This window comes from Sphaerodactylus townsendi, linkage group LG15 (genome assembly GCF_021028975.2).
Source record: "Sphaerodactylus townsendi isolate TG3544 linkage group LG15, MPM_Stown_v2.3, whole genome shotgun sequence".
Classification (NCBI taxonomy): Eukaryota; Metazoa; Chordata; class Lepidosauria; order Squamata; family Sphaerodactylidae; genus Sphaerodactylus; species Sphaerodactylus townsendi.
The window spans coordinates 34,743,390-34,802,655 of NC_059439.1; the positions used below are offsets into that span (position 1 = coordinate 34,743,390).

General features: G+C 47.7%; 2 protein-coding genes across 2 annotated transcripts; one reads left to right on the forward strand and one right to left on the reverse strand.

Annotated features, from left to right (window-relative positions):
* Positions 1–7,133: 7,133 nt before the first annotated feature.
* Positions 7,134–13,968, reverse strand: ZNHIT1 (zinc finger HIT-type containing 1). Its single transcript, XM_048518181.1, has 5 exons — positions 13,652–13,968; positions 11,715–11,885; positions 9,654–9,733; positions 7,913–8,082; positions 7,134–7,358 (listed from the first exon to the last, which is right to left on the reverse strand). The coding sequence occupies exons 1-5, from the start codon at positions 13,671–13,673 to the stop codon at positions 7,337–7,339; spliced, it is 465 nt and encodes a 154-aa protein (XP_048374138.1). The 5' UTR covers positions 13,674–13,968; the 3' UTR covers positions 7,134–7,336.
* A 5,333-nt stretch (positions 13,969–19,301) lies between these two features.
* PLOD3 (procollagen-lysine,2-oxoglutarate 5-dioxygenase 3) lies at positions 19,302–51,481 on the forward strand. The gene is given in 20 exon segments (XM_048517573.1): positions 19,302–19,709; positions 33,947–34,038; positions 35,282–35,418; positions 36,989–37,152; positions 38,894–39,006; positions 40,159–40,222; positions 40,313–40,410; positions 41,054–41,155; positions 41,850–41,981; positions 42,450–42,571; positions 42,692–42,796; positions 43,254–43,379; positions 43,564–43,705; positions 45,276–45,389; positions 45,907–45,954; positions 45,956–45,973; positions 46,537–46,641; positions 47,635–47,781; positions 48,083–48,208; positions 49,858–51,481. Coding segments are annotated over 20 exon segments (2,220 nt in total). The 5' UTR covers positions 19,302–19,600; the 3' UTR covers positions 50,014–51,481.
* The last annotated feature ends 7,785 nt before the right edge of the window (positions 51,482–59,266 follow it).

The following is a 59,266-nucleotide window of genomic DNA, read 5'->3' on the forward strand; positions in this document are numbered from 1 at the left end:
AAATCACATTGTCAGGAAACGCAGGGTAGGGTACTAGCGTAGCTAGGCATTAGGCATTTGTGTCCTAAATAAAATTGTTTCCCTTCAAATCCAAGAAAGGGTTTTCTTTAATGTTCAACACTGTGATAGATGAAAATGTTGCTTTTACATATGCCAAAGAGGTGTTACTTTTATAAAGTATACACGGGACAATGACAATGATTGCCTTATAAGTTATAAAAGAAGGTAGCTTTAGGTGTTTTCATAAGGTGTAAGATTATATTGAGTTATCTACACACATAAACATATTTTAGTGCACAAATATGGGATTTAGAAGTCACAAAGAATATACCCTTCACAGAATCACAAGATTTAGTAGGTGAACTCTGAATATAAAGTCCATGTATAGTATCTACACTTGAATAAAGCCTGTTAAGTTGGATGGAATTCAAAGAGAGATGGGAGTATGATGCTTAGTATATTCCATTTGACCTGTGTATTCTCTTATCATACGTCCCAATGAAAAGCACACATCTGCTTTTAGAAATAATAATGAGCTAGCAGAAGAAGAAAGGTCAAAGGGTTAGAGGGGGAATAACATAGGTGATGTGGGTGATGTAGTAGGTTTTATAATCATAAGTTTGTATATTTAGAATGCTTTTATATTGTAAAGCCAATAAATAATGAAACTTTAAAGAATTATGTTAATCACTCATGTTCAATATATGTATCCTAATGCTTCATGTGTAATGAATCCTGCTATAAAATGTTATTCTCTCAGTTTAAAAGTGTAAAATAAGCTAAAGGTACAGCTTGCTTCTCTAGACCCTAATCAGTAGTAGAAACTCCATTCAGAAGCTTCTTAAGGCCTCTAGCTAAAGTCTTTTTTTTCTAAGATGCTTCTGAAGCCTAGTTTCACAGTCAGCCATATAAAACAGTAGAAAATGGAACATGAATTCTTGTGCCAAACAGACAACCTGCTGATAAGAGGGCCCCCCTATGCCAAAGCTTTGGGATAGTGTCTTCAAAGCAGGGGAGTGGGTCAGGAAGACCTAGGTTCTTGTGCCAAGAGGTACCCGCTTATAGGAGGCTAAGATCCTGTGCCAAGGTAGAAGGCCTTTGGATGAAGGGGTAAAATATGATGGTGTCTTCACAGTAAGATAAGGGAACCAAAGACGTGGCAGGTGCATGGAAATATATCATGAAGACACTAACGAAGGGTTGACAACTAAGAACCAAATATTAATTACAGGAAATGACCATATAGAGATGTACTAATTGGAGGAGATACCACCTGGTATATGACATAGTATGTCTAGATTAATTGTAATAGGCTATAGCCCTCATCTCCTAGCCAATGGAGAAGTGAGGGAGGGATTGGGTGGTCCTGAAAAAGTATTATAAACTGTTGTAGAACAAAGGAAGGGTGTGCCTACTACTGGGTGGACACCCGATCTTGCAAGACCGTAAACCAATAAAAGCTTTGTTACCTGCTTCACCAATTTTGTCCAGATTATTTTGAGGGTCCTTGGACCCACGTTTCTAACAAACACCAACTTGAGAACAGTAGAAAAATGCAGAGCTGGATATGACAGAATTGCCTTTGTTTTTATTGTATATTAATTCCAGTTTTGCAATTTTCTGCCGGTCCTTTCTGCCAGCGTTCTCATGGGGAGGAGAATCTCCTCTTCCTTGGACTTTAGTCTAGCAGTTCCCTTCGTGGACTTGGCTTTGAGACAGGCTTTAGTCAGGCTGCTTCTCTCTACAGCTGTTCTGCCCGTCCTGGTCTACAACTTCCTCAACTCTCTGGTCCCTTCTAGATCCCAAGGGAATTCCCTGCTGCAGATATCTGGATTTCAGCTCAGTCCCTTTCCTCTGAAACCCTTCAGAGTTCTTCCTCTGTCTGAACTCTTGCTGACTGAGCTAATTCTATGTACAGTTTGCAGCGGGGTTGAAAACTCTTAACTAGTGATGGGGTCTTATCAAATTTTACTAAAGCAGCAAATTAGGATTGCTACGTTCACCCTGCTATCTGTTTGCTTCTTTCCTTACCAGGCTAACCCGAAGCTGATGCAACAGCTCTGTTTTCTCTCCTCTATTTGGTTACCTTTATAAACCCTGAATTTGCAAGATTTTCAGTTTTCTAATACACGTGAAGACTTTACGTTCATTTTTATGCATATACTTTTATGTTTACAATCATACACACACACACACACACAAAGGCTCATTCCGCACATGCAGAACAATGCACTTTCAAACTGCTTTCAATGCTCTTTGAAGCTGTGCGGAATGGCAAAATCCACTTGCCAATAGTTGTGAAAGTGGTTTGAAAATGCATTATTTTGCGTGTGCGGAAGGGGCCAAATATGCATGGTTTTATTTTTGTACAACAGGATTTATTTGCTTGTTTTGGTCAACAAATCTCTTTCCTTGAATCTTCTTCTCTTCCTCATCCATAAACTCCTTCTTTATTTAGTGCAATTGACATTTCGATTGGTTGTACATTATCTCAGTTGTTGATGTTCCTAACCCTAAATGGTCGTGACGGAAAGTGCTGGCAAGTCACAGCTGACTTATGGCGACTCCATAGGGCAGTGGCGGCGAACCTTTGGCACTCCAGATGTTATGGACTACAATTCCCATCAGCCCCTGCCAATTGGCCATACTGGGAGGGGCTGATGGGAATTGTAGTCCATAACATCTGGAGTGCCAAAGGTTCGCCACCACGGCCATAGGGTGGCAAAAGATGAACAGAGGCGATTTGCCGCCACCTGCCCATGCTTAGTTACCCTGGTCTTGCTTAGTGGTCTCCCACCCAAATACTAACTGTGAAGGAAAAGAGGGTTCCCCGTTTTTAGTCCTAAGCGTACAATATTGGCAGCGCTGTTCTCTACAGAGCAACCACCCGATTCAAGAAATTTAAAGTGGCTCATTATGAGACGTGACTACATCTCCAGAAACAGAGGTAGAGCATTTCAGGGTAGGGACAAACGCCTTGAAGTTTTGTTTTTCATTCATCAGAACATGCATTACGCCAAAAGAAGCATTAAAGAACTGGAAGAACATCCTCCTCAATCAACATTTCGTTTTTGTGTATTCTGTTAAGAATTAATTGCGGATTAAGGGCAACTTTGAGACAGCACCCACATATATACAACACCTTTACAATATTTGCTGCATTTATTTGCATGAGGAATTTTTACAGGTCTGCAACACCACCCCATAATCTGGAGCCAAAGGGCTCTGTTTTGTTTTGAATCATGAGCATCCTTTAGTTTGCTCTATGAGTGGAACAAGAGGGAAAGAAGAAAGCTCAACACTGCAGATTCGTCTTTTACACGTGACCATGCGTACTGACCTGTCTCCTTTCTCTCGGTTGGGAAAGGTCACCTTCTTCAAGATTCCACTGAAGACCAGAGTTTATTGCGGACATCCTCTTAGAAATGCCAGACCATCCCTGAAGTAAATTAGCACATATGGAGGAGACATCTCAGGGGCGTTTGCTTTTTTATTGTGGACTCAGATTCCAGTTCCTTGTCAGCCGAGACATAGTGATAGGCAGAGGTGGGATCCAGCAGGTTCTCACCAGTTCCCGAGAGTGGGTTACTAATTATTTGTGTGTGCCGAGAGGGGGTGACTAACTGGGTCTGCTTTTCCGTTAGAAATTCCATTAGGTCCCAAAATCATCAAGTCCTGTTGTTTCCTATGTGGCTGGTTAGCGAAGGTAGAAAACGGGATAATTCTCCCTGTTGGGCTGTTTTAAAAACATGTTTTAGAAATATGGGAAAGTTCCTTGTTTAAGGAAAGTCTCCTTCTTTTGATTTCTAGAAACAAAATTAAGTATTTGAAAGTATTAAGTGTTTGACAGGCAGCCAATTAGAGGAGAAGTAGTTGTTTCTGTTGGAAGTAGACGATAGGACTTGCTAGAATGAGTTTAAATTATGGACAGAAAGATACCAGCTGGAAATTAGGAACTTTTTTTTTTACAGTAAGAGTTTTTTACAACAACAGAGAAATTATTAATGCCTCGCCCCCGTCATGCCTGGCCACGCCCCCGTCATGCCCCGCTCAGCCCCATTGGCGCTACGCCACTGTTTGAATCCCACCACCATGGGAACCTGTTACTAAAATTTTTGGATCCTACCACTGGTGATAGGTCTAGTGTGTCTCAGTAATCCGAAACAGTATACATTTCATTGGGAAGATCAGTGCTTCCAGCGCACGAAAAAGCAAGATTTGTCCTGAAGCCCTTTGGAGACCAACAAGATTTCCAGGGCATAAGCTTTCACGAGCCAAAGCTCACGGAGATATCTGCGGCCACCCAACCCAGAAGACCCACAACATCCTGGTGATTCTGGCCCTGAAAGCCTTCCACAAGGCTGCAGGGAGGAAACATTATGATAAACCTAAAATCTGGAAACACTTTGGATCAAGGAAGCACGCCCGCTCTGTCCCTTAACCCTTCTCCTGTGTTGCCATTCCACCTTTCCTCAAAGCAAACAGGACTTTTAAATCCGCACAAGCCCAGAACACGCACAGTTACGCGAGAGAATCCTGCAAAGAATTCCAGCCGTAGACTAGAAGCCGCTATTCATTCTCATCCACACCAGCCAGCCAATGAGAAGTCAGGACTGGGACGAGATTGACGACAACCCCACAGACACACAACCTGGAAAATCCACAATAACCAGGAGCTTTGATTCTTGGAAGCTTCTATCCCAGAAGTGCTATTCGAGTTGAATCCTGCTTTTCGACTGCAAACCAGCACAACTACCCACCTAACGCTATCTCGCTAGACAGAAAGATGGAGATCTGCTCCCTCCCGTCAGCAGTGGCGTAGTGGTTAAGAGCAGGTGCACTCTAATCTGGAGGAACCAGGTTTGATTCCCTGCTCTGCCACTTGAACAGTGGAGGCTTATCTGGTGATCCAGATTAGCTTGTGCACTCCAACACATGCCAGCTGGGTGTCCTTGGGCTAGTCACAGTTCTTCTGAGCTCTCTTAGCCTCACCTACCTTACAGGGTGTTGGTTGGAAGGGGGGGAAGGGAAAGGAGATTGTCAGTCTTCTTACAAGAGAGAAAGGGGGGATATAAATCCAAACTCCTCCTCCTCCTCCTCTTCTTCTTTCTTCTTCTTCTTCTCCTTCTTCATCACAATGTTTATAATTCTCCTGTTATCCATGAGCATCCCAGAACTAAAAGTGGGCTTGAACCTGCTCAATGCCACAGTCAGGATTAAAATTGAGAGACACCTTGAAGGTCATTCATTGACCATAACTCACCACTGTAATTCTCCTGTGATCGGCCCGTCCAAGTTCATCCAAGCCATGAAAATCCAGGGTTTGAACTGATGCGATATATACTGGCCTAGTGTTTGTTTGCACGATACTATTCAGAAGCAACCTTGGACTGGCAGAAGACATCCATTTCACCTAAAGATCAATCCTATTAATCAGTAACAAATGAAGACAAACCGGACCACAACCGAAATAAACATCTCTTGGAGATTTTTCATTGCACAACTGAACTTAAATTTGGCTCGGGGCTGCCTGCAATCTCTTACTTTTGATTCAGGTCCTAGGGCAGACCTGGGCATTATACGGCCCGCAGGCCACATTCGGCCCGCCGGATGACCCTGACTGGCCCCCCGCCATGCTGGGGAGCGAGGCGTCTTTGAAAGCCCTGCAGAAGCCGGTTGCCTTGGCTGCCGGCTTCTGCGGGGCTTTCAAAAGCGCCTCGCCCCCCTGCCTTTTGGCCCGGCCCTCCACAATATTTCCTGTTTCTTATGCGGCCCCATGGAAAAAATAATTGCCCACCCCTGTCCTAGGGTCTACTAGGATCGAGGCATCCCACAGAAACCCTAAGCAGAGTTACAGTCCAAAACGCCTCCTTTTTAAATGTTGTGGCAACATAAAGCAAAGCCAAACTCCACCCCCACCCCCCCACCCCCCATAACCAGTCAGAGCAAGCCTTAAAGCAAAGTGATGTGACAACATGGCAATTTGGGACAGGGTGAGAACTGGTGATCCCAAGAATGGTGGGTAGGGTTAAGGACTCCTCCATCACCTTGGTGCTGCGAGGAACTCTGTACATGCTCTGAGGAATTTACTACAGCAAGGTAATGTGAACTTAGCAGAGTTAGATCATCGTTTTTATTTGTTTGTCATGTATTGTGTAGTTTTCAACCCTTGCATCCTCTTTTTGTGTGTAGTTTTCAACTCTTGCATCTTCTTTTCCCTGTTCCTATCCCAATTTTAACCTACCCACCTCTTTTTATCTTCCCCATTTCTGTAAAAAAAATTGTTTTGTTTTTGTTTAGTACAATCTGTTTTCTCTAGCATATTCTCTTCCCCATGTGCCAGATGGTAGAGGTGCTACACGGTATGTTCCAAGATATAATTTTGGTCTAGCACTGTGCTAGCAGGACACCTTCTCAGAGGCTCAGTCTACATCATAGGTGTCAAACTCGCGGCCCTCCAGATGCTATGGACTACAGTTCCCATCATTCCATGCCAACATCATGCTGGCAGGGATGATGGGAACTGTAGTCCATAACATCTGGAGGGCCGCGAGTTTGACACCTGTGGTCTACATGTTCTCATGAGGTCTCAAAGTGGTGGCAGCTGATTACTAGGGGGTCTTGGGAGCAGCAGTGGTGTAGTGGTTAAGAGCAGGTGTACTCTCATCTGGAGGAACCGGGTTTGATTCCACGCTCTGCCGCTTGAGCTGTGGAGGCTTATCTGGGGAATCCAGATCAGCCTATCTACTCCAACACATGACAGCTGGGTGACCTTGGGCTAGTCACAGTTCTTCTGAGCTCTCTCAGCCTCACCTACCTCATAGGGTGTTTGTTGTGGGTGGAGGGAGGGAGGGAAAAGAGTTTGTAAGCCCCTTTGAGTCTCCTATGGGAGAGAAAGGGGGGATATAAATCCAACTCTTCTTCTTCTTCCAGAGTATCCTTGGTCTAAGGGGTTTTCCCAGCCAGCAACAGCCTCTTCTTCCCTTCTGTAACAAGGCAGCTGTTGGGCCCTGCTCCAATACTCCAAATGCTCATAAAAGTCTGACTGTTCAGTGCAAGCAAAGAGCAAATGTCCTTCAACTGCAAAACAAACAGTTCCAGATGACAGGGAAGAAGTCAGCCAAATCACACAATGACAACTTGATAAACGCCGTGTTTTTATTACCCAGACATCTGTGGAAGATTGGCCCCAAGCACGTGATTTTCACTCAGTCCGGAGAACCTGATCTTCCACACTTCAGTTCTGTGAGACAAAGCTTTGGGCTCCACAAGCCAAACGGATCCATGGGCAATAGGCAGGCGATATACAAGCCAGCAATGTTCCTCTGGACAAACATCAAACAGTCCACTTCAGACACCTGTGTATAAAGATAGCATGAGTTTCAACCTATAAGCAAATCCAGGGACAATATTTCAATTCATAGGAGTCTTTTTATATGCTAACGAATGTCTTGGGATTTGAATTTGCTACAGCTATCCTTTACCCTGATTTTCACAGACATTAGAAGCCCAACTGGTTCAAGTTTCCATTTCATCTAGTAACTTTGTAAAAGTTACAAGTCATTGACTCTATGAAAACCCTGACAGAGCTTGATAAAGTAAATATGCTCTTAAACTGTAATGATCTTGACTGTTGTCTCGCAGTGGCAAAGTTTCCGGCTGAGGTTTGCGAACTGAACTTACGATCCAGCGTGAAATTTTATCTAGTAATTTTAACTGTATTTATATTGTATGTTCTGTATGCCAATAAAGGCTTATTGAAATTGAAATTGTAACTTTGTAAAAGAATATTCAAAGCTTGTAAACACTTTTAAACAAAAATCAACGACATCTTCCTGGCCTGGTCATCCAGGCAAGATTTCCAGTGGCTCCAGGTGACTGGCCAAGCAGCTTATTCACACGTGCATCTTACCTCGTCTCTTGATGCGTTCCCAAACACTTCACGCAGCAGTAGCGGGCCCCGCAGGACACGCAAGTGTAGTTGGAAGGGAAGCCACAGACGGTGCAGAAGTGACGCTGGGGCAAGTTCGAGGGAGGCGCGCAGGCTGTGAGATAGTTGGGGCCTTCACTCGCGTTGAGGTTCTGCACAAGACGCCAATGGGGAGAGATAAGGAGGGCAGCCATGACCCAGACAAGGAGGAACCGTGGGTCAGTGGGGGACAATATACTTTGTATTGTCGAAGGCTTTCACGGCCAGATTCAACTGGTTCTGGTGGGTTTTCTGGGCCATGTGGCCATGGTCTGGTGGATCTTGTTCCTAACGTTTCACCTGCATCTGTGGCTGGCATCTTCAGAGGTGTATCACAGAGGGAAGTCTGTTACACACTGTGTCCTGTATGTAACACAGGACACAGTGTGTAACAGTCTTCCCTCTGTGATACACCTGTGATTCCCTCTGTGATACACCTGTGCTATAACTGTGATTCCCTCTGTGATACACCTGTGATATACCTGTGATTCCCTCTGTGATACACCTGTGATGTACCTGTAATTCCCTCTGTGATACACCTGTGATTCCCTCTGTGATACACCTCTGAAGATGCCAGCCACAGATGCAGGTGAAACGTTAGGAACAAGATCCGCCAGACCACGGCCACACAGCCCGGAAAACCCACCAAAACCAGACAATACACTCCCCAGTGATACCGATTATTATTGGCCTTGATTATTTTGTTGGAATACATTTTATTATTGTCTCATTCATATGAAATATCAAGGATACAAAAAATGGAAAACATCAAAAACAGGGTACAGAAAACCAAAGCAAACAAAAAAAATAACAATAAAACAATATAATGAAAAGAAAGAACAAATACAGAAAGGTTTAGGGAAAGGCAGCATCTTGGGGCATTTCGCTTGCTAGCACCCACCCGATCTTGGTTGTTTGGGGGGCTTGTGAACCTGTTTTCAGGAGGTCTAACAACCTCGCTTGTCAAATTTGGAGTCTCCAAGACACATCAGGGAAGTGCAGCCAGGAATTATGAAAAGGTCAACCTTAGGAGCAGCAGTGGCGTAGGAGGTTAAGAGCTCGTGTATCTAATCTGGAGGAACCAGGTTTGATTCCCAGCTCTGTCGCCTGAGCTGTGGAAGCTTATCTGGGGAATTCAGATTAGCCTGTGCTCTCCAACACACGCCAGCTGGGTGACTTTGGGCTAGTCACAGCTTCTCGGAGCTCTCTCAGCCCCACCCACCTCACAGGGTGTTTGTTGTGAGGGGGGAAGGGCAAGGAGATTGTCAGCCCCTTTGAGTCTCCTGCAGGAGAGAAAGGGGGGATATAAATCCAAACTCTTCTTCTTCTCTTCTTAACAAAACGCCACGATCCCAGAAGTCGGCTTTTATTATTATTGTACATCTATATTTCCGTACCCCTCCAGACATTTAATTAAAAACAAAGAGGTTTAGATTCTCCCGTTTTGCACACTGTCTGCAGTTTTATGGCGTGCGATCTCAAAGATCAACTGTAAGGAAGTGACTCTGTCAATGGCCATACAGTCAGCACAGAACCAGCCTGAGTGTGTGGGAAAGATACACACACAAAAAGGTCCAAATTGCAAAACGTTACACACCCCACCCACGCCCTACTATCAGCTGGTTTCCTCTGTAGGGCCTGTACGCAACTTTTGGCTAGTTTGGCCTGGAAGACTGACACTCGCCTGTTCCTCCAGCAAAGCCTGGAAATTCTTGCGGAAACGCAACTTGAAATGGTCCCCGCGGGTTTTCTTCTTCTTCTTCCCTGTGAAAACAGCAGTAAGGAAAAGCTAGCCCAGGGGTAGGGAACCTTTAACACTCAAAGAGCCATTTGGGCCCATTTTCCATGGGAAAAGAAAACACTTGGAGCCGCAAATAATTTTTGACATTTAAAATGAAGATAACACTGTATATATTGGGTTTTTTTACCTTTTACTCCGCTCATTCTGAGAAGTGCATGGATGCGTCCGCCCTGCTGCCTGCAGGGCGGGCAAGGATGAAGGCCAGCGGCTACGGCACTGCGCCGACCACCCGAGCGCCCGCCCGCTCCCAGCGGGGCGAGGCCCGAGGGAAAGCCAGCGGCACGGCCCAGCCAGCTGCGGGCAATTGGTGCGCCTGCCCTGCTGCCTGCAGGGCGGAGCAGAGGATGGGGAGCCAGCTTAGCTTCGGCTCAAATGGAACGCAAGCGAGAGTGCAAAGGGGAGTAGAAGAGCACGCATCGCGGCCTCCTCGAGAGCACCATGAGGTTCCCTACCCCTGAGCTAGCCGGAAGGCACCAAAAATTACCAAGTCCCAATAATGAGAAGTCACCCGAGCATCAACCACAAAGCCAGTTGGATTAGCAGTGCCCAGGGAGAGTCTAGGAAGGGGTGATTTGTCTGTTCCTGTGTTCTTTCCAGGGAAAGACTTGGAAAAGTTCAAAGTCTGCACACCAGAGCTAGTTTTCCATAGTGGTTAGAGTGTCAGGCTAGGACCGTGGTGGCGAACCTTTGGCACTCCAGATGTTATGGACTACAATTCCCATCAGCCCCTGCCAGCATGGTCAATTGGCCATGTTGGCGGGGAGGCTGATAAGTATGATCCATAACCTCGGGAAGATATAAGGTTCGCCATGGATCTAGGGAGACCCAGGTTCAAAGTCTCCCACTCTGCCATGGGAAACTTACTGGTGAGCGATGAAAAGGTGGGATCCAAAAATTTTAGTAACAGGTTCCCCATGGTGAGGGTGGGATTCAAACAGTGGCGTAGCGCCAATGGGAGGCTGGGCCCGGGAACACGAATTGGGGCGTGGCTCGAGCATTCCGGGGCGGGGCATTAATAATATCTCTGTTACTGTAAAAAACTCTTACTGTAAAAAAAAGTTCCTAATTTCCAGCTGGTATCTTTCTGTCCATAATTTAAACTCATTACAGCAAGTCCTATCGTCTACTGCCAACAGAAACATCTACTTCTCCTCTAATTGACTGCCTGTCAAATAATACTTTCAAATACTTAATTTTTTGTTTCTAGAAATCAAAAGAAGGATATACTTTTTCGCCTTAAACAAAGGAACTTTTACCATATTTTCTAAAACATGTTTTTAAAACAGCCCAACAGGGAGAATTATCCCGTTTTCTACCTTCGCTAACCAGCCACATAGGAAACAACAGGACTTTATGATTTTTGGACCTAATGGAATTTCTAACGGAAAAGCAGACCCAATTAGTAACCCCCTCTCGGCACACACAAATAATTAGTAACCCACTCTCGGGAACTGATGAGAACCTGCTGGATCCCACCTCTGTTATTGGGTGACCCTGGGCCAGTCACACTCTCTCAGTCTAACCAACCTCACAGGGTTGTTGTAGGGATAAAATAAACTTGTAAGCTACTCTGGGCCTTAATTGAAGAGAATGGTGGAGTAAAAATGAGTAAATACATATAAATAATTTAATTTCCCAGTTCCCCCCCCTTTCTCTCGTCTGCCCCCATTCAAGTTCACAAAGTTTCTTTTGTGCTTTGCCTCTTTAGCACATTTCTATTCTGCCCTTCCGCCAAAGAGCTCAGGGCCGCATAGGTCACCCACTGTATGTTCACACCAACCCTATGAGGTTGTTTGGGTGAAAGCATGACTTTGCCCGAGGTCACGCAGCAAGCTTCCACAACAAAGCAGGAATTTGAACCCAGTTCCAACCCTAACCGCTACACTGCAGCAGAACCTGTCTGGCAGGTGGTGGTAGAGGTTCAAGGCCTGCCCCCCAACTCACCCGTTTCGGCGTCATCGTCAAACTGCGGCAGCCGCTTCACAAGCTGGGGCATATTGGCGTGAGGGTCGTCCTGGAAGTTGTCATTTTCCAAGGCCTCGAGCTGGCGGTTCAGACGGCGCTGCCGGGTGGCCCGATCCAAGATCCGTCGCTGGCTGGGATCCTGGGACCGCGCTGAAGGGAAAAGAGAGAGGAGGTGATGCCAACCAAGAGGCAGAGCCCTCTCTGGCCAACAGCTGTTTGGAGTCCTCAGCATTATCACCAGCTGTTTGACTGGCATCACCCCCCAAAAGCAGCAACTGCAGACAGCGTGGTGTAGCGGTTAAGAGTGGTGGACTTTGATCTGGAGCAGGGGTCTTCAAACTATGGCCCTCCAGATGTTCATGGACTACAATTCCCATCAGCCCTTGCCAGCATGGCCAAGTGGCAGGGCTGATGGTGTGGATATGTTTATCCTGAGAATATAATCTGAACTCTGATCCTGGAGAATCAGTTAATTGGTGAGTGATAAGCCAGGCACCCCATGGGAATTACTTTGGGGTCTGGAAATACAGAATCAAGTAATCGACAAAGAAAACTGCTGTTTCCACAGCTTTGTAAACCATTTTTACTGATTATTGTAATTAACCAAAAGAATTGCATCTAGGAATAGTGAACAAACAATGAGAATTTCCAACTGTAAGGCGAGGTTTTTCCTGCCTGAAAAATATAATGTGAATAGATAACACGGCTATTTTGGTACTGATTTCTGAACTTTCTCTGGTGCAAGTATGCAACGCTAATGTACGAGGCATTCTGTTGGCACACATATAGTTAGTTCGTTATGAATTCTGTAGATACAATTTTTGCGTTTGGTAATAAAGTTGATCAATAAAAACTGTTTACGGTCTTTATTACTTGAAAGCCATGGGTACAGCTCTTTTCTTGGGGGATTTCCACAGGGGGACTAGCAACTCTCAAACGTGGTCAGTCGGGTCTGCGCTCTGGAACTTGGTGAGGACTAGTGTAACCCCCATGCTCAGAATGGGTTGACCCAGTAAGGGGTGGAGACTCAAAGCAGCAAGAGGCTGCAGCAGACCTCATGTAGTTTGGAGGAGACAAGGCTACCAGACTCGGACCTTGATTTCTATAAGCCAGTGGTGGCGAACCTTTGGCACTCCAGATGTTATGGACTACAAATCCCATCAGCCAATTGGCCATGCTGGCAAAGGCTGATGGGAATTGTAGTCCATAACATCTGGAGATATAAGTTCACCACTCGCTAATCTGCTCCTGGCAATTCCTTGTTGAGGGTTTCTTTTAATGGTTGTAATGGGTGAGAGTTCTCCTGGAAACCTTCATCATGTTGAATCTCTGTTCATCAAGCCCTTGGAGTCTTCAGGAGCATTTCCACCCACTTCTGCAGCAAAGAAGAAGTGGACTTGGCAGTCTCCAGTAGACTGTAAATATAAGGACTTGAAAATGCAACCTGGACGAACGGGACCTTTTGAAGTGTGATAAAGTTAAATGATGCTTTTGATGTTGTTGTCATGTATGTTAAGTAAACCATTTAGTTTTTAAAAATTGTTGTTGCAAACTCATTCCAAGTTCTGCCCCACAGAACCCACAAGCTGAGGTTACGCTAGCATGATGCACTTGACTTTTTTTTAAAGGTGAAGTTCTTCACTCCAGAGGAGCCCTGTACAAAATAAGCAGCAGCTTTCCTATCCTATTGGCCTGATATACTTTGGAATGAAGAGCTGCCTTTGCAAAAGAAGTTTCGGGTGGGCAGCCATGCTGGTCTGCAGCCCAAGAGCCACATTCGAATCCAGCACCGCTTGAGAGCCAACACGGTTGGAGCTGTCCAGGGTCCGAAGTCCCTTCGCCCTTTCCTAAAGCAAGAAGCGCTCTTTACAGACCCTCATTCGCACGCACGCACACACCCCGCCCCAAAAAGGTACCTGATACTTTCTTTTCCACCATGCCGAAGGCAAACAAAAGCGATGCGGTCTTCAAACGGTTAAAACAAACCCGGGGTTTTCCCCGGTCAATTTCACCATGGGAAAGGGACTCAGCTTCCACCACAGAGATGCCCCCCAGCGGATAGAGCGGCTTCCCTCAGGCAGCTGATTCCATAGAAGCTGAAGGGCAAACCAGCCGCTTGCAACTCATCACAGGACGTTTAGGCTGCCAAGGATTGCGGGCGCCGTCCCTATGCAAAGTAAGGGCAGGCTGACTCCCCGCAGGACGCCGCCATATTGCGAGAGTCGCAAGCATTTCCGCCTGTTCTTAGCAGCCACGCCCCTTTGGGGATGTCTCAGAACGTCACTGTCCCATGGCAGCCAATAGAATTAGTTCTGTCGAGCCCGCTACTGCTTCGCTGGGTCCTAAAGCCCGCCTATTTTTAACCAGGACTTTCTAATAATGTTTATTAGTTTGTTTATGAACTTTCTATTTATTTATTTATGTATTTATTTATTTGTGTTCTATTTTTGGTATGTCGCCCTTCTCTAAGAGGCTCAGCGCGGCTCGCAAAATTTCCATAACGCATGATTAAACTTTTAAAAACCTTTAACTAGAATCAATATAAATAATATTTAAATATATAAATGTAAATTAAATATACATTTTTAAAGTCAATAGATGTTTCCTTACACTTTATTATTAGATCTCTTCTTGTGCTTTATTGGATGTTTTACTAGAGGTTTTTTCATGTTTTATATATGTTGTGAGCTGTCCCAAGGCCGGAAGTGGAGGGATGGTATATTAAATCTAATAGATCAAATCAAATAGGTTATTTCTCCCCACTGGTAAAATAAAGGAACATAATTTTAATCCATTTGTTTGAAACAGAGGCGGGGTTCACTTAGCCTCGGGAACTTCTTCTTGCTCCCAGGTTTCGAAATCAGTTCAGTTTACCAGATCCAAGATGGACAAACAAAACTAGAATAATAATTAATAGATGGCAACCTCTTAAGACATATAATTAATAACATTAGTCCATACAGAATATCTGTACAAATAATACATTTATTAACAATGGGCCACTTTCTTTTTCTTTGCGTCACATGCCATAGCACAAACTTTGCAGCTTTATAGGTCATTTCAATAAAGCTGTCGGCAAGAAGTAAAAACGATGTGTTTTACCTGGGAATTCTGGTTTCAAATCATGAAAAGAGAGTTTTTCTGAACATGTGCAGAGTTAGTACAGATTACTCCACCAACCACCAAGTGCAATGGTGAAGGGAGGAATTGGGAATCGAAGGGAGTTTTTATCGGTATGAAGAGTAGTGACGAGCCCCAGCAAACTTTATTTGAGAAAAGAACAGCCCAGATACAATGAATGAAATAAATACAATTAAGAAAAATTCACATTCAGAGGTGACCTGTATTATTTAAACAGTTTCATTCATGGAGTTTATTGTCTGCTTTGCGCATGGAGTCTTGAGACAGATTTACAATTTAAGTCAAAACATTCAACAGGATGAGACATCCAGTAAACATCCAGCAAACAACACCTTGTCTCGGATTACAGAAATTGTTTGGGTTACAGAAACCTGAAAATGAACAAAAACCTGAAACGGCTGAAACGAAGCATAAACAATTAACCATGATGCAATGAATGAGGGAGAAATTATATAGTAGGCGTATAGTTAGCGACAGATATCAGAGTGTATTATAGTCTTCAGTCCCTATCTCTTTACCAGAGCATCTTGAAATCAGGCTCCATCCCTGAAGACTGGAAGATGGCCAATGTCACACCAATCTTTAAGAAAGGATCTAGGGGGGGGACCCGGGAAATTACAGGCCAGTCAGTTTGACATCTGTTCCTATGAGGTAAATTAAGTAGAAATCTGTCATTAAAGGAATAAAATTATAAAACATGTACAAAAGCAGAAACCTGCTGAGAAAGGAGTCAGCATGAAAACTTTTGCAGGGAGCAAAATCACAATGTCTTACAAACTTTACTAGAGTTCTTTTGAGGGATGTAAATAGGCGCATGTGGATAAGGGGAACCAGTGGACATTGTCTACTTGGATTTCCAAAAGAGCTTTTGACAAAAGTTCCTCACCAGAGACTATTGAAGAGCACTTCCAGCAATGAAGGGAATAAGGGGAAGTCCTCTATGGACCAAAACTCGGCTTCGGAGAAACAGAGGAAGCAAAAGAGTGGGTGTAAATGGGAAAATTCTCCCTACCAAATTTGGAGAGATGTGTGGGGAGTGTTGGTGTCCCCTAAGGATCCAACAAGGTGATTGGGACTTCAGTGCCTTTTCTTTAACCTATTCATAAAATTTTAGATCTGGAAGTAGGGGTGGAGTAGCAGCGGCGAGTGGCTAAGTTTGCAGATGATACCAAATTATGTAGAGGTGCAGTAGTTGAGAACCACAAAGGAGTTAGAGAGAGCTCAAGCCCGGACCTTGATATTAAACAGTGGGTGAGTGGGCTACTAGAAATGGCAAATGCAGTTCAATGTAGCAAAATGCAAAGTGATGCACATAGGGGCAAAAAATCCAAAACTTCACATACTGCACGCTTACAGGGGTCAGTGCTAACAGTCACAGACCAGGAAAGGGATTTGGAAGTCTTAATTGATAGTTCCATGGGGAATGTCAACTCAATGTATGGCAGCTGTGAAAAAGGCAAACTCTATGCTGGGGATAATCAGGAAAGGAATTGATAATAACAGCTGCAAAGATTGTCATGCCCTTATATATAAAGCAACGTGAAGATGCTGACATCACACTTGGAGTACTGTGTTCAGTTCTGGTCACCACATCTCAAAAAAGGATATTGAAGAGATAGAAAAAAAGTGCAGAGAAAGGCAACGAGGGATGATTGAGGACTGGAGCACCTTCCTTATGAGGAAAGGCTGCAGCGTTTGGAGACTCTTTAGTTTGGAGAGGAGACGTCTGAGGGGATATGATTGAAGTCTATAAAATTATGCATGGGGTAGAAAATGTTGACAGAGAAATTTTTCTCTCTTTCTCACTGGCATACTAGAACAGGGGCATTCACTGAAAATGCTGGGGGGAATGCGGAATTAGGACTAATAAAAGGAAAACACTTCTTCACGCTAGCGTGTGATTGGTGCTTCTGGAATTATGCTGCCACAGGAGGTGGTGATGGCCACTTCAACCTGGATAGCTTTTAAAAGGGAGCTTGGACAGATTTATGGGAGGAGAAGTCAATTTATGCGCTACCAATCTTGATCCTCTTTGATCTGAGATTGCAAATGCCTTAATAACAGTCCAGGTGCTCGGGAGCAACAGCCGCAGAAGGCCATTGCTTTCACATCCTACATGTGAACTCCCAAAGGCACCTGGTGGGCCACTGCGAGTAGCAGAGAGCTGGACTAGATGGACTCTGGTCTGATCCAGCTGGCTTGTTCTTATGTTCTTCTTATGTTCTTATCTTTCTTTACATTTTTTCCCTTTCATTTTTTTATTATTATTATTATTATTGTTGTTGTTGTTGTTGTTGTTATTATTATTATTATTATTATTATTGTTATTATTATTATTATTATTATTATTATTATTATTATTATTATTTATTGGCTGGTCATTACGGCTATTATTATTATTTAGCCTTAAATCTTAATATACCGCCTCTATCCCCGGAGAGAAGACTCAGAGGTAGGTAGTGATGAACAACAGAAAATCAAACAGAAAACATAAAATCTTAAAACAGGTACATTCTAAAATGAGGCCCACAAGACCCATATACCACCCTCTTCCAAAATTTGAGGATGGGTCCCAGTGATGTTAGGGGACCCTACTAGCAGGGGGGAAGGGCGGCACTATCGGCGGCTGGACTCTCCAAAGGCCCGGTGGAACAACTCTCCAAAGGCCCGGTGGAACATTACACTACAACTCTATTACCTGTGGTCATAGCAAGCCAACAGTGGTACCGGAAAGTATTGCTGCCGGGGCCTGGAGACTATGAGGAAAAATGGAGGAACTTGGGAATGTTTTGTTGGGAGAAGAGGAAATTGAGGGGGAACATGATCACTTTCTTTAAGTATTTGAAGGGCTGTCACTTAAAGGAGGGCAGGAGCTGTTCCTGTTGGCAGGAACAGGAGAGGACTCCCAATAATGTGTGTAATTTTCAGGCAGAAGGGTCCCAACTGGATATTAGGGGGACAAATTACAGTAAGAGTTGTGCAACAGTTAAATCAGTTTTCTAGGGAGGGGATGAGCTCCCCCTCCCTGCAGGCTTTAAGCAGCAGCTACACAAATCTGGGGTGCTCTGGCTGATCACAAGCTGGGACATGAAGTCTGAGGGGGGATATGATTGAAGTCTATAAAATTATGCATGGGGTAGAAAAGGTTGACAGAGAGACATTTTTCTCTCTTTCTCACAATACTAGAACCAGGGGGCATCCATTGAAAATGCTGGGGGGAAGAATTAGGACTAATAAAAGGAAACACTTCTTCACGCAACGTGTGATTGGTGTTTGGAATATGCTGCCACAGGAGGTGGTGATGGCCACTAACCTGGATAGGTTTAAAAAGGGCTTGGACAGATTTATGGAGCAGAAGTTGATCTATGGCTACCAATCTTGATCCTCCTTGATCTCAGACTGCAAATGCCTGAGCAGACCAGGTGCTCGGGAGCAGTAGCAGCAGAAGGCCATTGCTTTCACCTCCTGCACGTGAGCTCCCAAAGGCACCTGGTGGGCCACTGTGAGTAGCAGAGTGCTGGACTAGATGGACTCTGGTCTGATCCAACAGGCTCTTTATGTTCTTATGTTCTTAAGAGCAGGTGTACTCTAATCTGGAGGAACCGGGTTTGATTCCCCGCTCCGCTGCTTGAGCTGTGGAGGCTTATCTGGGGAATCCAGATCAGCCTGTACACTCCAACACACGACAGCTGGATGACCTTGGGCTAGTCACAGTTCTTCGGAGTGTTTGATGTGGGTGGGGGGAGGGAAATGTTTGTAAGCCCCTTTGAGCCCCCTATAGGAGAGAAAGGGGGGATATAAATCCAACTCTTCATCTTCTTCCAGGACATCCTTGGTCTAAGGGATTTTCCCAGCCAGCAACTAGTTCTTATGTAAACCACGAAAGCTGACAAGGTAAAATCGGGGTGCCACAAGACATGGTTTTTTGATTTAAAAACAAAAATATTGGAAGGGCGGAACTCAAACCCTGCTTGGGGAAACCACATTTTTTTTTACACCTCACACTGAAGATCCTTTTTCTGGAGGTCCCCTCTGCTGCCAAAGGACAAAGACAGGAAGACTTCACTTCGTTATGACCTCATTCCTTCCTTGGTCTAGAGACCTTGGCGTTAAGAAAAAAGTATGTCCCTTTTGATCCTCAGTCGCCAGCTCCCCACTCCCTCCCTCTTTAAGGTTTCTTGGCAACGTGGCAGTAACGGAAGCGCGGCTTGTCCTGGCACCCCTTTCAACTCCTTAATAAAGACTCCTTTTCTCCATCCCCTCCCTTCGCCCCCTCTCTTCTTTCTTTCTTTCTTTCCCCATCCAGAACTTTCTAGACGCCCGATTGGCCGGGGAGGGGGAACCCCTCGCGTTCTGATTGGCGAGCCTCAGCCAGAGCTGCGCTTCGATTGGACGGCGGCCGGGGCCACTTTCCCACGGCTTCCATTGAAAAAAAAAATGGGGGAAAAAACGAAGGGGTGGATTCTCTCGTTTGTAGTGACTGCTTTCTGCAGGAAGGGCGAGCAGTGCGGGGAAGGCTGGCGCCGGGCGGCTTTGTCGGGGGGGTTCGAGCCCGCCCCGGGGGCCAAAAGGGAATCGGAGGGGGTGATCCCTCCCCTCCCCTTTCCCTTCCCAGCTGCTCATGGGAGGAGCCTCCGAGAGATCCACCCTCGCCGATCGCGAGAGCTCCAAAGACCCGGGCGGGCCCCAGCGCCTGTGCTCTCCGTGCCCACTTCGCCCACACCATGGAGCGCCAAAAAAGAACCATGGCCGGCTGTGCCCTCGCCTTCGTGCTGGCCCGCCTAGTGGTGGGAGCGGTGGGCGCCGCCGAAGGGCAGGAGTCGGTGGATCCCGGTAGGAAAGCGAGGGGGGCTGATCCTTGCTGGATCTCAAGGCTCTGGAGGGGTGGCGGAAGGGGGGCGGTGAGAAGCCCCCCAGCAGGGAAGGCATGGGGAGAAAGCCAAGCGAGGGTCGCGGCGCGCACCGCTAATGGGACGATTTGTATAGCGCTTAGGACGGCTGCAGATCCGCCCGTCCGTTCAGGGGAGCGGCAGGAGGGTCGTAGCAAGTCGGCAGTGGTGCCGGAAAGTATAACTGCTGTTTGTTCTTGGGAGAACCGGAAGATTTTGTAAAAATCCTTTGTTTGGCACTCTTTGTTCACTGTGCCACAGCCCTGCAAGGTAGGGACAGCCCTGCAACACAGAGTGGCTGTGTGAAGTTTAGGATCTAGGTTTGAATCTCCAGTCTGCTAAGGAAGCTCCCTCGGGTGGCTTTGAGCCAGTCATACGCTCTCAGCCTAGCCTACCTCACAGGGATGCTGTGAGGAGAAAACGGAGAACGGTTTCAGCTACGTTGGGGTTCCCCCTGAGAAGAAAGGCAAGATCCTCCTTGATCTGAGATTGCAAATGCCTTAGCAGACCAGGTGCTCAGGAGCAGCAGCAGAAGGCCCTTGCTTTCACCTCCTGCACGTGAGTTCCCAAAGGCACCTGGTGGGCCACTGCGAGTAGCAGAGAGCTGGACTAGATGGACTCTTGGGGTCACAGTCCCAGCCAGGCTCTTTCTGTATGTTCTTAAAGGCCCACTTGCTTTTCACCTCCTGCCTGTGAGCTCCCAAAGGCACCTGGTGGGCCACTGCGAGTAGCAGAGAGCTGGACTAGATGGACTCTGGTCTGATCCAGCCAGGCTCTTTCTTATGTTCTTAAGGCCCTTGCTTTCACCTCCTGCCTGTGAGCTCCCAAAGGCACCTGGTGGGCCACTGCGAGTAGCAGAGAGCTGGACTAGATGGACTCTGGTCTGATCCAGCAGGCTAGTTCTTATGTTCTTAAGGCCATTGCTTTCACATCCTGCACGTGAGCTCCCAAAGGCACCTGGTGGGCCACTGCGAGTAGCAGAGAGCTGGACTAGATGGACTCTCTGGTCTGAGAGTCCAGCCAGGCTCTTTCTTATGTTCTTAAGGCCATTGCTTTCACCTCCTGCCTGTGAGCTCCCAAAGGCACCTGGTGGGCCACTGCAAGTAGCAGAGAGCTGGACTAGATGGACTCTGGTCTGATCCAGCAGGCTAGTTTTTATGTTCTTAAGGCCATTGCTTTCACATCCTGCACGTGAGCTCCCAAAGGCACCTGGTGGGCCACTGCAAGTAGCAGAGAGCTGGACTAGATGGACTCTGGTCTGATCCAGCCAGGCTCTTTCTTATGTTCTTATGTTCTTACAAATGAAGCCAATAAATAAGGCAGGGTGATGTTAGGGCTTTCCTCTTTAGTGAGCGGAGGTGCTTCGGTTGGGAGAGCAAAAATTGGGGGCTGAGGCAGCCTTTGAACCCGTGACCTCCCGGATCACAGCTTATCCGGAGCAGCCTACGAGCCCATCAGGCGTGAGTAAGCCAAGTCGGTTTTCGCAGCTCAGTTTTCATCTCCTGCGGCTACCTTTCCTGTCTCCAAAGACACCTGTGCGTTTGCCAGTGCTGACAAACCAGTTTTGCCTCCTCTTCGAGTAACTTAGGGGAGGGGCCGGGGCTCAGGGTTAGATTGCCTGCTTGGCGCAAAGAGGGTCCCCAGCATGTCCGGATGAAAGGACAGTGTGGCTGGTCATGTCAACGACCTCAGTCTGAGACCCCGGAGAGCCGACGCCAGCCCAAAGATTGAATTTCATGAGTGTGTGTGAACAGACCAGCTACCTTCGCAACACCAGCAGTTGGCCCCGTTTGGCTATCAGAGGGCTGAGCAAATAACTTAGCAACTTCGGTCCCAAGAAGTTACTAAGACCTGTCCGGATTTCCTAGAGCAGTGGTGGCGAACCTATGGCACGGGTGCCAGAAGTGGCACTCAGAGCCCTCTCTGTGGGCACGCACAGAGTGCCCCCCCCACACACACATCTAGGCTGGCCTGGGCACCTGGGCTCAATTATTAGCATTAAACCTAAGACCTAGTTTTGGAGAAGCAGTGTAGCTAACCCTGATAAGTGCTGTTAAACCCCACTGATTTTCATGCGAAGAATTAAAGTGTGATCCTTTACCTGGGAGTAAGCTCGGTTGCTGGCAATGGGCCTTGCTTCTGAGTAAACCCTCCTAGGGCTGTGATTCACCCATTCAAAGAGTTGCACAGTTGCCTCAAAGCAAACCCACTGACTACCACCAAGCTTACTCCTGAGTAACGCATGCCTTGGAGCCAACCGTTTTTTCTAAACTGAAACCTCAGTATTCCGGTTAAATTGCCGTGTTGGCACTTTGCGATAAATAAGTGGGTTTGGGGTCACAGTTTTGGCACTCGGTCTCGAAAAGGTTCGCCATCGCTGTCCTAGGGCTGCAGTAGAGAGCAGGGGTTGCAGAGAGGCTTTGAGATTTGGTGACCTTTTTAGTCCTTTAGGTACTGCTGGTGGTCAGGTTGTGGGAAGGAAAACAGGCAGGGAACTGGTTGCATGAAACTGGAAGATCAAGGAATGGGGCAGAACGAAAAAGGATTATTATACACTGCTGCTCTGCCCCACAGAGATTTCCTTGCAGTCGCCCTCTGTGCTATGGCTCCACAGATTCTGAAAGCCCCATGGTTAGTGAAAGTGGGGAAAACATCAGTGTTTTCTTTGGGGTTGCCACTCCTTTCGATCTCCCCCCCCACCTGAAAAAATACGCTATAACCCTGAAATATTGATATAACCCAGAAATATTGATATAAAAATTTAAAAGGGCTTTAAAAACAAAGCCAGCAATCTTGCAATGACCCCGAGTGACCCGGAAGTGGGGGCAGGCAAGCTACCCAGCAAGCAGTGGGTCACCCTCTTGTGTGTAAACAGAGGAACTCAAGGAGATCCTACTACGACCTCACTGTGAAGCGAAGAGCCTCGAGGAAAGCACTTTGTGCATAATGGGCCATAAACTGCTCTTTGGGCCAAGTGAGAGGGAATAATCAGGACCCTCCATGTTGTGCGTTTGTGGAGGGAGGGGGGAGAGATATTGGCAGAGAGTATCCAAGGCCCCTGAGCCCATTTTTGCCTGCAAAGTTGTATCCTCTGAGCTCCAAGCAGGTATATAAACAGACAGAATGTGAGTCTTTCATGTGTCCTAGCACCGATCTATGTCGTTGACAGTAGCCCTGAAATCTAAGCTAAGCACTAGCTGCAATTTGTGCCGCTTCCATCCTGGGGTTTGGTAGGGAACACTGGAGGAGGAGAGGGGCAGAAAAAGACGGAGAGCCAATTTTGAGCTAGTCCCCCGAAGGGCTTGGCGTGACTCCAAGCAGTGACTTGACACATCTTCATTATCCCACCTGCCTTAGAATGTTTTCTTTATTCAGGCAGGCTGACGTGGAACCTGGCTTTGTGGCTCCACTCGGACGCGCACGAAGCCGCGCAAAGGATGGTGCAATTCTGCCCCGGGATTGAGCCACTCTGCAATTTTCTCTTGCACTCTCACTCTTGTTTATTGTCGTCGGTCTGAGGCAGTGTCTTACTTTCAACCGTAGGAGCCTTTGTGCCTTCCCTTGCTGGCATTTGAAACAGGAAAGTGGTTGAGGAGGCAGCAGGCAACATTCAGAAAGCAGGACATAGTGTTTTAGGTTTATGGGGTGCTGAGAGTGATATTTTGCTAGGGCAGCAAGAACTTCCTGGCTGCACCTAACCAAGGCCTATCAAACCCATCTTTCTCTTTCGAACAGCAGTAAACTAAATGCTTCTGGTGAAAATCTTGAAGTAAGATAGCCTGCTGGTAGCTTTGGGGGATCTGAGTTGCATAGGTTCCCCTGCTGGAGGCTGGTGGTTGTATGGTCTTGCTTCAGGAAGGAAGGGAGAAGAAGAGTTTGGATTTATATCCCCCCTTTCTCTCCTATAAGAGACTCGAAGGGGCTTACAGACTCCCCCCTCACAACAAGGTGGGTGGGGCTGAGAGATCTCCGAAGAACTGTGACTAGCCCAAGGTCACCCAACTGGCGTGTGTTGGAGTGCACAAGCTAATCTGATTCACCAGATAAGCTTCCGCAGCTCAAGTGGCAGAATGGGGTGTCAAACCCGGTTCTCCAGATTAGAGTGCACCTGCTCTTACCCATTACACCACGCTGGCTCTTTTTACACTGTTGTAAGACGACCCTGGCTAGATCAGACCAGTGGCTCATCCAGTCCTGTGCTTCACACAAGAAGAAGAAGAAGAAGAGTTTGGATTTATATCCCCCCTTTCTCTCCTGCAGGAGACTCAAAGGGGCTTACAATCTCTTTGCCCTTCCCCCCTCACAACAAACACCCTGTGAGGTAGGTGGGGCTGAGAGAGCGCCGAGAAGCTGTGACTAGCCCAAGGTCACCCAGCTGGCGAGTGTGGGAGTGTACAGGCTAATCTGAATTCCCCAGATAAGCCTCCACAGCTCAGGCGGCAGAGCTTGGAATCAAACCCGGTTCCTCCAGATTAGATACACGAGCTCTTAACCTCCTACGCCACAAGCAGCCCGTTGCCGGCCGCAGAGCATCGCCAAACCGAATATAGACCCAAGGTCTTACTCTGGTGTTGCCTCCCAGTCCTGCGTCTTAGGGGTTGAGCGACTGATGGATTTAGTGTCAGACTTGGAAGGGACCACCAGAGTAAGTTAGTCTAACCCCCTGACAGGGAAAAACATTCTGTTTCTGCCTATGGTGACAGCTATAGAAGCTGCTGGATAGGATTTCAGATGGCTGGTGACTTCCTGTCTTGCGAAATGGTATCCTGCTGGCAGAGGAAGTTTGTGGACGGTGGAGACAGCTGTCCTGCTTTAGAGGAGAAGCACGTCTCTATGTATAGAGGCCTGGCAAACAGGAGTTGCATTTCTTGGCTGGGACGGATGGGGGCGGGACTCGGGCCTTCCACCCAGATCCCCTTTGGGAGACCCATCTCATCCTTCAAGTTTCACAAGACTGGAAACTATTAAACTTTTCCACGATTAGTTAAAACAAAAGCAGAATGCTTTTTTATTTATTTGTGACATTAGCCCCCACCCCCCACCCTCTTTCTCCAATGAAGGACCCAAAATTCACAATGATGTCTAAAAACAAGACCTCCCACAGTGACGTCGTTTGAAACTCTTAGTCGGAGCCATTCTGAGCAGCTTTACACCGAGTTCAACAGAGCTTTCACCCACAAAAGTGTACATAGGACCGCAGCTATCATTTAAGACAGTGGTCCCCAATGTTTTGAGTCTGTGGGCATATTTTGTTTTAAATTGTATGTATGTTTTTATATGTGACATTTTATACTGTACACCGCCCTGAGCCCTTTGGGGATAGGGCGATATATTAAATTTAATTTAATAATAATAATAATAATAATAAAGGTGGTCCCAGTGGTGATCGGCACACTGGGTGCAGTGCCTAAAGATCTTGAACAGCACTTAAAAACAATTGGCGCTGACAAAATCACCATATGTCAGCTGCAAAAGGCCACCCTACTCGGCTCTGCACGCATTATTCGTCGATACATCACACAGTCCTAGATCAGTGATGGCGAACCTATGGCACAGGTGCCAGAGGTGGCACTCAGAGCCCTCTCTGTGGGCACACACAAACAGAGTTCATCATGTGGGGGGGAAATCGCCCCCCCCCCTCCCACCCACACCTAGGCTGGCCTGGGCCTCTGGGCTCGATTATTAGCATTAAACCTAAGACCTAGTTTGGGGGAAGCAGTGTAGGTAACCCTGTTAAGCGCTTTTAAACCCCACTGATTTTCATGCGAAGAACTAAAGCACAATCCTTTATTTGGGAGTAAGCTCGGTTGCTGGCAATGTGGCTTGCTTCTGAGTAAACCCTCCTAGGGTCGTGATTCACTCGTTCGAAGAGTTGCTTGGTTGCTTCAACGCAAAGCCACCAACTACCACCAAGCTTACTCCCGAGTAACGCACGCCTCTGAGCCAACCATTTTTTTTCTAAACTAAAACCTCAGTATTCAGGTTAAATTGCCGTGTTGGCACTTTGCGATAAATAAGTGGGTTTTGGGTTGCAATTTGGGCACTCGGTCTCGAAAAGGTTCACCATCACTGTCCTAGATGCTTGGGAAGTGTCCGACGGGTGATGTAACACAAAATCCAGCATATTGATCTTGCTTGCTGTGTATAACTGTTTTGTATCAATAATAATAATAATAATAATAATAATAATAATAATAATAATAATAATAATAATAATAATAATAATAATAATAATAATAATAATAATAATAATAAAGTGCCAAAGTGCAAAGAGTGTGATGAAACCGTGGAGCACATCATCTGCTGCTGTAAGAAAAATGTTCAAAACCAATCATCTTTAACGTCACAATAGGCTAGCGTTAATGGTGCACTGGAACCTTTGGTAAAGCACGGCCCGCCCCGTAAAGCAAGACCTAATGAGCAGAATGCCAGAGAAGTCCACAGAAAATGAAGAAGCAAAAATACTTTGGGACTCTTAGAATTACAGGATTGAGATTGTGACGACTCCAAGCAACACCCCAGACATAACAGTGATAGAGAAGAAACATGTTTGGATTACTTCCATGTTGCCATGCCAGTTGACAGCAGGGTAGAGGACTGGAAATGAGGCTTCGGAAAAGATCACAGTCATTAAGCACCTACAAATTGAAGTTGAACGATTGTGGCAGAAAAGAACAACAGTAATCCCACTAGTAGTCGGTGCTCCAGGAGGAATCCCAAGAAATCTTGAAAAACATCTGGAAAGCCTAAACTTGGACAGAACATCAGTCCACCTGCTGCAGAAAGCAGCACTTCTAGGAACTGCACACATTCTATGCAAATACCTCTAATATCCTAGGTCCTTGGGACGGACTCGATATTCAGAGATGAATTCCAGACACTTGTGCTGTGTTGTTATGTGTATAATATTTGGAATTCTGGCATGGCTTGGGGGGCACAGCAACAAAATGGCTTCTGCGGGAGGCGGAGCACGCCACAAAAGTTGTGTGTGGCCAATCAGGATTACTGCAGGGCAAAAGCCCTGCCTGGTCCCACCCCTTTCCTAAAATCACCTGGTGGGGGGCAAAAAACGGGTTGGCAGGTGGTTTGGGACCCACAGGGACCACGTTTGGGACCCCTGATTTAAGGCACTCCACATTTTGCAACCATTTATGTTTACTGGGCAAAAATCCTTGAAAACCATGCGTGTTTCAGACAGCTTTCTACAAGTCAAAAGAGTGCGCTCTTTTCCTAAGAAATTCAGAGACCCTGTTCCAAATTCTAGGATCCGCTACTGAAAAAAAGACATGGTGGCTTGAACTGGGGGGTAGATGGTAAAGATTGGTGTGAGGATCCAAGTTGACTCATGCATTGATATTATGGATTGGGTGTTGAAAAAGCGACCAGTCGCTGAGTCACAGGAGAAGAATGCGCTTTGCCAAGGTACTGTCTTCTGTAATTGGTAGATGGTTTTTTTTAATTGAGTTTAAGTTACAAGCAAAGGGCTCTTTAACCTCCTTATGGCAAATGGCAGCTGAGGCCTTAGTTGAGCCCTTTGCCAAGTCGCCTTCTGTTTGTGCACAGGAAAGAGCAGTTTTCCTGTTTGTGCGTAGGTAAGAAGGCACGGAGGAAGGGTCTCCGCCAAGGGCTCTGTTGCTGTTCACCCTAGGGAGGAAGAAATTAAAGAGCCCTTTGCTCACAGGCCGCAGCCAGACGTAACAGGCTGCCGTGTCTCTGGCCTTTTAACAGAGTGTAGCCATAGACCTGGAGGCTATCTGGTAACAGAATTTGGGGGTTTCCTTGCCCAGTAATTCAGCCTTTGATGACAGCATGGGCAGTGGTGGGATCCAAAAATTTTAGTAACAGGTTCCCGTGGCGGTGGGATTCAAACTGTGGCGTAGCGCCAATGGGGCTGGGCGGGGCACGGCGGGGCGTGGCCGAGCATTCCGGGGGCGGGGCTGTGGCAAGGACCTTGGGCAGGAAATTAATGCACGCAGGCGCAGGCTGCCACACACACGCCGGTGCACCTCCTGCTAGACTGCTTCAAGTTCTGCGCGCTACTGCTGAGAGGAGGGGCGTAACTAAGGCAAAAATCACGTGGCAAAATCCCCGATTAGTCACCCCCTCTCGGCACACACAAATAATTAGTAACCTACTCTCGGGAACCTGTGAGAACCTGCTGGATCCCGCCTCTGAGCATGGGCATGTGTTCATTCTCTCGCACCTTTGTGGTCTCTTCAGTCTTAGACTGTATGCTGCTTGGGAATAGGGATTTCTGTTTTTGCCTATGTCATTCCATCAGGCGCCGTACGGGCAAATCTTCCCGGCTCTGTAATAATGATGACAATATTCTACTGTGTCGCTGGACAAACACTGTTTTGTTATCCAGATCCCCTTCTCCCGTGGCAGATTTCTCGGGCTGCTTCTTAGTAACTCTGTGCTGTCCGAGTCCTTTCCTCTCTCCTGCTTGTCTTCCAGACTGACCGGCCGGTTCGCCTTCCCACGTTTGGCTCCTGTCTTTGCGAACTAGCAATTTGGAGCCGTTGCTGGCAAGTTCGAATCTAGACTCTCCGGCTGTGGGCTGGGGACGTGCGGAGGAATCCGTAGACAGATTTTCCTATGTTTACAGATTGAGACATAGTAGTTCGGAAAAACTGCGCCCGGAGAATTGTGTCATTGGCTGTCGGGCCAGGCAGTGATATTGAGGGCCAAGGAAGGAAAAACCTAGTTCCGAAGAAGTTTGGATTGATGATCCGTGGGTGGGATTTGGGGGATTCTCTGAGGAAGATCATTTTTGTGTTTGCAAAAGGGTAGAATCGGATTCTGTAGGGAGGGACAGAGTTGGAAGCTGATCTTTGCATGGACAGCAATGCCAAAGTTCACAACCACTGGAAACTCTAGATCATAGGTGTCAAACTCGCGGCCCTCCAGATGTTATGGACTACAGTTCCCATCATCCCCTGTCAGCATCGTGCTGGCAGGGGATGATGGTAACTGTAGTCCATGACATCTGGAGGGCCGCGAGTTTGACACCTGTGCTCTAGATCCTTTAAGCCACAGGGGTCAAACTTGCGGCAAGTTTGACACCTATGCTTTAACCTGTACATTCCAGATATGAAGAGCCTGGCGATGAGAAATGGGCACTCCACACTTAGTCGTACCTGTATGCAGGGACGTATTGCCCAGGGGGACATATGGGTTCAAATGTCCCTGGGCTGCGGCCATTTAATCACATGGGGGGTGGAAAATTGCCCCCCACAGCCCTTCTCCTTCCCCCCAGGTCCATACACTGACTTCAAGACCTGGTGCAAAAAAAAATTCTTTGGTCATGGTGGAGGAGGGCAGCCACCCCTATGGTGTGTGTGTGTGTGTGTGTGTGTGTGTGTAAGAAACTCAGATTTTGCACCGAGCTACATTTTCCCTAGATACGCTTCTGCCTGGGGTGTGTGTGTGTGTGTGTGCGTGCGTGCGTGTGTGTGTTTGAAACTCAGCTTTTGCACTGGGCTACTTTTTCCCTAGATACGCCTCTGCCGTGTGTGTGCGTGCGTGCGTGCGTGCGTGCGTGTGTGTGTGTGTGTGTAAAACTCAGATTTTGCACCGGGCTACATTTTCCCTAGATATGCCTCTGCCTGTTTGCACTGTGCCAGGCTGCAATAGAAGGATAGAGGAAAAACTCAGCTCTGCCTCTCTACTTTTGCTGCCAAATCTTTCTTATACAGCACCGGTTTAACTGGCAAGAGGAGCCTCCCCGAACTTGTTAGGTATCTCCGCCAGAGCAGCAGTCTTGGCCTTCCCCCAAGATGACATTCCTGACCCGATGAAAGACTCATTGAGAAACCAAATGCCCCCCTGCTGCCTGGCCCTTCTACTGCCAAATGGAAAGATCAGAGGCATCAGGTTAAGAGAGGAAGGGAGGAAATTAATCATGGGGAGAAGCAGCGTCACGCAGTGGCTCTCCTCCAGGACAAGTTTCGTCGCAAACGGGAGGTGACTTAACAGACTAAGATCTGGGAGATCCGAGTTCGAATCCGCCATTCCGCCATGAAAGCTTGCTTCTCAGGCTAAACTACGTTGCAGAGTTGTGGGACTGAGAGAGTTCGGAGAGAACTGTGAATAGCCCAGGGTCACCCAACAGGCTTGAAGTGGAGGAGCGGGGAATCAAACCAGATTCACCAGGTTAGAGTCTGCCGCTCATGTGGATGAGTGCGGAATCAAACCCAGTTCTCCAGATTAGAGTCCACCGCTCTTAACCACTTCACCATGCTGGATACAACGTACAGTAAACTATACACAGTTGTATAGACCACAGTCTTAATTACAAATGCAGAAAGAGAACATAAGAAAAACATAAGAACTAGCCTGCTGGATCAGACCAGAGTCCATCTAGTCCAGCATTCTGCTACTCTCAGTGGCCCACCAGGTGCCTTTGGGAGCTCACATGCAGGATGGGAAAGCAACGGCCTTCTGCTGCTGCTGCTCCCGAGCACCTGGTCTGCTCAGGCATTTGCAATCTGAGATCAAGGAGGATCAAGATTGGTAGCCATAAATCGACTTCTCCATAAATCTGTCCAAGCCCCTTTTAAACCTATCCAGGTTAGTGGCCATCACCACCTCCTGTGGCAGCATATTCCAAACACCAATCACACATTGTGTGAAGAAGTGTTTCCTTTTATTAGTCCTAATTCTTCCCCCCAGCATTTTCAATGAATGCCCCCTGGTTCTAGTATTGTGAGAAAGAGAGAAATGGACAGTAATTTTCAGTTGATCCGTTCAGAACGAAAAGGTTTTAAGGTTGTATCTGCAGTGAGTAGCCCTTAGCAGAGGCGTAGCGCCAACGGGGTGGGCTGGGGCATGACGCCCCGGGCAGATCCACGGAGGAGGCGTGGCCAGGCTGTGGAGGGGGAGTGGTGGGGGCGTTTCGGGGGCAGCAGGGGCGCAGGGCGTGCGTGCAACCCCGGGGGAAGTTTCCCCTCACTTTGCCTCTAGCCCTTAGACCAGGGGTGTCCAACTCAGGTGCCCCAGATGGATGAACTACAATTCCCATCAGCTCCTGCCAGCATGGCCAATTACAGGGGCTGGTAGGAATCGTAGTCCATCAACCTCTGGGGCACCAGAGTTGGACACCCCTGCCTTAGACTCTTGAAACTCAAGACAAGAAATCCTGCACTGAGACCTTCCCAGCAGCTGGCTCCGTTTGGACTGAGAGTGTCCTGGAAACAGCGGAGAACAGACACACTGTCTTTGCCAAACCGCCTGTGCTCCAGCCACAGCTGCAGCTGCATGGACTCCCCCCCCCCCCCCAACTATGGAATGCTGGAACAGCTTCCTGATCGTCCCCCTCAAATTGTGGCTTCAGTCTGAGAGGCAGGGGGGCGGGGGTGAAGCGTTTGGCTCCCTCCCTTTGCAAGTTGCAGTCCATTACGCCCATAAATTATGCTTACCAGCTGGAAGTGAAGATGAGCCCATGAGAGAGAGAGAGAGAGAGAGAGAGAGAGAGAGCGCACATCAAGTTTGCTGCAAAGGATATAGAGTTTGGGAAAGGGTCTGCGAGTTCCCTCTTTAGCGTTGCTGTCGATTCCGTCCCGATATAACTGATTCACTTTCTCATATTCTGCTTCACTGTTCAAAATACAACAACATCAGAACTGATTTGAGAACTGTGTAACCAACAGGATTTATGCTCCTTTCTGATAAGATAAAAAATGGCTAAGCTTCTAAATAACTCTAATGCTGAAATCTCTGAAGCTGTTGCTACATTTTTTACTCTGTGGACTGCAAGTTGTGCAATAATGATCTTTTTATTGTCTTTGGAATTTATGACACACACCGGTTTTATGCCTAATAAAGAGCAGCAGTGGCATAGGAGGTTAAGAGCTCATGTATCTAATCTGGAGGAACCGGGTTTGATTCCCAGCTCTGCCGCCTGAGCTGTGGAGGCTTATCTGGGGAATTCAGGTTAGCCTGTACACTCCCACACACGCCAGCTGGGTGACCTTGGGCTAGTCACAGCTTCTCGGAGCTCTCTCAGCCCCACCTACCTCACAGGGTGTTTGTTGTGAGGGGGGAAGGGCAAGGAGATTGTCAGCCCCTTTGAGTCTCCTACAGGAGAGAAAGGGGGGATATAAATCCAAACTCCTCCTCCTCCTCCTCTTCTTCTTCTTCCTCTTCTTCCTCTTCTTCTTCTTCTTCTTCTTCTTCTTTTTCTTCTTCTTCTTCTTCTTCTTCTTCTTCTTCTAAAGGTTTTGGATTTGGAGTTCCCTCTTCCTTTGCTTAGCCTCAGACCCAACACGTAACCGGCACCTGAGCCCGTTCACTGTTCAGCTACAGGTCCAAGACAAACATTCTCTCTGGCTAATGGAGCGCGTGGTATTTTCGCTCCAGCTTAACAGGGATCCTGTGTTTCTCCTCTCTCCCCTCGATCCCCTGGAGGCCCCTCTACCTTTCCCCCCTACCCATGTAGAGTGGAGGCCCCCGGATGTTTAGATTCTCACAGCAGCTGGATGCCCGGAAGCCAGAGGAGTGCCTTTCAACCACCGTCTGGTCAGAATGTGAAGCTTGGTGAAGTGGGAGGTTTGGGGTTGATGTTGGATGGGGTGGGGTGGGGTGGGGTGGGAACTTCAGTGCAGTTCAGGAAGAGCCCGCATGGTGTAGTGGTTAAGAGCATGTGGATTCTAATCTAGAGAACTGGGTTTGATTCCCCACACCTCCACCTGAGTGGCAGAGGCTTATCTGGTGAACCAGATGTGTTTCCGCACTCCTACATTCCTGCTGGGTGACCTCGGGCTACTCACGGTTCTCTCAGCCCCACCTGCCTCACCAGGTGTCTGTTGTGGGGAGAGGAAGGGAAAGGAGCTTGTCAGCCCCCTTGAGTCTTCTTACAGGAGAGAAAGGGGGGGGGAGTATAAATCCAAACTCTTCTTCTCTGTTTCTTCTTCTTCATTTCCCCTCCACCCCCAGTGTGGAGAGCAGAATTTAGGCCCAGGGTTGGAGGGCGCCGGAAGCTATAAAATTCAGCCCTGCAAGATCATTGGATTTGAACCCTTGTGATTGTTAAGTTTGCAGCATTTTCCCAGGAACTGGGAAACTCTCACCTGGCTGCACCTCACAGTTTGCTCATACGAAGGCCAAGCTCTGGTTGACACATCCATGTCTGGAAAGCAGAAGTCAAAACTGGAACCCGAGTTTGAACTGGGGCAGAAGCAGAGGTGGGATCCAAACAGGTTCTCACAGGTTCCCGAGAGTAGGTTACTAATTATTTGTGTGTGCCGAGAGGGGGTGACTATCTGGCTGGCATTCGCCACGCGGATTTTAGCCTTAGTTACTCTCCTTCCTCTCAGCAGTAGCGCGCAGAACTTGAAGCAGTCTAGCAGGAGGTGCAGACCGGGCGCGGCGCGGCAGCCTGCGCTCGCGCAGCATTTGTTTCCTCACCTGACTGGATCACCGTATGAAAGCAGCGTCCTTGCCACAGCCCCGCCCAGGAATGCCCCGCCCACACCCCCGTCATGCCCCGCCCAGCCCCATTGGTGCTATGCCACAGTTTGAATCCCACCACCATGGGAACCTGTTACTAAAATTTTTGGATCCCACCACTGGGCAGAAGGATCCAAGCTTTTAAATCCACAGGGCTGTAGAAAGCTAGCAGCCAAGTTAGCACCATCTGATTTCTATGGCCCCTTCCCACACACGCAAAATAATTCGTTTTCAAACCACTTTCACAACTGTTTGCACGTGGATTTTGCTATTCCGCACAGCTTCAAAGAGCACTGAAAGCAGTTTGAAAGTGCATTATTCTGCATGTGCGGAATGAGCCCTTGTTTATCCAACCTGTTCTCTAGAGACCTCAAGGCTGTGTAGGTTATTCTGCCCCCCACCCGATGTTATCTTCACAACAGCCCTGTGATATAGGTCAGCCAGAGTCCACCAATGAGCTCCATGGGGATTTGAACTTGCGTCTCTACAATCCTAGTCACTGACTGTTAATCACAGAATGGTTAGACTGGAAAAAAAAGGGTTTCAGAGTTTCTCTACACCCATCAAAACCACCAGTTAAAACTTTTTTGCAATCCAGACAATTCGGAACTTGGGAGTTTCCTAGTGCTGTTATCCAAGCTCTGATATAGATGGGTCTCTTGTCTCTTGAGGCAGGTTTTTCTATTTGTAATGTATGTTTTGTAAAAATATGTTTTGTCTCTCTTTCTTTAGGAAAGCTACTGGTCTTGACAGCAGCCACAGAGGAGACGGAAGGTTACCAGCGCTTCTTACGGACAGCCAAATACTTTAACTACACTGTCAAGGTACTACGAGTCTCCTATCTGTCACGATCAATGTCAGGATGACCGTAGTGGGTTTTAGCCATTTCTATTTGTTCACGGGACCTTTTATAATATGTTTTGAAAGTGTGTTAAGCTCCTGAAAATGATTTGAGTTGGTTTGGCTGGAGTTAGTTCGCATGGAAAACACTTTTATATTTTTAAAAAAATTGTTACCACACATGCATAACTTTGAAGCCGCAAAGACGGGGATTCTGGCAGCCCTGCCGATTTTCCAGTGATATAACTCAAAGGGAGCTTTTTGTATTGGTGTCCCAACGGCTTCCCCCGCTTTGCAGTCTGAAGGGATGTCATGTTGGCGAGGGAGCAAACTTGTTTTCCGCGGCTCCAGAGACTAGGCCCAGGAGTCATGGGTTCAAGGTGAAGGAAAAGAGATGATTCCACCTAAACATCAGGAAGAACTTCCTGACAGTAAGGGCTGTTGGACAGTGGAATGCCCTACCTGAGAGTGTGGTGGAGTCTCCTCCTTTGGCGGTTTTTAAAGAGAGGCTGGAGGTCCCTCTGTCAGGAGTGCTTTGATTGTGTGTTCCTGCATTGCAGGGGGTTGGACTTGATGGCCCTTGAGGTCTCTTCCAACTCTATGGGGCTTTCTGCACTACGAAAGGGAGCTAAGGTCGACTCGGTTCCCTTCAGTGGAGGGTGATTCCAGGCTGTCCCACAGCAACTTACTTGGCCCCCTAGAACCGAGCTAAGTGGGCGGGATCATCTTGGTGCCTGTCTCGCTCCTCGATCGTGATTGGAGCTTGTGTTACCACGGGAAATGGGAGCGTTTTTTTTTTTTTTACAGTTTTTACAGTTTACAGTTACATGCGCTTTCTGCCCGCCACGACTCTCCCGTTCTGCGCATGCCGCAAAAGCGGTTCCTGATTGGTTGAACTGATGAGGTGTCGTTTCGATGCGTCCGCACTTCAAAGCTTCGAAGCGGTATCAACCTTGTTCTGGCAGAAAAGTGTAGTTCATAACTGCGGCAAGGATGTCGCAGTTCTGAGCGGGGGGAACTGAGACAAAACAATGTTGAGCTCGGTGGCAGTGGGGATTCACTGAGGCGAACCTAGGTAGAAACCAGTTCAACTCTGTCAGTGCGGAAAGCCCCTATGATTCTAAGTGGTATTGTCTGCTCAGGACTACACCACCTTGCCTAAAGAGTTTTCTCCTAAGTACAGGAGTATCTGAATTAGAATGAGAATTTTGTTTTCCTGCCTCTCAGACCCTTGGCCTAGGGGAAGACTGGAGGGGAGGAGACGTCGCCCGGACAGTCGGTGGAGGTCAGAAGGTCCGGTGGCTGAAGGCGGAAATGAAGAAGCATGCCAACGAGGAAGACATGGTAGTCATGTTTGTGGACAGGTGAGTTTGGAAACATCGGTCCGGATTCATCCTTGGGCAACGCAAGGCTCCAGGACTGAGAAGTTTGGATCCCTCAGGGTAGCTGTGCCGTCCTGTCGTTGCGCTCCGGATGATTTTATCCCTTCGAACGGTTGTCTTCGGAACGGGATGGCAGAATGGGTGTCATGGGGAGCTCCCTCTCAGAGCTGTTATGAGGATTACACAGATTTGTTTGTTTATTCATTATTTAGCCCCGAACTAAGAGCAGGTGACATGGTGTGTGGGTGAGTGGGTTGTGGAGATATAAGCAATATTATATACCAGCGGGGCCCGGCCACGCGTTGCTGTGGCTTATTGTGGTGAAATGGGAAAGGAACAGTAGCAGCAAATCAATTGCAGAGGCCAGCAGTACGTGCTCATGCTAACACGCAGCCTGATACTGTGCAATGTCAGTGATGTGTGTGCCCGCATTCCTGGGTGGGCGGGGGGGAATGGAAAGGCACACCTCCCACACATCTAGGCTGGCTGGTCATGATCCTTTACCTGGGAGTAAGTTTGGTTGGTGGCAATGGGTGTCGCTTCTGAGGGGCGCGACGCAGCCATTCAAAGTATGTCACTATATTGGCTATTGCGGTTTTTCCGGGCTATGTGGGCGTGGTCTGGTAGTTTTGGCGTCTAACATTTTGCCTGCATCCATGCATGCCTTTGACACTACAACATTATATCTATCCCTCTGTCTGTCTCTCTGTTGTCTGTCTCTGTCTATATAACCATATGTTGGGTCCCCAGCAGGTCTTTTTGCGTCCTGCCCCTGGCTGCTGTGTCCTCCCGTCAAGATTAAGCCTTCAGGAGGCCGGATTGCCCAGGTCTGGGGGAAGTGCTACTTGCTAGGAATGGCACCTCCCCACTCCCCAGGAAACTTGGGTCTCTCGGGACAGTAGAGTTTTTAAAAGCAACCAAATGCACAGACCAGGGGCGTAATGCCCATTGGGCAAGGTGGGCAGCTGCCCAGGGCATCACCTTGTGGGGGGCATCAAAATGCAGGGTTCGTTTTTGGGTATTTTTAGTGGTTTTCCATTTTTGGCTTGCAGGGGGAGCAGTTTTTAGGCTAGTGCCCCATCCCCCATTGTTTCCAATGGGAGCTAATAGGAGATGGGGCTACAGGCTCTTTGAGGGTCCATAACTTTGTCCCCTGGAACCAAAATCCTCGCACCAAACTCTGGGGTAGCATAAGCGACAGTCTCCTGATGGATATGCTGGAAATTTACTTTGGTGCCAGTGATATGGCGTCTAAAAGTGCACTCCCCAGTGCAGGCAAATTCAATGTCCTGGTGCAAAAAAAAATTTGGTCGTGGTGGAATGGCCGCCCATGGGGGGGGGGGGGGGCATCTCGAACTCCAGGGTTTACTTGGCTCCTGGGCTAAGTTTGCCCAGGGCTGCCTCGTTACGCCCCTGGCACAGACTGAACCCCGGGGGACCCTCCCCCTCAGCAAGGCCAGGGGCTTCTGCTTGTTCGGTCCCCTCCCCCTTGAGAAATGAAAAGCTGGTTTCAGTACACTTAGCGCGGGCTCTTGATCTGCCCTCCTTCCAGCTATGACGTGATCCTGGCAGGCAGTCCCGCCGAACTCTTACGGAAGTTCCAGCAATTCAAGAGCAACCTGGTCTTCTCGGCAGAGAGTTTCTGCTGGCCGGAGTGGTCATTGGCAGAAAAGTATCCACCGGTGGCCGTGGGAAACCGGTTTCTCAACTCAGGAGGTAAAAATGTCTGTTTGGGGAAGGAGTGTGTGTTCATTTTGCCAGAACAGGGCCTGTGAATTATCAGTACTGCCCAGAAAAAGATGCGTGAGAGACTGTTCTGGTGTTCTGGTAAGAATGTCAGGCTAAGATCTGAGAGACCCGAGTTCGAATCTCTGCTCTGCCATGGCAGCTTACTGGGTAACCTTAGTCCAGTCATACTCACACAGTCTAGCCCCGTGGTGGCGAACCTTTGGCACTCCAGATGTTATGGACTACAATTCCCATCAGCCCCTGCCAGCATGGCCAATTGGCTGATGGGAATTGTAGTCCATAACATCTGGAGTGCCAAAGGTTTCGCCACCACTAGTCTAGCCTATCTCCCAGGGTTGTTGCTATAAGGATAAAAAAAACCAATGAAGGGAGAATTATGTTTTAAGCTTATTTGAGAACCAGCATGGTGTAGTGGTTAAGAGCAGGTGGACTCTAATCTGGAGAACTAGATTTGATTCCCCACTCATTCGCATGACCAGCAGACTCTTATCTGGTGAACTGGATTTGTTTCCCCACTCCTGCTGGGTGACCTTGAGCTAGTCACAGTTCTCTCAGAACTCTCTCAGCCCCACCTGCCTCCCAAGGTGTCTGTTGTGGGGAGAGGAAATGAAAAGGAGTTTGTAGGCCCCCTTGAGTCTCCTTACAGGAGAGAAACGTAGGATATAAATCCACACTCTTCTCTTCTTCTGATAAATGCCTGGCTAGTCGACTCTGGCCGTGAAAGCCTGTGACAGTACACTAGACCATAAGAGAGCCAGTGTGATGTAGTTGTTAAGAGCAGGTGGATTCTAATCTGGAGAAATGGGTTTGATTCCCCACTCCCCCACCTGAGTGGCAGAGGCTTATCTGGTGAACCAGATGTGTTTCCGCACTCCTACATTCCTGCTGGGTGACCTTGGGCTAGTCCAGGGGTAGGGAACCTGCGGCTCTCCAGATGTTCAGGAACTACAATTCCCATCAGCCCCTACCAGCATGGCCAATTGGCCATGCTGACAGAGACTGATGGGAATTGTAGTTCCTGAACATCTGGAGAGCCGCAGGTTCCCTACCCCTGGGCTAGTCACTGCTCTCTCAGACCTTTCTCAGCCCCACCTGCCTCCCAAGGTGTCTGTTGTGGGGAGAGGAAATGAAAAGGAGTTTGTAGGCCACCTTGAGTCTCCTTACAGGAGAGAAACGTAGGATATAAATCCAAACTCTTCTCTTCTTCTGGTAAATGACTGGCTAGTCGACTATGGCCATGAAAGTCGGTGACAATACACTAGACCAGGGGTCTTCAAACTATGGCCCTCCAGATGTTCATGGACTACAATTCCCATCAGCCCCTGCCAGCATAGCCAAGTGGTAGGGCTCATGGGAATTGTAGTCTATGAACATCTGGAGGGCCATAGTTTGAAGACCCCTGCACTAGACCATAAGAGAGCCAGTGTGATGTAGTGGTTAAGAGCAGGTGGATTCTAACCAGGTTTGATTCCCCACCCCTCCACTTGAGTGGCGGAGGCTTATCTGGTGAACCAGATGTGTTTCCGCACTCCTACATTCCTGCTGGGTAACCTCGGGCTAGTCACAGCTCTCTCAGACCTCTCTCAGCCCCACCTGCCTCCCAAGGTGTCTGTGTGGGGAGAGGAAGGGAAAAGGAGTTTGTAAGGGCCCTTGACACTTTGATGGTTGGCAAAAGCGAGGTATAATCCCTGCTGCTCTTTCATGCCAGGGTTTATTGGTTCCGCTGCCGTCATCAATCGCGTTGTCCAGCTATGGAAATACAAGGATGACGACGATGACCAGCTCTTCTACACTCGAATTTACTTGGATCCTGCCTTGCGGGTGAGTCCAGCGAGAGCGGTCGGCAACGGGAATCTCCAATGCAGGGATGAGCAGTGATAATTTTTATTGCTACATTTCGGGTTCGGGTTTTTTTAACCCGGAAATTTTCAGTAAAGCCGAATAAACCCAACCTGTGTACGAATTTTTTCCTACTTTTGCTTGATGTTTTGTTGTTTCAGATTTATCTTTTATGTTGCAATCCTCGAATAACTGGTGGTTGTTGGTTCTCTGGGCTGTGTGGCCGTGGTCTGGTAGATCTTGTTCCTAACGTTTCACCTGCATCTGTGGCTGGCATCTTCAGAGGTGTATCACAGAGGGAAGTCTGTTATACACTGTGTCCAGTGAGAAGGGAAAGTTTAGTGGGGTATATATTGTCCATGACCCAGGGTGGGGAACCAATCAGTAAGTGTTTGGGTGGAACTTGTGAAATGTTAGGAATAAGATCCACCAGACCATGCCCACACAGCCCAGAAAACTCACAATAGCCAGTTGAATCCCACCGTGAAAGCCTTCGACACTCCTCGAATAAGTTTATACTACAAGGCAGGATATAAATCAGCGGTGGGGAACCTATGGCACGGGTGCCAGAGGTGGCACTCAGAGCCCTTTCTGTGGGCACGTGTGCAAAGAGTCTGTCATGTGGAGGGGCGGAAAATCACACACACACCCCACACACACACACATCTAGGCTGGGTGAGATCGTTTACCTGGGAGTAAGCTCGATTGCTGGCAATGGGGCTTGCTTCTGAGTAAACCCTCCTAGGGTTGTGATTCACCCATTCGAAGTGTTGCACGGTTGCATCACCAAGCTTACTCCCGAGTAACGCGTTTCTAAACTAAAACCTCAATATTCAGATTAAATTGCCGTGTTGGTACTTTGCAATAAATAAGTGGGTTTTGGGTTGCAATTTGGGCACTCGGTCTCGAAAAGGTTCGCCACCACTGAAATAAATGAACACCTTTCTAATTTTATAGTTGTAACAGCCTTTGGCTGTATACAATAAATTCTGTACAAATGAATACCAATGACAGGATTTCAGGTGTTTCTCTGCCTGAGTCCCTGGAACTCATTGAAAGGAGGAAGATCCGAGGTTCTGACTCGGTGACACCACGTGTTCCTCTTTTCTGATATTTGCTCCTCTGTCTCTATAGGAGAAATATGGAATCACCCTGGACCACAAGTCAAAAATCTTTCAGAATCTGAATGGCGCCATTGGTGAGTAGCTCATCCCCCAGGCGCAATTTCCCCCTCTCTTCGTCACTGGTCAGATCCAGTTTTGCACCCCGTATCCTCTTCTTCTGACAGACGAGGTGGTTCTGAAGTTCGAGCCGACCCGAGTGCGGGCCAGAAACGTCGCCTATGACACCCTTCCTGTTGTCATCCATGGCAATGGCCCCACAAAGGTAACACCTTTTATTTCGGTCATGGTGTGTGTGTGTGTGTGTTCTGTTTCATTAAGCTGATATCCTGCACAATAAAGGTCCCAATTTTTTTAATGGTCTGGGTGACTTTGGGGTCTGTTGTTCCCACCATAGTACATTTCTTTTATTTGTTCGATGGCCTTGCAACCTTGTGGCAAAAATGTACGCCTTCCATTATGCATTGCAAGTTCAATGTTGTTTTAAAGAAATATGGTTCTTGTCTTGTCTTGAGAGCCAGCGTGGTGAAGTGGTTGGGAGCAGGTGCACTCTAGAGAACCGGGTTTGATTCCCCGCTCTGCCACTTGAGCTGTGGAGCCTTATCTGGGGAACCAGATTAGCCTGTGCACTCCAACACATGCCAGCTGGGGTGACCTTGGGCTAGTCACAGTTCTTCGGAGCTCTCTCAGCCCCACCCACCTCACAGGGTGTTTGTTGTGGGGGGTGAGAAGAGAAAGAAGATTGTAAGCCCCTTTGAGTCTCCTTACAGGAGAGAAAGGGGGGATATAAATCCAAGCTCTTCTTCTTCAAGATTGTTGGGAAGGTAACAAGGAATCCAGAGCCATTTGAGAAAGGTTTTTAATTTTCCACTTGCTTTTTGCTCCCCCCCCCGCCCCCCGCCACCCAGCTGCAACTGAACTACTTGGGGAATTACATCCCCAACGTCTGGACTTACGAGGGAGGCTGCGAAGTGTGTGACGAAGGACTCCTGGACCTGTCTGGCTTGACGGTGAGATGATGAAAGATTTGGAAAGAAGCCCAGCCGGCATTTGCAGCTGTGGTAGTAACACAATGCCGAGGTGGAAGAAAGGAGTGGGCTAGTTGTTTTACTAAGAATCTTTGTTGTTAGATTCAAACCATACCATTCGAATATTGTGTGTATGCGTTAAGGGCCGTCCTGTCACTTCCAACTTCTGGAAACCTTATGAATTCATGTCCTATCATTAAAAGAAACCTTGCTCAAGTCTTGCAAACGGTTGGGTCTTCCTCTTTTCCTTCAACTTTCCCCTAGCACTATTGTCTTTTTCATGAGGTGACCTAAGTATGATAGCCTCAGTTTAGTCATTTTAGCTTCTATTGACAGTTCAGCCTTGATCTGATCTAGAACTCTTTGGTTTGCCTCTTGGGCAGTCCACGGTATCCGTAAAACTCTCCTCCGACACCACATTAGGAAGGATTCAATTTTCTTCCAGCCAACTTTCTTCATTGTCCAGCTTTCACACCCAGATCTCATTATAGGGAATGGGTGGCATGAATTAACTTGATTTTAGTCACCAGTGGGACACACTGAAGTATCTTTTCTAACTCCTCCACGGCTGCCATTCAAAAGGGAGAGGAAGTACCTTTCTGGATGCCTTTTTGGGTTACGCCAGGGGCGGAGCTTTTGGGATGGACTCACCTTTCCTATGGCCTCTCCTTCACAGGATGACTCCTACCCCAACGTGCTTATCGGTGTGTTCATCGAGCAGCCGACTCCCTTCCTGCCTCAGTTTCTCCAGCGTCTCCTGTTGCTCGATTACCCTTATTCTCATCTCAGCCTGTTCATCCACAACCGGGTGAGTGACGCCTCCTTCCTGACCTGGATTGATGGACTGACGGTCGACTTTTGCTATAAGCAGGGGTGGGATCCAGCAGGTTCTCACAGGTTCCCGAGAGTAGGTTACTAATTATTTGTGTGTGCCGAGAGGGGGTTACTAATGGGTGATTTTGCCACGTGATTTTTGCCTTAGTTACGCCCCTCCTCTCAGCAGTAGCGCGCAGAACTTGAAGCAGTCTAGCAGGAGGTGCACCGGTGTGCGTGGCAGCCTGCGCCTGCGTGCACTCGTTTCCCGCCCAAGGACCGGCACAGCTGCTGCGTTCTTGTCACAGCCCCGCCCCCAGAATGCCCGGCCATGCCCCCATCGTGCCCTGCCCAGCCCCATTGGCACTACGCCACTGTTTGAATCCCACCACCATGGGAACCTGTTACTAAAATTTTTGGATCCCACCACTGGCTATAAGGCACATTCATAAACTTTTCCCAGGAGGTGTATCATGAGCCGCATATCCAGGCCGAGTGGGAACAGCTTCGGGGGGCTTTTGACAGCATCAAACTTGTCGGGCCAGAAGAGGAACTGAGCGAGGGAGAGGCGAGAGATATGGCCATGTAAGTACCAGGGAAGGGATGGGTAGCGGTGGGAATGAGGCCCTGGAGGAATGGGATGACCCTACCTGATAACCCTCGGGCTGGATCTAACAAGATCTTCTTCCCCTTTCTTTGCAACAGGGATCTCTGCCGCCAGGACAAAGCCTGTGACTATTACTTTAGCCTGGATGCGGATGCGGTCATGGTGAACCCTGAGATTCTTCTGATTCTTATACAGGAGAACAAGTGAGAGCCGTAACCCTGATCCAGGGCCATAGGGAGGGGGAACGCGTGCACCCTGTGCTCTTGCCATGGCCCCGTCCCGGAACCCCACCCCCGCCATGCCCCTGCACTGGTGCATGCTCAGTGCGTCATGCACCCCCCCTGTCCCCTTGGTGTTACGCCACTGCCATATAAATCTTCACACAGCCAGGGGTGGACTGGCCCTGTATCTTACTCTGAATGTTCCCCGAAAGGTGGCCAATGGCCCAAACTGGAGCTCCAGCAAATGCACAGTGGCTTGTTGGCTCTGACCCAGCCAGCCAACAGTTACAAGACGCATCGGCTGGCATAGCGAGCGAATTAAATTGAAGACTTCTTCCCTGTGGAGGATGTTCAGCTTGGCTTGCCGCTGGGCTGTTTTGACAACTCGCAACCCTCATTCCCAGAACCGACTTCCCTTTTGCTTCCCGCTGCTCCTCAGGAAAGTGATTGCGCCCATGATGTCTCGGCATGGCAAGCTCTGGTCTAACTTCTGGGGAGCGCTGAGCCCCGATGGATACTATGCCCGCTCAGAGGACTACGTGGAACTGGTGCAGGGAAAGAGAATGTGAGTCTTGCTGGGGCAGGAAGGAAGTTTCTCTGCAGTGACATAGGTTTTTTTAAAAAAACTTTATTTAAATCCCACCTTTCGACCCTGATTCAGTGTAAAGCAGATTCATGTGTGGGTTATATATACCGGCAGCTGCTGCTGTTGGGACTAAACAGTCTCTTGCCCCTTTCCTTTGCGGCAGAGGCGTGTGGAACGTCCCTTACATCTCCCAGGCTTACTTGCTGAGGGGCGAGACGTTACGTCGTGAGCTAATCCAGCACAACGTCTTCACTGTGGTCGACACGGATCCTGATATGGCCTTTTGCAAGAGTGTGCGGGAGAAGGTAAGCAGCTGGGTCCATGGAGCAGCAGTGGCGTAGGAGGTTAAGAGCTCGTGTATCTAATCTGGAGGAACCGGGTTTGATTCCCCGCTCTGCCGCCTGAGCTGTGGAGGCTGATCTGGGGAATTCAGATTAGCCTGTGCACTCCCACACACGCCAGCTGGGTGACCTTGGGCTAGTCACAGCTTCTCGGAGCTCTCTCAGCCCCACCTGCCGAACAGGGTGTTTGTTGTGAGGGGGGAAGGGCAAGGAGATTGTCAGCCCCTTTGAGTCTCCTGCAGGAGAGAAAGGGGGGATACAAATCCAACTCTTCTTCTTCTTCTTCCTCTTCTTCTTCTTCTTCTTCTTGGAAGGGCCACGTTAACCCAGCCCCTTAAGAATTCTGCACTTGGAAAGAATGCTGCCACTTTGGAAGAGATAGGCAGGATGAGAAGGAGGAGAGACTCAAGGTGGCTGACAAGCTCCTTTCCCTTCCTCTCCCCACAACAGACACCTTGTGAGACAGGTGGGGCTGAGAGAGTTCTGAGAGAACTGGGACTAGCCCGAGGTCACCCAGCAGGAATGTAGGAGTGCGGAAACACATCTGGTTCACCAGCTAAGCCTCTGCCACTCAGTTGGAGGAGCGGGGAATCAAACCCAGTTCTCCAGATTAGAATCCACCTGCTCTTAACCACTGAACTACGCTGGCTCTCTTGAAATGTATGGCCTTTGCTTGCATTTGTTCTTCTAGGCCAGGGGTAGGGAACCTGCGGCTCTCCAGATGTTCAGGAACTACAATTCCCATCAGCCTCTGTCAGCATGGCCAATTGGCCATGCTGGTAGGGGCTGATGGGAATTGTAGTTCCTGAACATCTGGAGAGCCGCAGGTTCCTACCCTGTGTTCTAGAAAGGTTATTAACTTTTCCAAGTTTCTCCAGATGTTATGGACTACAGTTCCCACCATCCCCTGCCAGCATGATGTTGGCAGGGGATGATGAGAACTGTAGTCCATAACATCTGGAGGGCCGCGAGTTTGACACCTGTGTTCTAGGCCAAGGGTGCCCAACGTGGTGCCCAGGGGCGCCATGGCACCTGCCAACACCTTTTCTGACACCTGGCAAGGGGTTTTAGAGAGTGAGCAGTCCAGGTAGGACTTTTGCCCACCAGGGACCTGACTGGCCATCGAAGATCTCATTGTGCACATTTTTAAGAAAGTGTTATTCTGAAGTGGAGTGCGAGGAAAATTACTGCAGGTTTTTAAAAGACTACAGTGCACTAAGGCAGCAAGTCCAAGAAAGGCCTAGGAGAGTGTCAAAAATATTATACGCCTTTATTAGACACCCCCCCCCCCAAGAGTTTGTGATGGTAGCCTTTAGCCTGCCCAGCCTATGGGTAAATCTGGAACTGTAAGAACCACCCCTCCCCTCGGAAATGTTTTGAACCTACAGAACCTGTTTTCACAACAGTAAGGACAAGAAACTTTGAAAAAAATTAAAATTTCAAGTTTGGCTCTTCCTTACAGGCTAGGCTGGTAATGGGTTTCTGCTAATCCCCACCCCCTTTCTTCTCTCACTCCAAATCTCTTCCTTTTCAGGGTATCTTTCTTCACATCAGCAACCGGGACGAGTTTGGGCGCCTCCTTTCCACCGCCGGCTTCAACACATCTCGTCTGCATCCAGAGCTGTGGCAGATTACGGAGAACCCCCTGGTGAGTAGCAGGGCTGGATAACATCACAACGCTCTGGGGTATCACATTACCCCATCACGCCTGGGAGACATAAGCGGCCGTGAAGTTCACGGGGAGTCCCCAAAGGGAGCAACGGAGAGGAAAGCCGTAAGATGCTCAAATTGTCAGCAGAGCAGAGATGAGTTTGGGTTGTGGGAGCTTCGAGTGTAAGGAAACAGAATGCCTGATGCCAGATTTCAGGCTGGTATCTTTCAGAGGATCATCTGAAGATGCCAGCCACAGATGCAGGCGAAACGTCAGGAGAGAATGCCGTTGCTGCAGCGCCATACAGGTTCTAGAAACCACATAAGCAGCACCTCGTGATTCCAAGCTATGTTTCGACAATACAGAGATGAGTTTGTCGCAAGGAGATAATCGGGCATGATAGATGGCTATTACTGACACATGCGCCGGGCAATCAGATTAGGAACTTATACAATGAACATTTGGTGGCAGTTGTGAGTAACCCTGACATCTTTTTCTCTTTGGCTTGGCTCAGGACTGGCAGGAGAAGTACATCCATGAGAATTACTCCCAAGTGCTGGAGGGGGGAACACTACACGCAGGTAGGGTCACTGTTCATAATTATTATCTTTGCACGTGATACAGCTCTCTCTCTCTCTCTCTCTCCATCCATCTATCGATCATCTATCTATCATCTATTTATCTATCATCTATCACCGTGGTGGCGAACCTTTGGCACTCCAGATGTTATGGACTACAATTCCCATCAGCCCCTGCCAGCACAGCCAATTGGCAGGGGCTGATGGGAATTGTAGTCCATAACATCTGGAGTGCCAAAGGTTCACCACCACTGACCATCTATCATCCATCTATCTTTTGTCTATCTTTTGTCTATCGTCTGTCTGTCTGTCTATCTATCTATCATCTGTCTATCTGTCTGTCTGTCTTCTATATGTCTGTCTGTCTATCTATCATCTGTCTATCTATCATCTGTCTGTCTGTCTGTCTGTCTGTCTATCATCTGTCTATCTGTCTGTCTGTCTGTCATCTGTCTATCTATCATCTGTCTATCATCTGTCTCTCTATCTCTTTCTCTCTCTCTCTCTCTCTCTCTCTCTCTTTTGCAATCTCATCACTCCATTCCTATCTTCTCTCCCCACTGCAGCCGTGCCCTGACGTTTACTGGTTCCCGGTGTTCACCGACCAGATGTGTGATGAGCTGGTGGAAGAGGCTGAACGCTTCGGCCAGTGGTCTGGGGGGAAACATGAGGTGAGCGTGACATAGGGCTGCCATCTGTTGTGAAGGTGCTGTAAACGGAGTGAGACCCTTCATCAACCATGATTGGTATTTCCTAGTTGTAGTCCTGTTGCTTTGTTTATTGGGGGGGTCTCTGCCATGTGTTTCAATTGTTTTATATTCTGCTACTTTCCTGGAGCCTCTGAGAAAGATGGACTGTAAAGGGACTACAGGCTGTGGCATCTGCTTTGCATGCCGAAGGTCTGGGGTTTGATTCCCAGCCTCTCCAGTTAAAGGGCTCAGGTAGAAGGTGGTGTGATAGATCTCAACTTCAAGTGGTGTAAAAGACCTCAACTTCAGAACCTGGACAGCTCCCATCAGTCTGAATAGACCCGTGGTGGCGAACCTATGGCCATGCTGACAGGGGCTGATGGGAATTGTAGTCCATGAACATCTGGAGTGCCATAGGTTCGCCACCAGTGGAATAGACCATGCAGATTTCAACAGATCCAGGTTCTAATTTGATGTAAGGCATCAAATAAATCAAAGCTAGAAGGTCCTTCTGTCTCTCCAGAGGTAACAGTTCTGATGGCTGAGTTACCCATGCATGCTTGAGGGTGCGGTTTATCCCAGCATGCTCCAGGGCTTCTTTAATATCCCAGAATACCCTTTTGTCCCTCCATTCATTCCCAGGAATCATTTCTGAGTTCCTGATTGTTTCTACAAATCTGCCGCTTTTCCATTTTGGCTGGTTGATGAACTCCCACCAACTTCTACCCCACTGAGAAAACAAAGCATCCTTTATTGAACATGACATCATGTTGCCTTTGCATGGGCTGTGTAAGGCGGGGCACCAACAGAAACAATCTATTTATTTATTTGGGAAATTTATGTGCCACCTTGCCAGAGTCCGGTTGGAGGTGCCTCGATTGAGTCCTGCTCAATGGGTTGTTAGCAGATAAACAGACTGACAACTTTTAAAGCACCTTCCACCTTGTTGATATTTGAAGTCCTTGTCCGCTCTAGGACGTCCGACTCGCTGGCGGCTACGAGAACGTCCCGACTGTCGACATCCACATGAATCAAATTGGTTTTGAGAAGGAGTGGCTTCGCTTCCTGCAGGAATACATAGCGCCTGTCACAGAGAAGCTTTATCCCGGCTACTACACCAAGGTACTAACTCCAGGGACTGGGAGCTGAAAAAAAATCTCTAATGAAGATGCTGAAATTAAATGGCTACTTCTTTCGATTTAGGAAAACTTGCCTAGTTTTACAAGGCAAACAGCATCTTCCAAAAATTTTCTCTAGGCTCACACATTAGTTAGTTGTGGGGTGAAGGAAACCAACTTTCCTCCAGTACACAACATTTCCTCTGACTGGTTGTCCTATTTACAGAATCTGTTACGAACCCTGTTTGGGGCACTTGTTGGTATTTGTGTGCAAAGGCAAATGATGACTCTCTTTCGCTACGCAGGCACGGGCAATCATGAACTTTATGGTCCGATACCGTCCTGACGAGCAGCCCTTCCTCCGTCCTCACCACGACTCGTCCACTTTCACCATCAATATCGCACTCAACCATAAAGGCATCGACTACAAGGTCAGCATCGCCTCAAGAGGGTTTCTAGTTTATGTATATAGGGAAGAGACTCCAGATGTTATGGACTACAATTCCCAAGGGCTGATGGGAATTGTAGTCCATAACATCTGGAGTGCCAAAGGTTCGCCACCATGGGCCTATGGGATTGAGGGAGATAAGAGAATAGGGACGTGACCTCAGACGTTTGGACCCCTTGTCACCGGAAGTCGCCCGTGAAGCAATGTTGTTTTAACCCACATAGTCGATCGGATCTAAAAGGACCAATCGGAAGCCCTGCTGGGCAGGAGCCCCGCCTACTTTCTAAAAACACTTGCAAGGCATATTCCACACGTGCAGAATAACACACTTTCAATCCACTATTCCACACAGCTGCAAAGTGCATTGAAAGTGTACTGTATTGCATGTGCGGAAGGGCCCAAGAAAGTTTCAGTGAGTGCCTACTGGTACCATATTAGGGGCCCCTGCCCTAGATCATACTGACTCTGCTCTGTAGCATCCATGCTCTTGAAATGGGATGATAGCGGAGGCATTCTAGGTTCATATCAGAATTCCATGGTTTCGACAGATAGCCATAATTCTATCAGTTTCTACCAGCATGGCCAATTGGCCATGCTGACAGAGGCTGATGGGAATTGTAGTTCCTGAACATCTGGAGAGCCGCAGGTTCCCTACCCCTGGTCTATACGAATGGAGCTGTGCCGTTTAGAACACAACCAAGAATCAATGTATTGTCGAAGGCTTTCACCGGGCCGAATCATATTGGTGTTGTAGGCTTCGAAGTTGTATGCAGAATTTAGCAGAGCCTGACGTTTCGCCTGCATCTGTGGCGGGCATCTTCAGAGGATCTTCAGAGGATGCCAGCCACAGATGCAGGCGAAACGTCAGGAGAGAATGCTGCTAGAACACGGCCATACAGCCCGGAAACCACACAGCACTCCACAACCAAGAATCCTTTGCATCGTACGGGATGACGGAGCAGATGAGGAGGGCTTCTCCAAGAGGGGGGGGGGCACACTGAAAGCCACTGCAGCACACTGTTTCTCTAACAGACTGTATCCCCAGCTATTTCAGTGTGAAATGAACCCCTGTTTCTTTCTGACGCTCCTCAGGTTGAAAGTTGAAAAATAATATTTCAAAGACTGCTTGGTAACCAGAAATCCATAATTTTGCCCACTTGCTCCTCAGTCACAGGCAGAGGTGGGATCCAGCAGGTTCTCACAGGTTCCCGAGAGTAGGTTACTTACTATTTGTGTGTGCCGAGAGGGGGTTACTAATTGGTGATTTTGCCACGTGATTTTTGCCTTAGTTACACCTCCTCTCAGCAGCAGTGCGCAGGACTTGAAGCAGTCTAGCAGGAAATGCACTGGCGTGCATGGCAGCCTGCGCCTGCGTGCATCCGTTTCCCGCCCAAGGACCAGCTCAGCAGCTGCGTCCTTGCCACAGCCACGCCCCCGGAATGCCCGCCCCCACCCCCGTTGTGTCCCACCCAGCCCCATTGGCGCTACGCCACAGTTTGAATCCCACCACCATGGGAACCTGTTACTGAAATTTTTGGATCCCACCACTGGTCACAGGGGGTCTTGTAAACCAGTTCACACAACTGATACCTTTCTTTCCTTGTCTCCCCCCCTTTCCCCCCCCCACAACAGGGTGGCGGCTGCCGGTTTATCCGCTACAACTGCACTGTGGAATCTCCCCGCAAGGGCTGGAGCTTGATGCACCCTGGACGCCTGACCCACTACCACGAAGGACTGCCCACGACCAGCGGCACCCGCTACATCATGGTCTCTTTTGTGGACCCCTAGTGCCCGTTTTGCCCCTCCTTGGTCCCGGGGTGCAGAACGGGCCACCGTGGTCAAAGCACTGAAAGCCAAAGACTTGCGGGCTTCTCTCCTTGGCACCGCCGGCCCACGTTCCAAAGTGCCTTTGAAAGGGAGAGAGACAGATGAACCACCTGTTTGGCACAGACAAGACACTCAACGGCCCTGCCTTGTGCTAGACTTAGTCACCACTAGCAGTCGGGGTCGCTGCTGCCTTCTGCCTGCCCAGCCAGAGTATGAACCGGGCAGCCCCGTAGCGTGATTGCTTCTGGTTGCTTCTGTTCTGTGGACCCGTAACGACCACTTCTCCTTCAAAGGGCTTCCCCTCGAGATTTGCCTCTGTGGCCCAGCCAGTAGAAGACTTGCCCTCTTCTGTCACCCCCCACATCTCACAGAAAGCAACATAAGCAACTCCCCAATTCTGACCCCCAACAAGCTTCATGGTAGAATAGAGGTTTCACCCCAGGGTCCTCGTGAGCACAAGTTTCACTGCCCCTCTGTTTACAAAAGGAGGGAAAGAATGGTCATGTGCCCCAACAGCCCGGAGGGGAAGGATATAAGAAGTGTGTGAAGTCATGAGTTTCAAACCATGCCCGTTGGCAGAGCTAGAGTTGGTAAGTCCCCCTGGCCACCAGTGGAGGGTGTGGGGGGTAAGCGTGGTGTAGTGGTTAAGAGCAGGTGCAGTCTAATCTGGAGAACCGGGTTTGATTCCCCGCTCTGCCACTTGAGCTGTGAAACTAAATTCTACTAAACTACCTGGGGAACTAAATTAGCTTGTGCCAGCTGGGTGACCTCGGGCTAGTCACAATTCTTCGGAACTCTCTCAGCCCCACCCACCGCACAGGGTGGTTTTTTTTTGGGTGGGGGGAAGGAAATTGTAAGCCCCTTTGAGTCTCCTTACAGGAAAGAAAGGGGGGGTATAAATCCAACTCTTCTTCTGGAAGTAGCTGAGATCTTTTTTATGAGTAACCAGGCCCTGTTTGGCAACTATTGAGAACTCAAAGACATGACGATCCTTTAAGTGCCTGTTTCCACTACGGGGAAAGGGAAGCTACATCCACTTACATCCTGCAGGTTTTTAACACTGACGTGGACAGAAGATGCTACGCACTGAGCAGCCACAGGGCCAGAAAGGTGACCTCAACGTTCTTTTTAGTGTGAAACGATGCCTTTGAAACAGTAGGTTGAAGAGATGCTTTGAGGTGCCTCCGTCCTCTCTGGGACGATTCGAACCAAGAATGGCCAGGAGTCGGCGAGGAGCTCTCGGCGCGTCTTGTCTACGAGGGGGTGTCGCTCAATCTCCCATAATCCTTTGGCCTTTTGGCCCGCAGCCCGGTCTGGCTGGCAGGGCAGACAGGGCGTCAGCAGCAGCCTCATGTATAAATCGTGTGTTAAATTATTGGCAGTGCTGTGCCGCATCTCACCGAATAAATTTACATTTTATACAAGCCTATTTCTGGGTTAACGGCCCTCGAGAGGCGGAATGGAAAGGAGCGGCATTTCAGAGCAAAGTATATCCCCCTCTGACTGTACGGGGACCTGAGTTTCTCTTACTGGTTAAAGATTTCTAAGGGGCGAGGAGATGAAGGTTGAAGGTCGTATTTCTCAGCTGCCTTATCTTGTCTACCGATACATCTACCCAGTGGTGGGATCCAAAAATGTTAGTAACAGGTTCCCATGGTGGTGGGATTCAAACAGTGGCGTAGCACCAATGGGGCTGGGGCGGGCAATCGACGGGCAATGGCCGGGCATTCTGGGCGGGCATTAATAATTTCTCTGTTACTGTAAAAAACTCTTACTGTAAAAAAAAAAGTTCCTAATTTCCAGCTGGTATCTTTCTGTCCATAATTTAAACTCATTATAGCAAGTCCTATCGTCTCCTGCCAACAGAAACAACTACTTCTCCTCTAATTGACTGCCTGTCAAATACTTAATACTTTCAAATGCTTAATTTTGTTTCTAGAAATCAAAAGGAGGATACTTTCCTTAAACAAGGAACTTTACCATGTATTCTAAAACATGTTTTTAAAACAGCCCAACAGGGAGAATGATCCCGTTTTCTACCTTCGCTAACCAGCCACATAGGAAACAACAGGACTTCGTGATTTTTGGACCGAATGGAATTTCTGACGGAAAAGCAGACCCAATTAGTAACCCCCTCTCGGCACACACAAATAATTAGTAACCCACTCTCGGGAACTGGTGAGAGCCTGCTGGATCCCACCTCTGCATCTACCTGGGCAGGAGTTGGCTCTCCACAGTCACAGGTGGCGCAAGGTATAAATGACCTGGAAGTAGGGGTGGGTAGTGTGGTGGCCAAGTTTGCAGATGATACCAAATTATGTAGGGTGGTAAACAAACAAACAAAGGACCTTTAATGGCATTACAACATTATATACATAGATCCACTTAACCCAATAGAGGGAAGCTAAAATAAATGGACAGGTAGAGAAGGCTGATGTTCAGGATCTGCTCCTAAAGCGTTGTTTTATATACAGGTCCAAAAATTTGGTGACTGCATCGTTTACATCACTACTGGAGCTGTCCAACAGAAAGGTGATCTTTTGCAAGTCAGATGCATACTCTTTTTTGAGTAGCAGAGGTGACAGGTGTTTGACTCTAGGTCCTGTGTAAAGTGGACAATAAAGTAGAATATGATCTATAGAGTCTACACAGTTCCCATTGCATATGCATGATGCATTTCACAGTAGGTGATGCCTAGGAGCTAAAGGAGAGCAAGTCCTGGAAGCCTTCGGAATAGGGTCTGACGTTCCTGGTCAAAACAACCTTCTCCTCTGGTAGCTGGAAAGTCTCTTTTAGAAGCTGCAGTATGGCCAGATAATCCAAAGAGTAGCCTAATTTGTTGATTTTGTTTCTATAATGCCCCACCATTCCGGAGAGTGACAAGAAGTCTTGAGGGCTTTATATGACAAAGGAGGCTGCATCAGCTATTGAAACAGATGCGCGAGCTATTTGAGCGTGGCAAGCCATGCTCTTGTCTCTAAGAGATGTTGCCCGGTTTCGAGGCACAGGGTGGCGTAAGGCACGCAGTGAGGCATGCCCAAAAGTTTAAATAAGAAGCGAGATTGTACTCGCTCAGCTGTGTTGGACCAGGAGCCTATCCAAAGTGGGACTCCATATAATAGTTGCTGGGCCACCTTGGTGTTAAAGACTTTTAATGCTGCAGGCACAAATTGATGGCCCTATGGAAAAAAAACGTAGGATTGTTGATACACTGGACCATGGAGTTTGTAACAGCATGGTCTCTGTGGCTGGCCTCAACTCTCTATAATGGAGGTGCACTCCTAAATATTTTCTAAAAATACTCTGACCTGTTCCAATTGTATCTTCCTAGCACCCAACGAGATGGTTTCCAGGGATTTTGAAAACACTTTCACAACCTTTCGATTTTTTGAGAGTTGAGTGTCAGGCCATTAAGGTTGTACAGTATTCGCTGCAAGGTTGTTAGGAGTCGCTTCATGCCGATTTTGGTGTATCACGCACAGCAAAACCTAAATGCGGCGCCGCATATAGCAATAGAGGGATTGGATGTCCATCTAAGTTTGGACAGTGTGAGTTTCTTCTTACAGGATTTAAGCTTCTGTTTTGCTAGGGTCATTTAAATAAAGATTAAAATGAATCCGGTGCAAGGACACAGCCTCTTGTTCTTTTACTCCCTTGGGAGACAAGATATTTTTTGGGTGTAAGCCAACCTCTCCTTGGATTGCATATTGGATTTGGCATACTGTGTTATGGTGTAAATAACCTTGATTAGGAGACTTCAATCTATTTCTCTACACCCATTTTTTCCAAGTTTAGCCCATAGCTTATCTCTTGGGATGAGAGTCAAAAGGCCCCTTGATGTCCAGGGAATGCTGCATACAAATGGCCTTTTGATTTTATTATTTTCACAGGCTCTAAGCCATTAGTTGGTTAATGACCATTATGTGATCGAGGGTAGATTTTACCTCTTTTGCAGAACCCTATCTGCTCAGGTCCTAGAACTCCATTTGAGATGACTCCAATTATTCAATCTGGTTAGTAAGAATTTCAGCATAAATTTTCTCCCGGTATTGATAGTAAGCCAATTGGCCTGTAGTTTTCTGGAACATGGATGGTCAAATTCTTTTTGAAAATAGGGACTATTATAGCCTTTGTCCAGGCCTCTGGGATTAAGTTTCAGTTTTGTTGATTGTTGTAAAAGGAGGCCAAGAGTGGGGGCCCACTAATCCACACATGCTTTTTAAATATCTCAGGTGGTAATGCATCGGGCCTGGCCATACTACCTAGCCTTGAGTTGTTTAATCATAAGAGCGCATTTACTTCTGTTAGAGGGTGACTGTAGGAGGCCAATCCATGGGGATATTATCCGGGGATGGGCAGGACTCTGAGTTGCGTGGCAGCCTATACTTTTCAGCACTAAAAGTGTTCTTGAGTAATGCTGGCATCTGGTGGCCCCAAATTGAAATGCCAGCGGACAGGTTGTTGTTAATCCTAGAGCTACATTGGACACTATTTCTCTTTTCCAGGAAAAGATCTGTGGTGTCATTAGGAATTGGTGGCCTGAATGAGCTTTTTTCCTTAATTTGGCATTGATAATGGACATTTTATCGTCCCTTTGAAATCAGCTGGCTGGAGCTGTTTTTTAATTGAAAAGTATGTATGCATCGGGAATGGAAGGCGTCACATTAGCTCTGCCATGAATATACAGGGCTCTAAGTTGTTGCTCTTGTGATGCTGACATTCCTGGTCGGCTGGCATCTGCCTGGGGGTCTTTTTACTCTCTTTGGCTGATGGGTGGTGCTTGACTTCGCACATAAGGCATTAATGTGCTGTACTAATAACTCTTCATATAGGGCTCAGCAATACAGCAGGTCCGAGGAGACTATCTTTTGTATTATTTTTGGAGTGTATTTCTCCAAAGGTTTGGCTGCTTATTATTTCAACAGAGCTGCTTCTCTGTTTGGGAAGACCAGCTGATTTTTTAAACATGGGGAGCCAGCCTGCGTTATTCTTCTTAAAGTGGCAAAGATTGATCCCCTCGGCTTAGAGGGGCTTTGCTAATTTCCCAAGGAGAGCTGAAGATGGTCGCTAGCACTATGGTGGTCAATATGGAAGTCTTTTACACCTGCAAAGAGGTCAGGGAAACTATAACATAGTCCTATCACACTACAACCTCTCTGCTAGAGAGGAAAGTATATTCTCTCAGTGAATGTTTAAATTTTGCAGAGGCCGTTCAAGCATATCAATGTCACAGGAAACTCCATGTTTGACCAGCTCCTTGCCTGAGTGGTTAATTAAGATTATCCTTCGAGTACCTCGGTTGAGAGAAATACCAAGGTAACTCTTCCTTCAGCATCTAAACTCAATTCTGTAATGAGAGCCTGTCTGTCTGCTCCCCACTCTAGCATTGAAGTCACCTACAGGAGAGAATATAATTAGAGGTGTTTTGTTTTATTTTATCCTATATAGGTCCATCAGTTTGCAGCCACCTTGTATCCCAGTGCAGCTTCGGTCAGCAAGTACTGGGGGGCAAATAAACTATTAACTATTACTAAGAGTATAGTAGCAACCCCATGATGGTAATAAAAGGCACCTGGGCCATATTCTCAACATTTGGGGATGCGATGTGACTCCTAATATCAAGACGGGAATCCAAGAAAAAAGGCCATTCTCCTAAGCTCTCCCCTTAGTTTTAGGTTTATGGGCTGGTACATCGTATACAGTACTTAGCCCCTCTAACTGGGGCTTAGATAGAGACCAGGACTCTTGAATTAAGATGAAGTTGAATCCTTTAAGGTAATTAGTAACTTCATTACTATTTTAGCCTTGGACCCCCATCCCAAGCAAGGGGCCTCCACTGAAAGGATCTCTTGATATTAGGGAAATGGGTGAGTTTGGGGAGTCACTGGATGTCAATCTATTTCCACTCAGAAGGTTAAGAGAATTGGATTTGTAATCATATAGGACACTACCATTGTCCCCTTTCCAGGGACCTGTTTTCCGGTTTTGGTACATTCTGGCCCTTATGCTCTTTTACTTTCCTACCCCCCTCCCACCCTTTTGGAGGGGTAGATAGAGCCTTCTTAGTAGCACTTCCAGTTGGAAGAGTTTCCACTTGAGGGGTCTCAGTCTGCTTGGTTCCAATGGTTCCTGTGCCCACGATTTTCCATCACTCTCCAGTTGGAACCAATTAGTGACTCGATAGGGTGCAATTCCACATCAATATCTACCGAAGTTCTCTTTGTGTTCTTTCCTTGGCTCCAAGTCAGTTAAGCAGGATGTGGAGACAGGCTCCCTGTCGTGGAGAAAATGCAAGACTCTCTGGCATTGAGACTTAACTTTCATCCAGGCCGTCCTCAAACTGTGGGCTATTCAAATTGGCATCTGACTTTGGTGGGCAATGTTAAAGGTAGACTGATCCAAAGCTCCCTTCTACGGGGAGGTGGGCTGGAGTGGTCTTTCTCTGCTCCAGCTTCTCCGGTTAGAGTTAATATTGGTTAGATTTATTGCAGTAGGACTGACGGACAGCCTGCTTCTGGAGATCTGGATTCTGTTTTGTGCTATCCAATTCCTGTTGGTTTTCCGCTCTTTGTCGAGCTTTGGATGTGTGAAGAATGGAGTTCCCTGGAAGTCGCTTTTACTTGAGATGCAATAAGTGGCAAGAGGTTTCCAAGGTCATCAAGTTTGGAGGGTTTTGGTAGATTCTGCATCTGCTTGTCTCTCGGAGTCAAAGCAGTTGGGAGGGAGTAGAAAAGAGGCTCTTTTGTTGGAAGGCAATGGAGATGGAAGCAGTGGCTTTCTTCCAGGTCTTCGGAAAAAACGCTTGAAAGTTGGATATATAAGTATCCCTTAGAGGCAAGAGTCCCTTTGTTTCGTCGAGTAAATAGACTGGGATTGGTTGGATGTTTTGAAATGTATCCAATATCACTCTTTTTGATTGTATCTGCTGTTGTTTACACGAAAAGTTTCCACGGAGGACATGTCGGAATCCTCAATCCACCCCTCACCAGTGATCAAGATGGGTAAACAGAATCCTGGAACGTTGTCCAGGTTGGTTCGGAATCCTTGTAATCTGTGAATCATCAGACAGATGATTTGTTTTCGATAGAAGGGGATAACTTATAGCTTGGCTCTCCTTGCTTTCTGGCCATATGCAAGGGGACTCTGGATGGAGAATAGGAGGAGGGCGCTACCGGAAGAGAGCTTCTATTCATTTTAGAGTTCAAGAAGTCTGAGTCTCTATAGATATGCTCCCAAGCAGTTTCCAAGCAATCAGCTCTTGCACAGGCTGGATGATTCCAGCAAGTCCAAGAGGCTGCCCTCCCTTCTTGTGAGTACTTCATTTTTTTCTCCAAAGGCCTCATTTGCAATTCATTTGTGCTCTTTTAGCAGAGCAGCTGTTACTGCCTCTTCAGTTAATTCCTCATCTGGTGGAATGGCAGCATCAGTTGACAAAACAGAAAACCGATTGGAGAGCGGGACCTGGGTTAGAAGGAAATCCTCCATTCTGGTTTGTTTAGCTGTCGGGAGTGTAAGTTCCTCAGGCTCTCTCCCACGTTTCCTATGCACCATTCCGTAATTAAATGTGGCAAAAAAAAAAGGGGCTGTCTTCCTCTCCTTGTGATTGGGTAAAAAAAAACTCATTAATTCTTCAAAGGTCCAATAAAACACCACTTCAACAAGGCAATAAAACACTGGATCCGTGAATGATTCCAGGGCTCTCTTCCACGGTCAGCAGGTCAGTGCCTTATCTTACTGTATTAAAACACCTCTGTGTGGGTGTGGTGGCTGGGAGAAGCCGTAGAGAGATAGCTCTCATAAAATTCCTTTTATATATATATAAACACAAGTCCGTGGGTAAAATATCAAGGGCACTGGCCTTGAGAGATTATTTCAAGCAGTTTCTGGCCACTAGCCCTGTGAACTACCATGAAAAGAATTTAAAATCCGGAGAGAGAAAAGCAACGTTACCACTCAGACGCCATCTTCAGTTTCAGTTGTAGGGTGGTAAGAACCACAAAGGATTGCGAAGAGCTCCAAGCGGACCTTGATAAATTAGGTGAGTGGGCTAAGAAATGGCAAATGCAGTTCAATGTAGCTAAATGTAAAGCGATGCACATAGGGGCAAAAAATCCAAACTTCACATACACGCTACAGGGGTCAGTGCTATCAGTCACAGACCAGGAAAGGGATTTGGGCATCTTAGTTGATAGTTCCATGGGAATGTCAACTCAATGCATGGCAGCTGTGAAAAAGGCAAACTCTATGCTGGGGATAATTAGGAAAGGAGTTGATAATAAAACTGCAAGGATTGTCATGCCCTTATATAAAGCAGTGGTGCGACCGCACTTGGAGTAATTGTGTTCAGTTCATGAGGTCGCCACATCTCAAAAAGGATATCGAAGAGATAGAAAAAAGTGCAGAGAAGGGCAACGAGGATGATTGAAGGATTGGAGCACCTTCCTTATGAGGAGAGGCTGCAGCGTTTGGGACTCTTTAGTTTGGAGAGGAGACGTCTGAGGGGGGATATGATTGAAGTCTATAAAATTATGCATGGGGTAGAAAATGTTGACAGAGAGAAATTTTTCTCTCTTTATCACAATACTAGAACCAGGGGGCATTCTTTGAAAATGCTGGGGGGAAGAATTAGGACTAATAAAAGGAAACACTTCTTCACGCAACGTGCGATTGGTGTTTGGAATATGCTGCCACAGGAGGTGGTGATGGCCACTAACCTGGATAGCTTTAAAAAGGGCTTGGACAGATTTATGGAGGAGAAGTCAATCTATGGCTACCAATCTTGATCCTCCTTGATCTCAGATTGCAAATGCCAGGTGCTCAGGAGCAGCAGCAGCAGCAGAAGGCCATTGCTTTCACATCCTGCATGTGAGCTCCCAAAGGCACCTGGTGGGCCACTGCGAGTAGCAGAATGCTGGACTAGATGGACTCTGGTCTGATCCAGCTGGCTAGTTCTTATGTTCTTATGTTCTAAGGTCTTTCCTTGACACATCAGACACATTTGATGAGCTACCTCAAGACTTCCTTTTAGAACGTCTGCAAGCTGAGTGCTTGCGAGGAGTCCTGCGAAAGGAGGGCAAAACCATTTTGAACTGTTTCGCCCCCACATTTCAATGTGTTTTGTATAGGCTGGTATCTCCTTGACCTGACTCTCCACTGCTTTCAATACAGCCTGTCTCTAGAGTCATGTTCAGTTTTTAGGGGGGTTTCTGTTAAT

What these genes read in the sequence shown, in the direction of transcription:
- ZNHIT1 (XM_048518181.1), bottom strand. Translation starts at nt 13,673, where the DNA reads ATGGTGGAAAAGAAAGTATCAG. An exon ending in TGACGATGACGCCGAAACGG is followed by an intron (nt 9,734 to 11,714) that starts GTGAGTTGGGGG and finishes CTGTTTTCACAG; the next exon opens with GGAAGAAGAAGAAGAAAACC. An exon ending in AGGCTTTGCTGGAGGAACAG is followed by an intron (nt 8,083 to 9,653) that starts GCGAGTGTCAGT and finishes CGTCTTGTGCAG; the next exon opens with AACCTCAACGCGAGTGAAGG.